The sequence below is a fragment of the Muntiacus reevesi genome, chromosome 12, assembly GCF_963930625.1.
Source record: "Muntiacus reevesi chromosome 12, mMunRee1.1, whole genome shotgun sequence".
Taxonomy (NCBI): Eukaryota; Metazoa; Chordata; class Mammalia; order Artiodactyla; family Cervidae; genus Muntiacus; species Muntiacus reevesi.
In genome coordinates this window covers 34,341,821-34,413,909 of record NC_089260.1, presented here as the reverse complement: position 1 = coordinate 34,413,909, position 72,089 = coordinate 34,341,821, and the positions used below count along the sequence as shown (strand labels likewise).

The following is a 72,089-nucleotide window of genomic DNA, read 5'->3' as shown; positions in this document are numbered from 1 at the left end:
TATAAAGCAAGAGAATTCCAGAAAAACACCTACTTCTGCTTTATTGACTACACCAAAGCCAATGTCTGTGTGGATCACAACAAACTGTGGAAAATTCTGAAAGAGATGTGAATACCAGATCACTTTACCTACCTCCTGAGAAATCTGTATGCAAGTCAAGAAACAACAGTTAGAACCAGATATGGAACAATGAACTGGTTCCTAATTGAGAAAGGAGTACATCAAGGCTGTATGTTGTCAAGCTGCTTATTTAACTTATATGCAGAGTACATCATGCAAAATGCCAGGCTGGATGAAGCACAAGCTGGAATCAAGATTGCTGGGAGAAATATCAATAACTTCAGATATGCAGATGACACCACCCTTATGGAGAAAGTGAAGAAGGATTAAAGAGCCTCTTGATGAAAGTGAAAGAGGAGAATAAAAAAGCTGGCTTAAAACTCAACATTCAGAAAACTAAGATCATGGCATCTGGTCCTATCACTTCATGGCAAATAGATGGGGAAACAATGGAATCAGTGACAGACTTTAGTTTTGGGGGGCTCCAAAATCACAGCAGATGGTGACTGCATTCATGAAATTAAAAGATGCTTGCTCCTTGGAAGAAAAACTATGACCAACCTAGACAGCATATTAAAAAGTAGAGACATTAATTTGCCAACAAAGGTCCATCTAGTCAAAGCAATGGTTTTTCCAGTAGTCATGTATGGATGTGAGAGTTGGACTATAAAGAAAGCTGAGTGCTGAAGAACTGATGCTTTTGAAATGTGGTGTTGGAGAAGACTCTTGAGAGTCTCTTGGACTTCAAGGAGATCAATCCTAAAGGAAATCAGTCCTGAATATTCATTGGAAGGACTGAAGATGAAACTGAAACTCCAGTACTTTGGCCACCTGATGCAAAGAACTGACTCATTGGAAAAGAACCTGATGCTGGTAAAGACTAAAGGCAGGAGGAGAAGGGGATGACAGAGGCAAGTCAAAGGTTTGAGCCTGGCTTTCAACTTCAATCACTTAACCAACCTGTTGAACCTTGCTATCATCAGAGCCTGGCAAGCTCTGTAAGGGGAGACACAGTGAATTCTCAGGGTGTCTAGAACCAGATTCATCAAGTGTCTGTACATGAAATCATTAGGCTACACCTGATAGACCTTAATCCCTGGAGGCAGTTACTTCTGCTTTCCAACTTATCCCTTCTCTTTATTGCATACATGCATACTTAATTGTGTCCACTCTTTGTGACCCCAAGGACTGTAAGCTGCTAGGCTCTTCTGCGCATGGGATTTCCCAGGCAAGAATACTGGAGTGGGTTGCCATTTCCTACTTCAGGGGACCTTCCCTACCCAGGGATCAAATCTGCATCTCCTGCATTGGCAGGCAGATTCTTTACCACTAATGCTACCTGGGAAGCTCTCTCTTTATTGAAGAACTTGCTATTTCTCAAGTTGGATGATAACTACTTATTCAAGCCATTATACAGCTGCATCATCCCCTCCATGGCTAGTTTTTTAGAGGTTATCCAGAAATGGTAATTTTCTTACTTGCTGGTGGTATATAATATTCATGGAATTATTATGAAATTCATATTTACAACCAAACTACTCTTTCCATAACACACTTGAGCAGCTCAGACATTAGAGAACTGCAAATTCAGTCTGTGGTTCATATTTTTCTTTCCACGTAGAAAAAAGTATTTCTCAAATGCTGAGATTAGGATGTGGACTTAGCTTCTTGGGGATGAAACACCAGCGGACTGATGGCCTGAACACTATTTCTGTGGAATCAAGTGAGCTTACTAAAGTAAATTGTTGGTCTTAAAACACTGTCAACAGACCTTTGATATAATCAGAGGACACGACTGTCAGCTGACTATTTATTTAGGTAACATATTAGAGTGGGCATAAAAGCCACAGAAACCCACTCTAGCCAACTTGTATAGATGAAGGAATTTGTACGTCCTAGGCAGTTTAAAAAATCAAAAGAAAAGCAAATTACCAAGCCCTTGGAAGGAGTGGAAACAGTACAGTTCTGGGGTTCAGGTCTACTAGCATCAGTATTCATCAACTCCAACTATCTTTTTTCTGGGGGTCTCTCCACTCCAGAGTCTAACCCCCAGGGTCCTGGGAGAAAAGTTCAGAAAGGCATAGCATGGATTGTATGCCTGGTTGCTCACAGTGCCTGGCACATGCTAGAAATTCAAGTTCAATACATTGTTACAGGAGTGAATGACCAAGATCTCTGGGCCTTATATCACTCAATCAAAAAAAAAGGGGGGGACTTTCCTGGTGGTACAGTGGATAAGAGTCTGCCTGCCAATGCAGGGGACTCAGGTTTGATCCCTAATCTGGGAAGATTGCACGTGTGATGGAGCAGCTAAGCCCCTGCACCACAACTACTGAACTTGGCTCTAGAGCCCAGGAGTCACAAATAATGAGCCCAGGTGTTGCAACTGCTGAAGCCTGTGCTCCAGAATAAGAGAAACCACCACAACGAGAAGTCCATTCACTGCAAGGAAAACTAACCACTGTTCACTGCAACTAGAGAAAGACCGAGTACAGCGATGAAGACCCAGTGCAACAACAAACAAATAATTTTTTTAAATGGAATGTGATGATTCTATGACATCAGCATTACTTGCCCATAATTGCTGTAATGTATTACCACAAACTGGTAGCTTAAAAATCCCACAAATTTGTATCATATGGTTCTGGGGGTCACAAGTTTGAAATCTTATAGAGCTAAAATCTTATAGGGCTAAGTTGAGTCTTATAGGGCTAAAATCCATGGATCATCAGGGCTGGTTTCTTTTAAAGATTCCAGGGGAGAATCAGTTTCTTGCTTCTATCAGGTTCTAGAAGATGCTGGCATTAGTTGGCTCCTGGCCCCATCACTCCAATCCCTGCTTATACTGTCACAATTCCTTCTACCCACTTTGATCCTCTTGCCTCTCACTTATGGATCTTTGTGATTAGATGGGCTCTCCTGGTGGCTCAGTGGTAAAGAATCCACCAGCAATGCAAGAGGCTGCCTGCAGTGTAGGCGATGTGGGTTCAGTCCCTGGGTCAGAAAGATCCCCTGGAGAAATAAATGGCAACCTATTCTTGCCTGGAAAATCCCATGCATAGAGGAGCTTGGGGGGCTACAGTCCATGGGGTTGCAAGAGTCGGATATGACTTAGTGACTAAACCACCACCATGATTATATTAGGCCCACCCAACAATCCAGCATCATTTCCTCATTTCACGATGCTTAATTTAATCAAAGTTGCAAAGTCCCTTCTACCTTGTCAGGTTAACATATTCATATGTGAACATCTTCAAGGGACTATTTTTTGTCCCACCATAAGATGCTTCACAATTCGAAAATTCTGGAATGCTTTCATTGCTGATATTGATACTAGGAACTGGACTTCCCTGGTGGTGCAGTGGATAAGACTCTGTCTGCCAATGCAGGGGACATGGGTTTGATCTCTGGTCCAGGAAGACTCCACGTGCCTCAGAACAACTAAGGCCGTGCAGCACAACCGCTGAGTCTGCGCTCTAGAGATTGCAAGCCACGACCACTGATACTAAGAACCGTGGGGTCCTCCTGGTCCTGTTGTGTGTGGACCTTACAGTCTATTACAAAGTTAGCAAAGCTGTCTAACGGTAAATCAGAGCTACTGAGAGAGAACTTATGTATCCGATGATTCCTGTCTCTTGGATGAACTAGATGGCTCAATGTCTATGCCATGCATGTGGGGATAAGAGCAAACATTTTTGTTACTGTATTTCTACTGACCTCACCTTGAAATGGCACCTTGAGAGGGCACTGTCTACAGAAATCACTCGCATGGAATTCTCACATCCCCAGAAGGGAGTTTGACTCAAAACCAGACTAAGAACAAGATACTCTCAAGCACTGAAAAGATTATTAGATTATTGTGTCCCGCTCCCATTTGTAATTTAAAAACAGAACACCTCTAAAGCACAAAATAAGGAACAAAGATAAATATCTAACTTTATGATGACTGCTGAATGCTGGTTTTGAAATATCTCCCAAAATTTTATTTTAAGAATTGCCATTTTATTCTCCTGCCTTCTTGTTGATGCAGTAAATGCATTCTTAATCTTCTTGTTGGATGGTGCAGCCCAAAATATTCATGACCTACCAGAAAAAAACATCATCTTTAATTAATCAAAACGGTAATTTATAGATGTCATTTTATAATACCTTGCTGCTGCTGCTAAGTCGCTTCAGTCGTGTCCAACTCTTCACGACTCCATGGACTGCACCTTACCAGGCTCCTCTGTCCATGGGGTTTTCCAGGCAAGAGTACTGGAGTGGGTTGCCATTGCCTTCTCCTTATAATACCTAGGGTTTTACTAATACAATCAAAAGGGGCTCTGGCATTCTAAATGCTAATATAATTATTTAAATTAAATATGGATTCAAAATTTATAATATTTAGGACCTAAAACAAAATCCCACTATGGATCTCAGGCTTTAAAACAGTCTATCATTAAACAAAAATGCTTTTATTTATAATGACTCATGTTTTCATTTTTTTAATCAAAGATATTAACTTCTAATCTGAGCCCCTGAGAAGCCTGAGATAATGAAGAGTTGACATTGTCTGAATAAATATTTTATGTCTATGTATCAGCAAATACTTTATAAGTTTTTAATTTTACATGTAATATATAATTAAGTCCCCAAAATACTACAGGCATTATTATTATATTGATTATAAGGGGAATAAACTTAGGTTCAGAGTGGTGATTTAATTTGATGTAGGTCACACAGCAGAGCAGAAATTTGAATCCAAAGAGTTGGTCTCTTAACTATGATATTCTGCCAGTTACCAGTTTTGCCATACTGGTTAGCTATCCCTATAGTCAGGTTCAAAGGTTGTCTATGCAGTCTTTTCTTTTTGTTTTTTCTCTCTCTCTCTTTTTTTTTTTGAGAGAGTAAATTTATGATTTCTAACAGTGTGATGATTTGAACCAGCTCTGTACATTAGAATAGCTCAAAAAAGAATTTTCAGGTATGTCTTTGACAGGCCCAACTGTAGAGCTTCTGATTCCATGCATAAGGCAAGTAGATGCCTGGGTGTAGGTAAAAGCTCCCTATGTAACTCTAACCTGGACTCCTGAGGAAGAACACTGCATCGGGTCTTATTAGACACCGAAAGAAGGGCAGAAATTGCATCATTATCTTCAAGGACTTGGACAAATAGAGGAACTCCAAGTGGTGTTAGAAAACTGGTCAACAAAAGTATATAAAAACTTCAGAAAGACTGTGAATCTAGTCTAGGTAGAAAGAAAACTTTACAGCAGAAATGTGGTACCTTGCTTGACACATCACAGCAAACCCCATGAAAGATTTAAAGATGAATCAACCACCTATGGTACTTTGCAGCCCCTTTTCCTAAGTTATTACATGCTTTTGCATTCATGAGAAGAAAATTAGGGTGGAGTGGAACAAAAGAATGAAACTGTAGATGAAAAAAAAAAAAAGAAAGAAAAACCTCCACTGGAAATACATTGTGGTTAGAGCTAAATAGTCCCAGTCATTTAAAAATGGAGCAAGAGCTTCCAGGAAAGAGCAATGGGAAATAACCCCATATATTTTATTCATCTTTAATGCTTTCTGTTCTCCAGACAAGCTCTCACAATTCTGCAAAAGGGTTTAGCAGGCTTAAAAAGACATGGTGAGAAGTCATTTCAAAGGATCAGTGTGTTTGACATGCTCAGACTAATTCTGCAGTCTCTCTGCATTATTTCATATGAATTATTTAAAACAACCTACAACCCACCAACACAATGACTTGTGCCTTCTTTCATTCTCTATTTAATGTTCTTGTTGTTGCTAAAGTCAGAAGACAACTTTTTGGTTTTCTGTTCTATTTATACTTGTGAGAAAGGTAAAGGAATTGTTTTAATTGGAGGATAATTTCTTTATAAAGGAAGCTTTAGAAAAATGTTGATGTCTGTTTGTACATAGAGCTGATTTTTTTAAATGTCCTAATTTGGTGTCCTAATTTTGCTTCCTTGTTGTGAGTTTCCATGTGTAATCAGCAGGCACTAAGTACATCATTAGGACATACCAATTTTTTTCCATAGCCCTGGGGCCATCTTACACTCTGTTTTTTTCATTAGAGCCACACACATGGTGTTTTCAGTAAATTTTCAGTTCTTAGGATCTGGTCTTTTTCCATTGAACACAGATTTTTCCCTGATTTGCTTTTAAATTATATAACTGTTGCTAAACTAGACATTTTTTTTTTTTTTTAAAAACCACCACCACTATCTCTCTTGATATTGAGTTAGTATTTAATTTAGTCACCTAGTAGAAATATCAACAGTCACCCATTCAAGTGACAAAATTAAAAATTTTTTTCATCAAGTCACGGCTTGGAAAGAATTAACTGATTTTACTACTCAGTTGCAGGACCTGACATTGATTTTCCACTTCCATGACAATGATCTCATAATCAACAAATATCAACTGAATGCCTACAATTCAGAAAGCAAAGGGCTGTGCCAGGGCCTAGGTTGGAGATCCACTGATAACTCTCTACTTCTTTTTTCCTGTTTTGAAGACAGTGTCGGAAGCTTACCTGGCATCCACACCATTCCCCACTTCCTCCTTCACACACACACTTCCTCCCAGCAGACAGAATCTGCCATCCAACATGGAGACTGAAGACAGCAGCCACATATCCTCCCAGCCTCCCTTGCACTTGGAGCACCAGTCATGGCCGCTGCAAACTGAAGGGAAGTCTGCTGAGACTGGGTAGGAAACACAGGGAACAGGGCAAGAAAAACATGGCTCTCCTCTCTGATTAAAAGGATTGTGAGAAAAGTTGCCCCCTTTCAGTTTTTTAAAGATACTGTTGTTTTTAAAAAAATGCTGAGGGAGTAAGCAGCATCTTGCAATCAGGAGGGGAAAAGCTAAAGACCAGAAACCAGTATCCTGAGAAAAAGCCCAAGCACAGAAGAAAGAAAGAGACTGTGTTCTCAATGCTATTTTGAGCTATTGCATTAAACCTGGAATTCCCCTGCTCCTGCAATTTGTATTATGTGGGATAATAATTGCATTTCTTATCAAATCCATCTGCAGTTGGGTAATCTGTATTTTGCAGCAGAAGCCATCCCAACTAGTATGAAAGATAAAGTGAAAGAGAAAGTTGCTCAGTCATGTCTGACTCTATGACCCATGAACTGTAGCCTGCCAGGCTCCTCTGTCCATGGAATTTCCAGGTCAGAATACTGGAGTACGAAGACGTTCCCTTTGGATCCCAGGTCTCCCGCATTGCAGGCAGATTTTTTAAGTCTAGGCCACCAGGGAAGCCCCAATTCCTTCCAACTAATATACCTGCTTCAAAATTTAACTGACACATTACTGCTCTATTAAATGTCCCTAAGTAGCATCTCCGACCCGCTCCACAGCACCCCCCACCTCCTATCCCCATCCATGTGGAACAAAATGACCCTTACTTTCAATTCCCATGTTACCCTGACATACAAATGCTCACTTTCTTACTTAGGTTTTCAAAGCTCCCTCATTCACTAGCTCTCAAATCCAGTGCAACAGGTCTGGCTGATATAACCACTTGCCCCATCTATTGGTGGCAGGCAGAATTAAATGTCTTTACTAAGAGAATCTCTGCTCACTCTTGGCAAGGACAATGATAGTAGCTGAAAGTTCAGAAGCAGAGGGAATTATTTGTTCCTTTATATTGAAGCCATCAATCATCTCCTCCTCAAGATGGTAAGCATCTTAAATGAATGGATTATTTCTCTTCTTTCATCTTAATTCCTTCAGTACTCTGCAGAAAGTTTAGCAGTTTAGCACATCATATCTCCTCAATAACTGTTTGTCAAAATGGGCTGATAATTATGGAATTTAAATGTTGAAAGCTCAATGACACCTTAGAGATTATCTAATATAATCTCTGAATTTCAGATAACGTATATAAAAAGACCCTAAACTTAATGGAGACTCAATAAATGATGGCATTTTTTAAATCATTTTACTCAGTAACTCTTCAACTGAATTCTAGTTAATATCCTATTTGTTTCTTTTAACTGTTGGACCCTTGCCTTGGTCTGTCAGGTCTGGGCTTCCCCAGCCCAGACCCCGGCTTCCCCGATGAACTCCCATCGCACTCTGAGATCATCTTTAGCACTTTCTGTTTCAACTTGTCACTTATCTGTCTTCCTTATAGATTGTAAATTCCTTGAACATGTGAACCCTGATTTATTTATATCTATCATATCCAGAATACAATGCTTAGAACCTAAAAGTTTCTTACAATATTTGTTGAGTGAATGTAAGAACAAATATATTTATGCTGGGAAAGGGGCCTTCCAAGAAAAGTTTTTATAAATGTCTTCGTGATATACACATTAGGCATTCATCTATTCACTCAACGTCTATGAGCAATAGATTCAGAGATTACCACTCCTTGGAATACATGGGTACATCCCATGGAACAAGTAGGTCTTTACTCATCTTGGCTTTTCCCAGCCAGCTAGTTAATCTCTACTATAGGTAGTTACTCATCCAGTTTGACTTGTACTTGCTGCTCCAGCAGTCCTTTCCCATGGAAAGTTGTTAACTTTATGAGGTTCTAAAGAGACTGCAAATGTTTCTCAACACTTTTTTTTATGGGAGCCAGAACTTACACACATCACTGCTCCACAGAAAGGTTGTCTTTTAGGTAATGCAAACAACAGGGGGATGACTGATTTGCCTGCCTCCTCCCTACAAGTGTGGCTTGGAGAGCATGAGTTCAGCTCTAGGCCCACAAACTGACATGCCAACTGGCAAAGTCATTTCTTTGGAAATGATTTAGTGCTTTTTGTTTTTTTATTACTTAAGAACTGAGGAGGGCATTTAAAAATGTCCAAAATGAAACTCCCCATTGAAACGTTGAGGTCTCTCTAAGCAAGAATAACCTACTCCCAACTTTGCGGGTCAAGAAACCATTAGAAAGAAATAATCTCAACTGCCCAAAGATGGCCTCGAGTCCAACCACCAAGGTGCCAAAGCCAACACCATGTTGACGCAGATGGGTAGCTAGGCAGAAAAGGTAGCGCTCCGATGTTAGGCTCCCTCTGCTCCTCCAGCCTGCTCCCTTCCAGGAGTGAAGGGACGGGAAGAAGGGAGGAGAGGAAGGCAGGCCAAAAAATCAACAAGGTGCAACATGTCTCATAGCCACGTCAGCCATGGCAGGGTCCTGTGATGCTGTTGACTAGTTTTAGCTTTATGGAGACAGAGTCAGCTTCTGTATCAGATGAGTCACTTGTAATCTTCCATCTTGGTTCCTGTCCACAGGCCTCAAATAATCAAACAAGGAACCGTTCTGATAACAGTTGAAAATACCCTTTAGAGCTTCCCTGGTGGCTCAGCGGGAAAGAATCTGCTTGCCAGTGCAGGAGACATGGGTTCGATCCCTGATCTGAGAAGGTTCCACATGTAGTGGAGCAACTAAGCGGGTACACGACAACTATTAAGCCTGTGCTCTAGAGCTGGGGACCCACAACTACTGAGACCCCATGCTGAAACTTCTGAGGGCAGTGCACCCTAGAGCCTGCACTCCGCAACAAGAGACGCCACCACAGTGAGAAGTCTGTGCATCACAACCAGAGAGTAGCTCCAGCTCTCTGCAATGAGAGAAAAGCCTGCACAGCAAGGAAGACCCAGCACAGACAAAAATAAATAAACACAATTATTTCTTTTTAAAAGAACAAAATACCCTTTAATCTACAGAAGCTTGCCATCAAATGATGGAAAACAGCTTGAATTAAGCAGAAACAGTAAAAAATAATGGAGCACAGAAGTTTTGAATCACAGTTCAAGCTCCTGCTTTAATTAATTTTGAGCCTATTTCTTGCTAACTCTGCCACCTTGGACTGGTCACTGGTCCTCTCTGAGTGCTGCTTTCTTATTTTTTTCTAATTTTCTAATAGAAATATTAATTATATTTTAACTTACCTACCTGTCAGTCATTGGTCAAATGTTAAATGATTAAATGATCTCATGATGCCCTCTTGATTTAAAAGAACTGTACAGGGTATTCCCTGGTGATCCAATGGTTAGGACTCTTCCATGACCTTACTTTACTGCCAAGGCCTGGGATCAATCCCTACTTGGGGAACTAAGATCCAGCAAGCCACTGTGCGGCCAAAAATAAACAAACACACAAATAAATAAATAAGAATTTTTATAAAGAACTATACAAATCTTGGATTGTGTCTTATGGGTTGTATGATAAAATAAGAGGTATGTTTAAAATGAGTATGACAATATAGGTGTGTGTGTGTGCATGCTCAGCTGTGTCCAACTCTTTGTGACATCATGGACTATAGCCCACCAGGCTCCTCTTTCCATAGCATTCGCCAGGCCAGAATACTGGAGTGGGTTGCCATTCCCTTCTCCAGGGGATCTTCCTGACCCAGGGATCGAACCTGCGTCTCCCACATTGCAGGCAGATTCTTTTACCATCTGAGCCACCAGGGGAGCCACCAACACCAACACACATCCACTCCTGCCCGCATCTGGGCCTCTCCTACCCACATCTGGGCCTCTCCTGCCCTCATCTGGGCCTCCAGCAGCCTTCTTTTTTCTGCCTGGAACCCACTTCCTTCTCATCTCTGTCTCTGAAACGCCTGCTTATTTCTCAAAGCCCTACACTTTTAGGAAGACTTGCCAGGTAGCCAGACCTTCATCAATCCTATTTCAATGTATACTTCCCATGTGCTTGTCAACTAAAAATAGAGCCACAACCTAAAAGTTGAGAGTTATGTTTTATTCGGAGGAAACTTTTAGGACTTAAGCCCCTTAGGCTTCATCTTAAGTGGACTTGAGAGAATTGCTCCAAGAAGGAAAGGGGAGGAGCCAGCTCAAACAGAATTTTTGTAACAAAGGACAGGTAGCCTGAACATCAATAGATTATTGTTAATGAAAGGAAGCCAGATATCCCAAGTGAAGGAATTTAGCACTTTTCTATTTATGGGAAGATGCAAGAGTCTGGGCTCACTGAAATCATTCCTTTCATATGCATCTCAGTTATCTGGGACCAGTTTCCTACATTTTCACACCCTGAGTTCCTCAGGCTCCCTGGAGGGAATGGCTGCCAGACCTGCAGATAGGCTTCTCCTTCTGTGTGCCCTGAGGGCTGGAATGGCTGAAGACCATGGCATCGTTGTTTATTAATATGGCAGGATGCTCCATTTCTCAGGCTAACCTCCTAAAGACTTCACATCATGCTGCTGGGCTTAGTCACTCAGTCTGCCAGGCTCCTTTGTCCGTGGGGATTCTCCAGACAAGAATCCTGGAGTGGGTTGCCAGGCCCTCCTTCAGGGGATCTTCCCAACCCAGGGAACAAACCCAGGTCTCTCGCATTGCAGGCAGATTCTTTTTTTTTTTTTTTTTTTGAATTGGAGGTTAATTACTTTACAATATTGTAGTGGTCTTTGCCAGACTGTCTTAATGCCTTCTGACGTCCTGTGCCACTTCTTTTCTGTAATTTTTTAAAGCATGTGTAACAGTGTAGGCTAAGCTCTGCTTAAGAGACGAGATAATAAACTCCTAGAAGGCAGGGAAGACACCTGGGCGTCCCCTTGCAGCAGGCTTCCCTCCCCCCCTCCCTGATTTGACTGCCATGGATGCTGGGAGGTTTTCGGCTGTAAATATCCAGTTTATTCCTTTAAATAGATGGTAACTGTAGCATGAACAGTCTTTGAAACCATAAAATCTCTCCATTCAGCGGCCTAGACATCCATGTCCACACAGCACCTGTTAAAATCATTCTAAAGTGATACATCAGTGAATTTGATGATAGGGGTGCTGATGTTTGTGGAGAGCTTACTGCTTGCCAGGCATTGTTCTTACATATATATCCCTATTTACTACTCGAAACACTCCTAAAAAACGAATACTGTTACAACTTCTCTACTATAGCGATGAAAGAAGTGAGACCCAGAGAAATGGAAGGACACAGAGCAAGACAGCAAAGATTCAGATACAAAGAGTTCAGCCTCAGAACCACAGCTGTCTGCTCTATTGCTTTTCATCTAAAATCATTACTTTGACCACTAAAACTGATCTTTATTCTATGCAACTCAGGAGATGCAGCAGACTCGAGTTTCATCCGAGTCAGGAAGATCCCCTGGAGGAGGAAATGGCAACCCACTCCATATTCTTGCCTGAAAAATCCCATGGACAGAGGAGCCTGGTGGGCTACAGTCCTTGGGGTCACAAAGAGTAGGACGTGACTGAGCAACTGAGCCCACGCGTGTGCAGACACACGCATGCATGCACACACTCACACACCCCTAGACCTTATCTTACTTGAGTTTAAAGGAAAAGCCACAAAAACCCCCTCTTCTATACTTCCCACTGTGCCTGCCCCTTGGGACTTCTGCTTTTGTGTTCCTTTCATCTCCCCAGCATCTAGCAACCACTGAAGAAGCAGCAGGGCTTCCTTCAAATGTAAACTGTGGTAAGTACCAGGTTGTTTGGAGCCCAGGGAGCTACTGAATCAGTCACTGTTCCCTGCTCCCGCTAACAAATATCTCTTTGAGATCCTCCAATGACTCAATCACACAGCCCACACCTGCCAAACAGAATCAGCCGCCCTGAGATCTGAGCTGAGCTGCCAGGACACAGTGTCAGAGGTCAAGCCCATTTATAGACTCGGTCAGGACAGTGATGCACTAGTGAAGAGAAAACAAGCTTCATTTATGTAATATTGAAAATTCAGGATGGGTAACCTAGACGAGAACCCAGGAAACATAAATACTGGAACATGACAAATGATGATACAACAATATTATTACTAACCAAGGTACAAACATCTCTTTAAAACGGAGCCACAAAATGTTTCATCATATTCCAAACTGGTTTCCCTCCTGGAGTCACAGGCTATGAACCTTCTAAAACTGAATGCAAAATTCATGTGTTTTTTTGTTTTTTTTTTTTTTTTGCCTGGAAGACCCACAGCTCTCATGAATTTGAAAGCCCCAGCCATGAGGCTTTTCCTGCCAAGAAGGCCTTCTCCTGCTGCACAGTGAGTAGGGTTGGATCCACTGAGTCATGATGTCTGTTGTTGTTGTTGTTGTTTAGTCACTAAGTCATGTCTGACTCTTTGCAACCTGACAGACTCCAGCACATCAGGCTTTCCTGTCCTTCACCACCTCCCTGAGTTTGCTCAAACTCACGTCCATTGAGTCAGTGATGCCATCCAACCACCGTATCCTCGGTCCCTTCCTTTTCCTTTTGCCCTCAATCTTTCCCAGCATCAGGGTCTTTTCCAATGAGTCATTTCTTCATATCAGGTGGCCAAAGTATTGGAGCTTCAGCTTCAGCATCAGTTCTTCCAATGAATATTCAGGGTTGATTTCTTTTAACATTGACTGATTTGATCTTGCTGTCCAAGGGACTTTCAAGAGTCTTCTCCAGCATCACAATTCGAAAGCATCAGTTCTTTGGTGCTCAGCCTTCTTTGTGGTCCAACTCTCACATCCATACATGACTACTGGAAAAACCATAGCTTTGACTATACAGACCTTTGTCGGCAACGTGATGTCTCTGTCTAGGGCCAACTTTCAGTTCCACTGTTAATGCAAGTACCCGTGCCTCATGCATAGTTAGGCCAAATAAATTAAAATGTCAGAGTCTGGTACAGAAAAAGGTTTATTGAAGGGCAATGCAAGGAGATAGGTGGCTCATACCCTAAAAACCCCAGAGGTCTCTGAAGGGTTTCAGCAAAACACTTTTAAAAGCCAGGTGACAGAGAAGAAGAGGGGTCTGTTGGGCCAGCTGGTGCACGATTCTCTGACTGGCTGATGGTGAGGTAAGAGTGGTGTCACAGGGGTTAAAGTTATTAGTCCTTAGGCTCCATGAGGACTGAGGCTATGTGCTCATGGTCATCAAGAGGTTAACATCTTCCATTTGGTTGGGGGTGGGTGGGATTTCACATTTGCAAAAAACCCAGGAAACGTGCATCATATATTATTATCTGTTATCTAGGTATTTCAGAGAGGACTTAAAACAGAGGATAATGGGGGAGCCCTCTTCTCTCCCGGTCTCACTCAGGTCTCAGGGGTCCTTTTGATGGGGAACACCACAGTTCAAAATCCTTTCTAATGTCCTAATTTACAAGAGCAAGTGTGCCTTTGCCTCTACTGGAACTCCTCCCAACATGTCTTTTAAGAGAAAAAAAAAATCATAACAGTTAATGTCCTTCTTGTGCGTGTGCTCAGCCACTTCAGTCGTGTCTGACTCTGTGCAACCCTATGGATTGTAGCCTGCCAGCCTCCTCTGTCCATGGAGTTCTCCAGGCAAGAATACTGGCCTGGGTTGAGATGCCCTTCTTACCGGGACCCAAGAGGTAACCTTGACTGTTCTCAGGTTCTACTGACTCCATAATTCTTATTGACTATCATGTGGTACCTACAGAAATATGAACCTTCGAAGGCCATTTCACTTCACATACATGAGGAGGAGGAGGAACTGTAGTGACACAATTTGTAAAGGAAACGATTTTTCACTTATATATGGTGACATTCCTCCAGAGTCATATCCTATCCTCTCTCTCCTATTATTGTCGAAGCTATGTGTGTCTGAAATTTATTGTAGAATACTTTGGCACTGCGTGTATATAATGTGTTATATAGACATTAGTCATGTTTATCTACCCTGTACATGTAGGTAGTTGGCTTAACCAGGACTCCCACTTAGCAGAAAGTGAATTAGCATTGCAACAGAAGGTCCACATTCCAGGAATTCAGCTCTGTCCATCTTTCAGCAACACCAAAGGCTTCTTACTCTGCATAATGGTGGTAAAATGGGTTCTCATTGGTGAAATTATGGGTATTTAATCAGGACATTGGCTAAAGCATGTATTCTCATTGGGAGACATATGTTCCGCAAGTGGCAAAATTTACTTGGTGGGGGAAGGGTTAAAAAAAAAAAGCCTGAAATATTGCAAGGGATTCATGTTCTTCCAAAGCACAACCTCACCTGAAAACATTTTATGCCTTAGCATTTAATTTATCTCCTTAAATTAAGTAATATCGACTTAAAAATTTCTCCTTTGGGAGTAATAATGAAAAATATGTGGAGAAACATCTGACTAAAATATTTTAACACTCTCTATAGACCTTCGTAGGAATACAGAATGTAGCCAATTCTTTGTCCGTTATTTTTAGGATCACTGAGTACCTTAAACGCTGAGTTTGTCATATGTGACTTTTATTATGCTGAGGTATAGTCGTTCTATGGGGATACCTAGGTGGCACTGTGGTAAAGAATCCACCTGCCAATGCAGGAAATGCAAGAGAGGAGAGTTTGATCCCTGGGTAGGGAAGATCCCCTAGAGAAGGAAATGGCATCCCACTCTAGTATTCTTGCCTGGAAAATCCCATGGACAGAGGAGCCTGGTGGGTTACAGTCCATGGAGTCGCCTAGAGTTGGACATGAATGAAGCAAGCAAGTACGCATGTTCCTTCTACACCTAAGATACCAAGAGTTCTTATTATGAAAGAATGTTGAATTTTGTCAATCTTTTTTTGTGCATCTATTGAAATGATCATATAATTTTTATCCCTCTCACTCTGTTTATGCCCTGTATCATATTTATAGACTTGCATATATTGAACAATCCTTCCAACCCAGGGATAAATCCCACCTAATCATGTTGAATCTTTTTAATGTGCTGTTGAATTTGGTCTACAAGTATTTTGTTGAAGATTTTTGCACCTGTATTCATCAGGGATATTGGCCAGTAATTTTATTTTCCTGTAATGTTGTCTGGCTTTGATTTCAGGGTAATGCTAGCCTCATAAAAAGAGTTTCAAAGTGCTCCTTTTGCTCCAAATTTTTGGATGAGCTTGAGAAGGACTAGTATTAATTTTTCTTTAAATATTTGGCAGAATTTACCTGTGAAACCATCTGGTCCTGGGCTGTTATCTGTTGGGAGATTTTTGATTACTGATTTAATATTCTTCCTGGTAACTGGTCTGTTCAGATTTTCCATTTTCCTAATTTTAGTCTTGATGGGTTGTGTTTCTAAGATTTTTCATTTCTTCAAGTTTGTCCAGCTTGTTGGCATAAATTGTTCACAGTAGCCTCTTATAATCATTTGTATTTCTTTTGTATCTGTTGTTATACTCAAGAGTAGAAGGTTAAAAGTCTTTCCTCTAAGATCAGAAACAAGACAAGGATATCCACGCTCATCACTTCTATCCGACTTAGTACCAAAGGTGCTAGTCACAGTTAGGCAACAAACATAAATAAAAGGCATTCAAATTGGAAAGGAAGAAGTATAAAATGATCTTTGCTTGCAGATGGCATGATATTATATACAGAAAACCCTAAAGACTCCACCAAATAGCTGTTAGGACTAATGGATAAATTCAGTAAAACTGAAGGATACAGAATCAGCACACAAAATCAGTGGCATTTTTATATACTAACAATGAACTCTCTGAAACCGAAGTTAAGAAGGAAATTGCTTTTACAATAGCATCAAAAACAACAAAATACTTAGAAGTAAAATATTTTCAGTATCAATGCCCTAAATTTGATCCCTGAATTATAATCTACCTCTGATGTTAAGAATACTTGTTTGCCTGATGGAGGCATTGCTGCTACATCTTGTCACTGGCCCCTGCATGGTCTAGGCCTGTCCATCAATCTGGGTACATATGGTTTAAATCTCTCTCTTACTCCATTGGCTTTAGCCCAGTCACATTTCTCCTCTGGGAAACCACACTTGCTCTTTGCTCTACCTGGAAGACTTTGACCCCTACCCCCGCTCCTAGAATACACAATGTGCTCATTATCCCATCATCTGATCAGGAGTGACACATCCTGAGAAAACCACAATTCAAAGAGACACATGTACTCCAATGATCTCTGCAGCACTGTTTACAATAGCCAGGACATGGAAGCAATCCAGATGTCCATCAACAGATGGATGGATAAAGAAGACGTAGTACATATATACAACGGACTATTACTCAGCTATAAAAGGAATGAGTTTGAGCCCGTTCCAATGAGGTGGGTGAACCTAGGGCTATTATAAATAGTGAAGTAAGTCAGAAAGAGAAAAACAATTATCATATATTAATGCATATATATGTATATATGAAATCTAGAAAAATGATGCTGATGAACCTATCTGCAGGGAAGAAATGGCGACACAGACAGAGAGAATGGACATGTGGACACAATGGGGGAAGGAGAGGGTAGGACAAATTGAGAAAGCGGCACTGAAATATATACTCTATCAAGTGTAAGTAAAATAGATAAGTAGTGGGAGGCTACTATATAACACAGGGAGCCCAGCCTGGCATCTTGCAATGACCTGGAGGGGTGGGATGGGAGTGGGCAGGCAGGCTCAAAAAGGAGGGAATAGATATACGTAAATATATGCTTCCCAGGTAGCACCAGTTGTAAAGAACATGCCTGCCAATGCAGGTAGACACAAAGAGATGTGGGTTCGATCTTTTGGTCTGGAAGATCCCCTGGAGGAGGGCAAGGCCATCCATTCCAGTATTATTGCCTGATGAATCCTATGGACAGAGGAGCCGGACTGGCTATAGTCCATGGGGTTGCAAAGAGTCTATCATGACTGAAGCAACTTAGCATACATATGCATGTATATATATATATACATATATATAATTATGATTCATTCACATTGTACAGCAGAAACCAGCATATGGTGAAGCAATGATTCCCCAATTAAAAAATAAATAAATAAAAGAAGTTGCTTCTTTAAAGAGCTTTTCCCTAAGAAACTCAGCTAATGTAGCCCATTTCTAGGCAAGCACCATTATGCTAACTTGTATTATGGACTTCAACCCTCTTATCACTTTCTGAAACTGGCTTATCACATTCAAAGAGTTTATTTCCCAGTTTCTTTCATTACTCTCTCTCCCCAACCTGACTGAAAGCTTTAGAAGTGTGGTTAACTATTTCTGTCTATATTGGGGGTATGGCGCCTGGTACCCACTAGGTATTAAATGCTTTAACACTTATTTGTTGAATAAGTAAATGATAAAGTACTTTATTTATACTGAAACCTGTTACATTAATAGTGTCCTTTCAGATGGATATTAAACAACTTAGTTTTCCTCTTAGCTTAACAGTCACTTAGAGATATCTCTTTAGACTAAGCCTTTTCTAGGTAAACTCTCATTTCAGGAAGCAATTCTCTCTTGCAGGATAGTTTCTCTGAAAATTATTACATCAAAATCTTTGTTTATAAAGGTTTGTTTTAGTTAAAGGAGGGGACTTTCCCAGGCAGAAGCACCTAATTGACTACTAAGAAAATAGTTCTAAGGATTCTTATCTACCTTATTTTCATTTGCCAGGTGCAAGCAAAATGCATGGGGGGTTGGGAGAGAGGAGAATCTTTGAATTGGCACTAGAGATGACCAAATTTCTTAAAGGATCTTAGAAGAGGAAACTGTGTAGGCATGCTGTATTTTCTAACATTCATCTGATAGGAAGATGAACAAACACATATTTGTTCAGAAGGTTTCAGGTGAGTGGTTGTTTGGATGTACATCCCTGTTTAATTAGGGAACCCATTTCATGGGCCTGAGTAGACACTAGATGGTATCTAAGTTTCAGGAAACCCTGGGTGAAGGAACTGGAAGTATTGGCAAACAGGTCTCTTCCTCTATGTCTCTTCCTCTAGCTGCAGAGGAACAACAGACACCATGTTTTGGTCTATTGAAATGCCTTTTTCTTTTCCCCCAACTTCCCCACTGAGAGTTACCATGAATTTGGCACCATCCTTGACAATAATTTCAAAGAGAAAATTGTGATGGGTGTCTCATGTGCAGAAAGGCTTGACTTATGCTTTTCTCTGTTTAAGAGGGTAGGGTATGCTATGCTATGTAACGTAATTCAGCTCATCTATCAAGAACTTTTTCAAAAACTTGTTTGTTTTGCTGCACCAGGGCGTAGTGGTAGCATATGAGACCTTTTAGTTGCAGTAGGTGAACTCTTAGTTGTGGCACGTGGGAACTAGTTCCCTGACCAGGGATCGAACCCAGGGCCCCTGCATTGGGAGCATGGATACTTAGCCAGTGGACCACCAGGGAATTCCCTCTTTTAAGAATCTTTATCAAAGAATGTACAAAATTTATCTCTGCTAGTATCTTTTCAACCTCATTCAGTCAGGGAAACTAGAATCTGCAATCAGGTGATGTGTTTCAGAAGGAAATATAGACATAAAGTGAAACTGCCTGAACTATGGAAATTATTTTCTTAAACTAAGTAGGATAAAGAGAATTCAGAAAAGGAGGCAAAAAGAAACTTGAGGGTAAGAAAAAATATGACTTTACACTTCTATATTCATGACATTTATTGAGCACTCTAGCAAGTACTGCAAAAGTCTAAATTCCCTTGAAAATTAAGCATGAGCTTATACACTCTAAAAGAGGGGAATAGAAATGTGCTGCTATGCATTGAATTGTGTTCCCCCTTAAATTCATATCTTGAACTCCTAACCCTCAATGCAACTCTATTTGGAGACAGGGCTTCTAAGAGGGAAACAAGTTTAAACTAGGTCATAAAGGTGGAATCTATAGAACTGCTAACCTCATAAAAATAGGAAAAGAGACCTCTCTCCCTCTGAACACACACAGAGAAAAGGTCATGCTTGCACACTGCGAGATGCTGATCACCTGAAAGCCAGAAAAAAAGGACTCATTGTAATCTCAAACTCAAACTCAAATTCAATATCAATCTCAAACTCACCTCAACCTCAATCTCAAACTCTCAGTCTCCAAAATTGTGAGAAATAAATGTCTGCTGGTAAAGCCACCCAGTCTATGGTATTTTGATAGGGCAGCCCGAGCTGACTAAGACAAATTTCCCACCTAGCACTTCTCTTGGAGGGCTAGCAGAAGTTGCTGAGCCCTGAATCATAAATGAGGTAGCTTTCTTTATAGAGCTTGAAAGACCAGACTTCCCACTTAAAGTGCTCTCTGCATTACAGAGAGCAGTAGTCACTTAGTGTAGGTACTCCTTCTTGCCCCAAACACACACAAAGTAGTGAGATTAATATTAAGAATTTGTTGTTGTTTAGTCGTTCAGTCACGTCTGACTCTTTTGTGACCCCACGGACTGTAGCCCGCCAGGCAGCGTCCCCTGTCCATGGAATTCTCCAGACAAGAATACAGGAGTGGGTTGCCGTTCCCTTCTCCAGGGGACCTTCCAGATCGAGGGATCAAACTCACATCTCTTGCGTCTCCTGCAATGGCACGCAGATTCTTTACCACTAGTGCAACAACAGGACATCTATCCATAAATATGTGTCTTTATACAATCTTATAAAACAATCATATAAAAGCCATTGATAGTAGAAGTTTCTATAAATGGGCAGTGGAGGTCTGTAGCAAAATGGAAATTTACTCTCCATGGTATATGTATGAATACTATTTACATTTTTACCATAGGCATTTAAAAGAGCTTAAACTTAATTAAGTTAATAAAAATACTTTTCAATTTATGCTGTGATTTTCTTAGTTTAAGAAGGCTTTCTCTTGTGCACTATGTTTGGACCTATGACCCTCAGGTTGGCAGGGTGAAGGTCAGAGAATTTCTACCCCACAGAAGCTATAATGATCATGTCACGTTCATGCTTAAACCCTCCAGTGCTTCCTATCCGTGTTTGGAGGAAGATTAGAATCAATTACACTTTGCAGCCTGACCACTGTCCACTCGCCTTTGCAGCCTCTTCCAGCCCAGGCAACATCTTGCTCTCTGCCATACCGGGCTTCCTCTAGTTCCTGGAAATCACACCTCACTTCCTCTTACCTCAAGGTCTGCTAACACATTGTTCTCCCTGTCCAAGGGCTATCTTCTCACTGCTAGTTAACATATATGAGATGTGGCTTACAATCACACTGGCCCTGTAGCTCCTATTGTTAAGTTATTTCTTTCCATGTACTTATAGATTTGAATATTTACATATTTGAGTGATTGATTCATGCCAGCTTTCAATGAAAGGGTTATTTTAACAAATGACTGACAATATTGGAATCATACTACTACTGAGTGGGAAACCGTAATAGCCCTTACTGACTCCTGGTCTAATACTTCCAGATCTTTAAGAAATGGGTGACCTCCTCAAGTAGAAAGTGCTTCAGCTATATATAACCTTGCCTTTCTGAATGCTATTTTTTTTAAACATTTTATTTTGTATTAAAGTATAGCCAATGAACAATTTAATGACAGTTTCAGGTGGACAGCAGAGGGACTCAGCCACACATATACAGGCATCCATTTTCCCCCAAATTCCTCTCCCATCCAGGCTGCTACATAACTTTGACCAGAGTTCCCTTGCACACTATTTTTAAAGCAAGTACATTTCCATTTTCACACAGAGCCGGTAACGCCTTAAAATATTAATGTGCTGTGCTTAGTCGCTTCAGTTGTGTCCGACTCTTTGCAACCCTATGAACTGTAGCCCTATGGACTGTAACCAGGCTTCTCTGTCCATGGGATTCTCCAAGCAAGAATACTGGAGTTGATTGCCATGGTTGGAAAGATCCCCTGGAGGAGGGCATGACAATCCAGTCCAGTAATAAAACATTAATAGTTAAAATTAATGTTTTGTCTAGAACATTAATAATTAAAATTGTGTTTGTTAATGAAGAAACGGGCAAACATTAATAAAATAAAATCAATAGGCTAACTACATATTTCTCTTCTTTCTGTTCCATCTCCTATGAAACCAGAGAAAAATTTAGTAACAGTGAAACAACAAGGAATGAGTTCTTGTTCTTCTACTAATAACCTTTCCCATACACAACCTCAGAACTTGTGTTTCCAGTTTCTGTGTGTGGGAGCTTATGTGTAAGATGTTCTAGGTATTCAATCAGTCTCTAGAGAACCCACCAGTTTGTTTTGTCTCCCAAAGGACCAAATCAATCCCTGCCCTGAGTTTCAGGCATTTCTGTTACAACGATGATTATAAATGGTCTCCTATATCAGGGGCTTTGCTGCTGTGTTAAAGAGAAGAAGTGTTTTTCTCAAGGGGGTTCCCAATATTCAGACACCATTTCTTTAAGCCAAATACCAATGGCTGAAATGGAAGCAGGGACAATCAGAAACGTGCACAATGAAAATGTGTTCAACGTGGGACCAAACTCAGAACAGTTCAGGCAAGAGAAGATGATGGCTATCTGATGAGGTGTCACCTACAATCAGTATGGCACATCTCTGATGACCAGAAACAGAAGGTTAAATTTACCAGACACTCTGCTTCAGGTCACCCTTGGCCCTGCCAGTGAAGAGTCTGTCACGGGAAGATGGATGTGGTCTGTCTGCCAAGTGAGTGTTCAGACATCACCCCCACGGGTTCAGTTCTGAATCCCCGGGTCCCGTCCTATCTAGACTGAAGATGGACTCCAGCCTCCAAGTGTTCAGGGTCTGCTGCTCACTGTAGTGGGTCCCATGGGAAGAGCCAGGGGCATCGGCCAGGCTGCTCCAGGAATATAACAAGTGACGTGACTGCAAACTCAGAGTGCCTGTTTCCTGTCAGTGGGTGATTAATAAACAGCCCACGGTCGGTCCCGAAAGGCACAGTCAATACACTGTCTACTCTGCGACTCTATAAAAATGGGGCCCTGGCTTTTCTCAAGATGACAGCTAATTACACTTCCTCTCCTCCCTCCCCCAACACACACACACATACCAACCACCACCACCACTTCTATTACCATTATTCATCAAATAGTTTTAGGGAGGCCAGATGCGGAGCTAAAAGTTTCAAGAAATATCATAAGAAAATATGATTCCTGCTCCCAGAAGCTTAGAGTCGAGACTCACCTAGTGTTTGTATAAATGTCCCTAAGAGCACCTCAGATAAGTATAACAATAATAGCTAGACTTCGCCAACAGTTACTACATGTAAAACAGTACGATGAGCACTTTACACGTTTTAGCCGATTTAATCCCTCTGAGGGTGGTATGATTTTTATCGTCACTATACCAATAGAGAAACAAACAGAAATACAAATAGGTTAGTTAAAATCTGCCTGAGGTAATAGAGCCAGAGTGCATGAGATCTGGGGTTCAAGTCTAGGAGTCAGTCTGGCTCTAAAGCCGGGTATCTTATATGTACTCCCTGCGAACAATCATAGCTATAATTTAGTAAACATTTCCTATCCAGGCAATGTGCTGGGTTATCTTATATGCATTTACTTATTGACTGCTCATGGTTAGCGATTAACCTCATTTATGCATTACCAATCTAATTTATGCATTACTTTAAAAAATGTTTTCATTTGTTCCACACCACATTTCTGTAATAACTACTATTTTTAACTGATAGATGAGAGAGTCATAAACACTTTCCCAGTGTTAACACTACAGGACTCAGTCCTTGATCAGTTTTCTCCAAAGTCTGACTCCTGCATGTGAGCATTATATGACAGTTCAAGAAAAATGCCTTCAGGTAGTATCCCAGGTAGGCATTATCTCATAAAGACAATAAAACTGCCATTTACTTAGTATTTTACAACTAACATTCAAATTAACCTGAGTCCCATGGTCAGTCTAAGTGCTAGGAGCTCAGACTGTGGATGTCAAAGCTGAAGTTCAGAAGCTGAGGGTCAGGGCTGGAGTTAAACCACTTGGTCCGTAGTCACTGACCTTTGTTCTTCACTAGTTCACTTAAGAAACCATCATGCTGTGGATAGAGAAAGCTGAGTAAGACACTCTGTCTTCTATAATTCACAGTCGGAGCGGAAGAGCTGCATTTGTTCCCTCTAAATATTTTCTACTCTGTCTATGGATCCACTTTGACCTTCTGGTGGAAAGATGTTGGTTTGAAAGTGCAGATACTCTGATCCTTGCTGGCAATGCTTGCTCCTGGGGGCCACTTTTTGTTGCGTGGCATAGTCTGAGCCAGAGAGAATCACCTTCATCTCCCTCTCCATGAAGTCTGGTGAAAAGCAGAAACTGACCTTCTCAGGAGACAAGAATTGAGCACCTGGCCCTGATGGGGAGGCTAGCTTTGCAGTGATATATTTTTCCCCCCAGCCTCTGTAAGTGAAGAGTTCTGGTGGCAACCTAAGAACAAATCAGCAAACTGCAGGACCTCAGAAGGGGTCTACACTTTAGAAGTCATAGGATCCAACTCTCACAAAAGCAGCTGGTGGGAGTGGATGGGGGAGCGAAGAACCCTTTAGGCAGAGCCAACTTCCACTAAAGTTCCACTTGGGGACAATGGAAAGACCTGGAAGAGGCAACTTCAGAAGTTTAGTAGGTACCAATAACCTTTGGATGATGATGGTGCTGTAAAGACTATCAGTTCCGTTCAGTTCAGTATAGCGGCGAATCCTACGGTGTTTTTTCTGCCCTGGGCAAGAAGTTTGTCCTCTGCTGATTCTCTCTGGTTGAACTACCCCAGGCAACAAAAAGTAAATGGGAAAAGGCATTGGCTATCGAACCAGACATAAGTTAGAGACATTTCTTCTCCATCTGTGCAACCTTGTAGATTAATGACTGCAAACTCCCAGAAGAGCCTCTGAGAGCAGCGCGTGAATGAGAACACTTGTTATTGGGGATCTCAGAACCCCCGAGAAGCGGGTCAGACGAGAGTGGGGTGTAGTGTCTGGGGCGCACTTGCAGGCTGCGCCGAGATCTTGGCTGAACCGGACGCTCAGGGTGGAGGAACCAGGCACAGCGACGGCCCAGCGTGCGCCCGGTCCTCCCACCACCGGTGGCGGCTGCCAGGAGGCCGGCCGCTGGCGGGAAGGGGCCAGGAAACCTCAGAGCCGCACGGAGACAGCAGCTGCCTTGTTCTGCAGCTTTTTTTTTTTTTTTTTTTTCGCCTCCCAGGGGCCAGACATCCCCGCCCCACCCCCTACTCCCACCTCTCGTGCCACTTCTTTCCGCCCTGGCTCTGAAAGTGTTAACCCTGGAGCGTTTCGCACCTCCCCCTCCCGTCCGTCCCCCGCTCCCCAACCCCCCGCCCGACTCCCGCCCAAGGTTCCTAAAAAAGAAAGGTGCAAAGTTTGGTCCAGATAGGGAATGAATGATCAAAGCCAAGCCGATACTTCCTGTTGCCGGGACACTATATATAAAGTGATGAGTGCCCGGGCAGCCGAGACGCACCGTAGCGCTCGCCCCGCAGCCGCCGCCTCCCAGCGCCTGAGGTTTCCCCGGGACCACAATGAACAAGTTGCTGTGCTGCGCGCTCGTGGTAAGCTCCTGGCCCTGGACGCCGACAGCGGTGCTCTGGACGCCGACAGCGGTGCTCTGGACGCCAGCGGAGGCTGCTCGCCTCCTGGTCTCCCGACCCGCCCGCGGGTTGGTGGGGACAGGGCTCAACTTGCTCCCTTTCCCAGGAGAGATCTGGGGTCAGGTTGGAACAGGAGACCTCTTTCAAGCTGATTGTGCGTCTCCTAGGGTGTCCCTTTGCACTGGAAAGTTCCTGCTGGGTTTATGAAGAGTTCTGGACCATTTTTACTGGAATGATTTTTTATCCGTTTTACTTATTGGCTTTCTTCATCTCAGATGGCTCCATACCATCTTTGCTTAACTTGGGCATCCTTATTATTATTATTAGCGGTAATAATAGTATCAAAGTTATTTGGGAGATTATTCTTAATACTAAGAATAATAATTTTTAAAACTGCTTTAATTAGAATAAAATTTGGATGCAGTATGACATCATTAGGCTTATTTGCCACTTAAGCAAATATTATAGGAAATTTTGAATAATTGGCACCAGAGAAAAGATCATACATACACACATATTTCTTATTGTGCAATTTGACATTTTAATAACATTTTCAATGTAATGTGGAAAATACTGGTGAGATAATGTTAATTAGGTTATGAAATAGATTTAAATAATTGAGGTTCTGCACTCAGTGGGGCTAAAAGTTGTTTTAATTTTGGAAAAAGAAAGGAAATTTGGAAAAGAAAGGAATGCCTGTAGTTTTTAGCTTATTTTACTTAAATTTACATTTTGACCAATCAAGTTAATAAAATTTCTATGTAGATTATTCTATGACCAATGACTTATTTCCTTCATGTCACTAAAATGTAGACTGCATTGAGATATGAATCAGATATTCATGAAAAGACAGGAAAATCCATATTTAAGTCACATATGTGTTTTGAAAGTTGTTGCAGTAACTTCTTGAATGTGAATGTCCAACCCACTAAGAGTGAATGGAAGGCTAGGAAGTCCTCCAATTAGATCCTGGGATACACACACATAAATAAGTAAATAAACAGCAAAGTCACTAAAGGAAATGTAGATTAATGAGAGGTCACACTTAAGTAAGCTAATCTTATGTATATGTACTATGTATACATATATGTGTATATATATATATATATTTGTGCATATATGGGTATATGTTATAAATATAACTTCACTAATATGGAGAACTTTTTAAAAAGTGAACCCTTATTTTAAAAGGACACATACAAAGAGCTGCACAAATCATAAGAACCTAATTAAGTTTCCCAAAGTGAATACTTGTAAGCCAGCACCCAGCTCAGACACCACCACATTGCCAGCACCCCAGAAGCTTCCTGGGCTTCCTCCCTATCACCACAACAGTCATGGCCAGAGGAATCAACATTCTGACTTATAATGCCATCCATGAGTAAATGAACTTTATGTACTTTTCTGTGTCTGGCTGCTATCACTTAAGGTTCTACTGTGAGATCATCTCCAGTAAGGGATGTACAAAAGCCCATCCATTTTCAGTGCTGTATAATATTCCATTGCATGGCTACACCACAAGTGACTTAAACATTCTAGGTTTTGGCTAGTATAAATAATTCTGCTATTAATATGGGGACACTTTTATTCTTCCTAGCCTTTTGTATGCTTCAAAGATTTTATTAATAATAAACATATTATCAGTAACTTTTAAATTTCAGAATTTCCATTAAATAATATGTATACCTAATAATGGGCTTCCATGATGGCTCAGATGGTAAAGAATCTGTTTGCAATGCAGGAGACCTGGTTTTGATCCCTGGGTCAGGAAGATTCCCTGGAGAAGGGAATGGCTACCTACTTACTCCAGTATTCCAAGTGTTCCAAAATAATAAATAGACAAATGTTTTGATATCTGGTCTGTATAAGGATGTAGATATGTATGTAGATAGTACTAACTGCAGATGTTACAGCATTACCAAAAGAGAAACCTTTTATAGTGTCTCGAACCTAGTAAATACTTTAAGTAGGAATGCGTTCCCTTTCCCGTCTGTAGCTTCTGAGATTAATTTTATTTTATAAATAATTGAAAAAAGATACTTTGTAGTTACACATGAAGAGTCCAGATGCCCTTTCATAAACACCAAGAGGTAGTGCTAAGAATTGGAAGCATTACAGCTATTTAGTCCTTTGTACCCTGCAGGCCACTGGATACTAGACATAGAATGGAAAACATGGCCACCATTTCTGTCCTCATGGACCACACAGCAAAATGGAGAAAGCAGATGTTGAAATGTCTAATGAGAATAACAAAAGGGGAAGTATGAGGTGACTTGGGAATATAAAAGATCCTGCCTTCCAAGACCTTATAAAGGCAGCTGTTGTGCAGTGGTTACGAGTTTGGTTATTTGGGATCGAAATTCAAAATTCAAATACCAGTATTTTACTTGATAAAAGATGGTGGGCAATTTATATCTCTCTTGTGTTTTAGTTTTCTATAAAATAGAAATAATAATATGCACACATGCAAGATGGCCACACATAATATGGAGTTCCTATTCCACATTAACATGAGCCTCTAGTCGACATTCTAGACCCAAGTGAATATGTAAACGAAGTGCTGATGATGCTCAGAGATGGGGGAGAGATGGCCACCAACTGTTACCTTGCAGGAACAATAGGATGTTTATTATTCTCATTATACATTCCAAATGTTTCATATTTGGAGATAAAATCAAGGCATCCTGAATTTAAGAAGTGGAAGAAGATAAAACTGTGAGGCAAGCTAGAATTCTAGATGCTTTTTGTGACAGCAGAGGAGATGCTGGCAGGCAAGCACTGAGATGGTGTGGTCATTAGGACTAATGCCATAGTCATGGGCTTTCTGAAATGCTCACTCATGTAGTTAGAGGCCTGCTCTGCAAGGTGAGGTGGTTACATCACCAAGTCATTTCTTTCATGGTTGCTCAAGGAGCCTCCTGATGCTTTGGGAACATCCTAGTCTAGTCTTAGATTTTCACTGGTGGCTGAAACGTCCCATCAAGGAGCTCTAGAACTAGCCACTGGCCTTCTCAAAGCTAAGGTCTAAATTAACGTTAAGACACTAGGACTGGGGGTGGGGGATGGGGTGAAGCATTTGGAGGTAGTAAATTTTTCTTTTTTCAGGACAACTGCCTGATACATTGGTCTTCCTTATGTTTATTTTGGTTTCCTTCCCCTCCCCCAGTGGTTGAGTGTATCTGTCTAGCTTTTTGGTTTGTTTAAGAGAATGCTAACTCTAAAGTTTCTAGGAGAATCTGATATACACTCCGCAGCAGTCCTGTACTTCTGTCTCCAACAACCTCTCTGGCCTCTATCACCCTTGAACCCTCAGCACAATTCCTAATTTCAATCTGGCCTTTCATTTTACTTCTTAGGTTAAAACCACAGTTGTCAGATTCCGCTGGTCAGGAAAAAGGCATTCTGGGAGAGATGTTTTATTTACACAATGTAGAAGGAGAGGTACTGCAGAGCCTCTCAAAGGGGCACTAAACACGCTCAAATATTCTTGTCCTCCTATCCACTCACTTGCCATCTGGGTCTTGCTCTAAGCAACCCTCAGCCCCCCTGTCTGCATGCTCCCTTTCCATGAAGGCTTTCTGTGAGAAGCATTACCTTCAGTATCTCGTTGACCAGAAGTACTTCATTCAACCTGAGTCATTTCTTTGCAGCCCAGGAAAAAAAGGATGGTGAAGTATATTGCAGAGAAAGAGTACTTTTATTAAAAAAAAAAAGTTACGTTTACATTATTCAAAGTCTTGCCTAATGATGCCTGGCTGCCCCTGATGTTGTTACTATGGAGCAGAAATGCCAACATTATCGGTGTATCTGTGTATCTTACCTTGTGGAATAGTAGTTCTCCATCAGATCAGACTTCTTCCATGTGCTTATTAAATAAATCTTTTGTAACAACTCTCTGGCTCTCCTGAAATGAAATTGAGAGTGCTTATATTTTTACCTACCTACAGAATTTTTTCAAATTAATATACTGGCATAACTATACTATGAAGGAGAAATAAAAAGAAAGTAATTTATAATGAAATAAGCTTCACTAGAAGATTTAATGAAGTAATGCTACATTAGCATCTTTAGGCAGAACTGTCACAAACAGATTATGAGAAACAGACGAGAGCACATGGGGTTCAAAACCATGATTGGTGCTGGCTTTGGGCTGTGATTTTTTGAAATGGTGAACAAATCTCGTTAAAGTTTTAAACAAAATACAACCCTCTTTCAGGCTTCCCAGATAGCAATAGTGGTAAAGAACCCACCTGCCAATGCAGGATACTAAGAGACGCAGGTTCGATCCCTGGGTTGGGAAGATCCCCTGGAGGAGGGCATGGCAACCCACTCTAGTATTCTTACCTGGAGAATCCCCATGGATAGAGGAGCCTGGCAAAGTACAGTCCATAGGGTGGCAAAGAGTCGTACAGGACTGAAGCGACTTAGCATGCATGCATGCACAACCCTCTATCAGATTTTATGTTGTTAAATTCCTTGAAAATGCAATATGCATAAAAATCTTACAACACATACACATAGGTCTACATATGTGTGTATGTGTATATATATATACACACACACACACACGCGTGTGTGTGTGTGTGTGTGTGTGTGTGTGTGTGTGTGCTCAGTCACTCAGTTGTTTGTGACCCCATGGACTTTAGCCCACCAGGCTCCTCTGTCCCTGGAATTTTCCAGGCAAGAGTACTGGAGTGGGTTGCCATTCCATACTTTAGAGGATCTTCTCAATCCAAGGATCAAATCCACCCCTCTTGCTTCTCCTGCATTGACAGGTGGACTCTTTACCACTGTGCCACCTGGGAATCCCATATGTGTGCATATATATACACACACGTGTATATATATCTATGTATTTATAGACATATATATGTATATCTATGTATATACACATATGTGTATATATACATGTGTTTGTGTATATATATACATGGAGTTTGAATCCAGGCTCATATAATGATAAATATTTTTTTTTTAGCTTAGATCACTTATACCATCATCAGTAGGACATTTGAAAGTGTGTGTGGGATTTCCCTGGTGGTTGGTGGTGAAGACTCTGTGCTTCCAACACAAGGGTTGAAAATTCAGTCCCTGATCGGGGAACTAAGATTCCATATGCCACACGGCACGGCCGAGAAGAAGAAAGTGTGTGGAACGTGGGATTATTCTTGGTCACTGGGGCATCTAGCAACACACGGAAACTCTGACAAGGGAAAATCCCCCACAAATTTCCAGAACTTCTAGGGGACGACACGACCCCTGTGGTAAACCAAATATGAACTCTTTGCAAACAGAGATTTTTTTTCCAATTCAGATTTATAGCCTCCAGGTCTCCACAGTGCTTGACACTGAATGTGTGTTTGCTGAGTCAAAGGAGCTATGATGAGATTTGCTGGGGCGTTTGTATAATGTAGCAGCAGTTTCCATGGATATTCCAACAGAATGTAGCTTACTGTCAGAGATTTCACATTCTCATGCCAGCTTTGATCTCCTTCAAAATATAAATATAACGCCCTACCCACCTGACCAGTATTTTTCCTACTTATTTTTGTCCATTTCTACTGTGAAGGTACAATACCTTCATGGAGGTCCATTCTTAAGAGAGCAACAACAATGAACCAGACTTATATACCGACCCTTGCAGGTCCTACCTAACCTTAGCTGAATCCCCTTTCTGATCTTCCCATCAGTGTTCATTTTTTGGTTTGATAAATGTGATACACTTGTAAAATATCCCAATGGAGATGTCAAATAGGCATTTGGATTCAAAAAGTTCAGAGAAGCTTGGACTGGAGGTCAGAAAATCTAGGTCATCAGCAGAGAATGGGTTTTGAAAGCCATAGGAAAGGGAGATTTCACAGGGCAAGGGAGGAGGGCAGGTCACAGCCCCAGAGTGCATTTCTGATACTGATAGGTTAAAAAAAAAATGCACATATGAACAGTACTAGCAGCCATGTTTAGAAAAGAAAACAAAAATCAAAATAAAACTTCGCAACCCACAAGAGCAGGAACTAGTCAATCGGAAATCCTAGCAACATCTGTAAACTATCCATGCAAGAAGAAGGAGTGAGGTATAGCCAACTTGAAATACACATGGTATTTTTATGTGACATGTAATTAGTTTTAGGAACTCACTACCACAGAATATTTATTTTGGGGTAACTAGCATAGAAAGTCTAAAAAAAGAATTCTTTTAGACAGTTGTAAGGGATAAGAATAGTGTTACAACACATTAGGTAAGAAGCTGTGTGCTACTCACTCCCTCTCACATTTACCTGGCCTTGCTAAATGAATGTTCCAAAGGCCAGAACAGTCTACAGACACACTAAAATGGTTTCTTTTGACTACAAGGTGACATAACTTCCCAGGTGCTTGGGTAGTTTTTTTCAACCCCAGTTTCTCAGAAGCACCTGAATCAGCCAGACCATAAATGGATAGAGGATACAGGAGGAAATGCAATGTCATTTCTGGAGCCCTTCTAAAAATGTAATGTGCTTCAAAAAGTTCTGATTTATTGCTTTCCTATTGAGATTTTTTTTTTAATTCACCTCTTTTTATCATAGTTTTAATACAGTGAAAAACATTAATTTCCTCGAAGCATCCTCTATAAAATTAAAAAGAGTAGCATTAAGATTCTTCACCTCCATTTAGTCTGTACCTTGGAAGCATTTTCTGTAACAGTCTCTTAAATAATCAACTATAAAATATGAAAATCAGTGTCAAGATGAATGTAGATTTAAAAGACAGTAATTCATCTAAGCTTTGTGACTGTCTTTGGTAAATTCAGTTTTCTTCTCTGGTCTTTGATCCCTAAACCTCTATTGCCATGTAATATTACTTTCTTGTTCAAAAATGTATTTTATTCTTAGAAAATATGGATATCAAGGCTCTATTCTTAAATTCCCTTTGGCATCCATACCACCACCATCACCACCAACAAAAGTAATTTAGGAAGTCATCTGTGAGGTGTAATGATAGTAAGACCTTCACAACAGCAGTCAAGAAGCAAGAGATCTTATTCCTCAGTGTTGCCTTAGACTCTGAGGTCCAGTTTGTGACTTCATTTCTCTGGGTCTTACTTTGCTCACCTTTAAAATAGGTGTGTTTTACCAGATGATATCTGGAAGGGCTGCTATAGTTTTACACTTTTGGCTCATCCCCCTGGGCCTCTTACAGTGTCCCATGCCAGACCAAACCTGGCCCCAAACCATTGCCCGGCCTCTGTCAGCAGGCTGCAGGCACTGAACCAGGTTGCACAGTGGAAAAAAAAGTAGAAAAAAAAAATTTACGCTTTTGTCATTAAAAATAAATGAAAATATTTTATTATATATTGATACTATTTAATATGCCAGACATACAAAAATCAAATGGACTTAATTATCGATGGAAAAAAAGCATACTAAAGAAAATTTTTTAAAATCTACTTTGTTGCAATTGTCAAAGTTCCTTGTGCCCAACTGGTTTCATTGATAAGAAATTCTGTTTAAGTGAAGGAGATCAAAAGAGGAAGCAGCTTTTTGAAATGTCACCTGCTTTTAAGCAGTAAGACTTCTGTGTTTTAGGATCAGATTATTCTTTTAAGCTAAAAACTATTTTTTTTCTTAAATTCGGAAACAAGACCTTTTTGTCTTTAGCTAGCATAGAAGCCATTAATGTGCATATTTTCATATCCTACTTAGAAGCCATATTCCCTCAGGACTTACTAAAGTGATGTAATTATGGTCACTAGCAATCTCTTTAGCCTCTTTGAGCAGAGTTTTCTTTGAATTTGTATTCACAAGGAAGCATTTCACCTTCAAGTGAAATAAGCGTGTTAATGGGTGGGTTGGCATGACCATTAATACTGTGCTGGAATACTACATTGGCCTTCCCTGGTGGCTAAATGGTAAAGAATCTGCCTGGAATTGGGGAGACCTGGGTTCGATTGCTGGGTCAGGAAGATCCCCTGGGAGAATGAATACTACCTGGGCTGAGAGACAGAATCCTCTGTTCTCTGTCTTTTAATATCCAGTAAAAGGGGGAAAAATCAACTAGATTGTGCTAAAATAATGGGTCAACTAGAAAGTATGAGTGATGTTTACTGAACGATGATGTAGCTATTCCTGCTGTTTGTAAGCCTTCTCCATTGTTCTGCCTTCCAGAAACATGGTAAGATTGTACCTTCCAGCTTTCTCTGGTGAGGAAGGAGGTGGATGTGATCGTTCTGGCAGATTTGTGAGTTTAAATGATACAAGTCACTCCTACATTAGAGCACCTCATTGCCTGTATATGACTCCCAACATTTTTTTCTCTTTCTTTCTCAGCAAACCAACCTTGTTCCAGATATTAATTTTTGTAAGATCCTAGGTCCTGGACAGAGGATAATGCTAACAACCTTCATTTTCATAAAAACCCTCTGATGCAGAGAATGGAATCTGTTGTACAGGCAAGGAAACCAAGGTTCAGAGAAGTGAAGTAATTTTCCCTAAGGTGACCTAGCTGAGGATTTTTTTTTTTTTTGTCTGTCTAATAGGAGCTGAAATCTAGCAGAGGAGTCCAGTGAAAAATACCCATAAAGCAGAGGAAAGCCTCTGAGTTCCTTCAACCAGAGTTCTTTTCTTTGCTGGAGATACAAACGTCCTGGGATGGGACTCAGAGTCATATCCTTGGGCAAAGTGATCCCAGTGGATTTTTTTAATGCTTTTTTTCACCTCCTCCTTCAGTTAGAGGAGGCCACTGTGTTTGTTTGTTTTTTTTTTCCCTGATGAAATTAAGTATCCCAGCTTCCTTACTGGACTTGAGTTCTAAGTCCAGACCCTGTAGGATAGAGAACATGAGGCAAACACTTTATAGTTTAGCTCCTTATTAGAAAGAGCAATCCTAGGGAAGCAGGGGTTAGCAAAAGAAAAGTAAGCAAAAAAGGAAGACAAACAAATCCAAGGGGGTGCATGACTGAGAAGCTGCTGTTTTGTATAAAGTGCAACTGACTGCTCAGTCTCATAGGACCATCTTCTGGAGAAGTTGTGTGAACTACTGCATTTCAGGACAGAAGAGAGAGGAATTTATTCACCAAGATAAATGATAGATAGATAGATATAGGATGAGGTGGCATGGATGGCTGTATGGACAGATGGACAAAATATAAATTCTTACAGAGTTTTACATTGTTTCATAGGTGATCACTTATATGCCTATCTCCTTCCTAAAACTGCAGGTCCCTAGCGAGAAGAGTTCAGACAGGATTAGATTTGAATCCTATCTTGAATGTATACTAGCTCTGTGACTTTTGAGCAATCACTCAACTTCTCTGAGGCTCGGTTTCTTCATCTACAAAATAGGGATAATACTATCACCTCAGAGGTGATTGAAGGGGTGGATGAGAAGTTAAGTATAGAGCTTACTATGTAATGATGTTATAATATACTATGCTAAGAGTATTCACCATATCATCCAGTACTTACAATAGGATGTTTCACATTGTTGTAGGCACATGATAAACATCTACGTGTTTAAGTCACATCCTGTTTTATTCTATTTCCATTTCTAGTTTCTATTTCATTTCCTAACCACCATGGCTGTTCTTTACTAAATTTCTCTCTCCAGATGCCCTTAACCATATATTGATTGGGCTTCAATCTAAATCATCACCAACCAGATTAATTCATAAGATGATGTGAACAAGGTATTATCTTCAAGGAAAGGTAGAAATAAAATGGGACTTAATAACTGATGTTCAAAAATATCAACATACTAAAATGTATTGCCAATTCTGAGTCCAAAGTGCCAGGGGCTTTGTAGCTGGAAAACTCTGAACTAGGGATGACACCCTTGTGCTTGTCAGGTGGGCTTGAATGGATATAATTATAAGGAAAATTGTGGCCAGCTCTGTTGTTAAGTTGAAATTTTCAAAATGGATGATATATCCCAAATCTGGTGATTATGGCCCAGCAGGTAAAGAATCCGCCCGCAATGCAGGAGACACAGGAGACATGAATTCAATCTCTGGGTCAGGAAGATCCTGTGGAGAATTAAATGGCAACCCACTCCAGTATTCTTGCCTGAAAAATCCCATGGACAGAAGAGCCTGATGGGCTATAGTCCCATCAGGAGATTGCAAAGAGTTGGACACAATTGAGTGAACGACTAAACAAATAAGCAAAGAGAAGAAATATTAAGATCTGAGATTCAAAATGCGGGAGATGTCCACACATCTGCCTTGGGAAGTTTGACGTGTTTACTTGTATCACAAGTTCTTAGAGATTTTTCTCATTTATTTGTTAATCTAGCAAATGTTAATTATCTGTAAAACTCTGAAGCAGCAAAAGCATCAGAAGCAAATCTGTTCTGACAATTCTGGTAGATTTCAGACATAAACAAGGTACTGCTAATTAATTCTAAAAGCCTCCAAACAAACAACTAAAGGAAAGTTCTTGAAGAGAACAACAACAACGAAACACATTTAAAGTTAAGTTTTACCTAGAGACAGTGCTTCAGCCCCAAGGGAAGCAAACAGTGTAAAATCTGGCCCTGCGATTCATCTAATAAATCATAATTGTTCCTGTTTCCTTTCTCCTGTTTATGTAGCAAAAGCTGTTGGCAGCACATCAGTTCCTAATAGATGAATAGATTTAATGCATTTGCTCTGCATCCTTACCTAGAGACCTCATCTTGGCTGTTGTGGAGATGATTAAGCAGTGGCAGACCCTCAGGTAGAGAACTGGCAGCAGCAGATAAACCTCTCAAATGAGCCACCTGCTTTTCCCACATTTACCTTCAAAATAGAAGCTAAATACAAATGGAATGATCCACGCAAAATGCCAAGCAAAATGAAAGACGCTTAAAAAAAAACCTTCCTTTAGGCAAATTTTGTCATCACTATCATTTTACGGATGAGAAAGTTACAGATTTTGTGCTTGTCCTTGAAAATGTATCCTTTACCTGGAAGTTCTGTATCTGTGTCTATAGAATCACCAGTAATCCTAATTATACATAGTAAGTATTCAATATCTGTTGAATTGAATAAAATTAAAATATATATTGAATACTTGCTGCATATAAGACGCCATGAAAAAAGCAGTGAAAGTGTCAGTCTATCATGTCCAACTTTTTGTGACCCCATGGACTGTAGCCTGCCAGTCTCCTCTGTCCATGGGATTCTCCAGACAAGAATACTGGAGTTGGTAGCCATTCCCTTCTCTAGGGTACTTTCTGATCCAGGGATTGAATCCAGGTCTACTGCATTACAGACTGATTCTTTAGCCTCTGAGTCACCAGGGAAGCCCATAAGACACTATGCATGCTGCTTGCTGAGTCGCTTCAGTCGTGTCTGACTCTGCAACTGTAACCCGCCAGGCTCCTCTGCCCATGGGGTTCTCTAGGCAAGAATAATGGAGTGGTTGCCTTGCCCTCCTCCAGGGAATCTTCCCAACCCAGGGGCTGAACCCACATCTCTTACAACTCCTGCATTGGCAGGCAGGTTCTTTACCACTAGCGCCACCTGGGAAGCCTTAAGACACCATGCTAAACATTTAAGGTGTATGGAAGCAAATCCTTTTCTATCTGGGCCCTTTAAGCAAATCTGTGTAACTGCCTTTCGATCAAGTCAATGATACAATTTGGGAAGATACTGGAATTGATTTTAAAAACGAGTCAGAGATGCTTTTTCTGGAGATGATTTAAGAATAGGATAAATAACTGTGGCACATTTTAAGTTTGTGACTTGCTACTGAACAAGAGACTTCAAAATGTCTCCAAAAATGAATCTGATTCAAAATGTTCTCTATTTCCCACCTCCTGTGTAATTAGCATATGTAGTCATGACTCATTCTTGTCTGGAATCTTATTCTTTACCAAGTTTATTTGTGTCCCTTTACTCAATTGAAAACAATTGTATAGGAATAGATGAAATAAGAATTATCTCTTTTTAGAGCTAAGATAATGGCCAAGGGTTATTAAGCTGGTGGTTGAACTGAGTTTGGAACCCTAATATGCAGGTTCCCAGCAAAGAGATCTGGTTAGTTGATATCAATCTAATGGATCTAAAAGCTGTACATTTTTCATATCTTATTATTAATCATCCATTTAGCATTCTTTTTGAAACTTTCTGTAATATCCCTACTGTTTTTTTCCTTCTCTTTATCATCTTATCTTACAAATGTTTGTAAAGTCCCAAAGGTTATATTTTAATATTTTTTTTGGTTTATGTATAAAATCCTTGGGTAATGCCATCCTACTTCTGTGTTTCTGGAACCATTTATGTGCTCATCACCTTGTGCTAAGTCACTTCAGTCGTGTCCAACTCTTTGCAACCCTGTAGACTGTAGCCCACCAGGCTCCTCTGTCCATGGGATTCTCTAGGCAAGAATACTGGAGAGGGTTGCCATGCCCTCCTCCAGGGGATCTTCCTGACCCAGGGATCGAACTTGCATCTCTTTAAATCTGTGTCTTTAGCTGCATTTCAATCCTGAATACTGGATACATATATTTAAGTGTCTACTCAACATCATCACTTGAGTTTCATTGTTGGAAGACCCAGAACCAAATTCACTGTCTTCCTCCATAACTGCTTCTTTCTCCTGCTGTCAGTAATTAACAGCAACACCACATACCTAATAGTCATAATTCATGGGCATGTCCTCCTTTACTCTTTCTAGAACCTCCCTCCACGGGCAATCAGCTAACATATAATATCTATCTTTTCTCTCCTCCTTACTGCTACCTAATTTCAGCTTCTCATTTCTGACCTGTTTCTCTATTGAGTCTTTTCTTGATCCTTTTTGTCCTCTGTTTTCCCTCTCATTGTTTTGCAGTAATTTGTGACTTTTTATACCAACAGAGGCTTTTGGATGAATTCTCCTGGAAAATAGGAACATTAACTTACTCAGCTCTGTTGCTTAGCAATATTTCCTGAGCATAGTAATTGTTTCAATAAGTGTTTGCTGAATGAATGAATAAATGAATAAGGTTTGGAGGAAATAGGGAAGATTCCATTATACCATGTGTATGCTTAATTGCTCAGTCGTGTCCGACTCTGTGATCCCATGGACTGCAGCCCTCCAGGCTTTTCTGTTCATGGGATTCTCCAGGCAAGAATACTGGAGTGGGTTGCCATGCCTTCCTCCAGGGGATCTTCCCAACCCAAGGATCAAACCCAGATCTCCTGCATCGCAGGTGAATTCTTTACTGTCTGAGCCTCCAGGGGAGCCCCACTATACCATAAGACTATAGAAAGTTAAATAAGCTAACCTTCATAGCAAAAGAGTTTTTTTTTTAATAAGCTTTGTAGTTTGTACTACAAGAGATCTTTAGGAAACTCACTGTGGCATACATCCTGAATGTTTCTTTTCTTGGCTAAGATGAACTGTAACATATCATGGTTTCCAAACTGACCAGAAGTTTAGCCAACCCTGGTAGTCCTCAAATAGTTCTCTGTGGCAAAGATCATGACGAGGGATCACAAAAGGAACTCCCAAACCAAGCAGTTATTTCAAGCTTTGTGTGGGCTCCTTTTAATGAATTTTCCATAAACGGAAACCCACTGGGTCACTCGTGGTTCTACATACCAGAGAGCAAGCACAGTAGCAGGGGACTGACTGCATTGCACCATGCAAAAGTAAACTTGATGGAGGAATTATATTCCTGTATCCTTTAAGGAGAAGCAAATATCGGTAGTCAGCTATACTGAAATCACATGTCATCTAAGAAATTTCCATCTCAGTTACCTTGGACAGGTGGTACTCTTAGCACAAAAAAAGAAACATCATCCGTTCATCTGGACTTCAGGGATGTATTGGGTGATCTCACTTCTGTGATCTCCTAACACTATGCTCTTGAGTCTGAATGAAAAACTAGCATTTTAGGGCTATGCAATGTTAAAGGATTTGGTCAAAATATACTGTTCTATGGCACATGCTCTGGGTTTTAATTCTGCTGCCACTAATTACTGTGACCTGGGATAGTTCCTCATTTACTTTTGTTCTTTTGTAGCTGGTAGACAGATACAGAATGGGAAGAGGAAGAAAGAAAAAATGGAGAGAAAATTCCATTTTAATGTTTATCATTATCACATGTAAAATAGATAGCCAGTGGAAATGTGCTGTATGACACAGGGAGCTCAACCCAGTGCTCTGTGACAACCTAGAGGGATGGGATGGGGAGGGAAGAGGGTGGGGGTTCAGGAGGGAGGGGTCCTATGTACACCTGTGGCTGACTCATGTTGATGTACAGCAGAAAACAACACAATATTGTAAATCAATTATCCTCCAATAAAAAAAAGTTAAGCATGAAAAAGCAGCTTCTGTTATAGGAAACTATAATATAGGACACTCTTATATAGGACACTTCAGGCTTCTGCAGAGACAACTATGCATGAGTCCTGGCTTTTGCAGATATTCATCAATGTTTATGTACTTCACACAAAAATTACTTTTGTACTCTTCTTAGACTTGAAATGTTATCAGCTGGCAAAGGACACAGAGCCAGTGTTGATGGTCTGTCCTCCTTTGGCATATTTTTCATTTCTTTTCTAGAAAATGCAGAAGAAAGTGAGAGAGGGGATTGAGATGAAGAGGTTTATTAATTTTGCCCATTCACTGTCCAGTAACTGGTTCCAGAAATTCCATGCGGGGATTGAGGCTAACCAGAGATGGAGAGCTAAGCATCCAATTTTGGCCACACAGAGTTCTGTCTTTTTACCAGAGTGGAAAATTTTCAAATAAATCACAGAGGCCTCATAGAATTTGCTGAAAACAAGTCAGCAGTTCCTTAAGGCTTTCCAATTTTTAAAAATGTATATGATAATTCCAGGCGGTAGCCTAGGGGAAATGATCTTCACTATTATAATTGCTCTCTAATCCTTAAGTCAACCTAATTTATTATTTGTTTCTCTATGGATTCCTTTCACCCCAGCTTTCCTGTATTTTGAAGAAATGGCAACTAATTTCTTAAGCATGGTTTTAGAAAACCAACAGTGTCATGTCCAATTGCCTAGAAAAATACAAATTGCATCAGTATTCTCGGTCAGATCTTGTATTTGTGTGGCTGCTTCTAGTGAGGAACACATGCACCATCTGTGGGGTTTTCTCATTTCATCCTCATCACTTCTTGGTAAGAGAAAAGAGTCAGCTAATGAGTAAATGAGCTGCGTTGTCATGGGAAAGGCAGGATGATGGGAAATCAGGCAGGGTTAAGTCTCAGGACTGCCAGCCTTACCAGGATGGGGCTCACTCAGCCACAGTAAGCAAGACGAATGCGTCCCTCTGGATCTCTGAGCTGGCCCTCTTGAAAAAACAGAACCCTCAAAAGTGGCTTTTCAGGAAATAGAAAGCAAACATCAAGACAGAGAAAAAAATAAAAACATTTCTCATTGCTTTCATGTGTCTTTGCAAGTTGCATCAGGAATACTTCATTCCCTAGCATTGAAGATGTTAGAAATATTTGAGCCAAACCCACACAAAGGGCCTTGAAAAATATAGTACAATCTTATTAGAATGACCAAGTAGCAACAAAGTTAGTTCATTTTGCTTCATTACGATCAAAAGATTGATCGTTATCTGTAATTATTTATTTCTTCACTTCTCTGTCTCCTCGCTAGACTGTGAGTAGTCTGAAAAGCATCCTTGTATTGTAGGTCACCATATGCTAAGACCTTCTACAATGCCTGGTACACAGTGGGTGGTCAAGAGACATATGTTGAATGAATAGATTTCTGAAAGATACAGACCAAACCAGAGCTTTCATTCATTACTGGTCAATTTCTTTCTCCTATTGTTGACCCACTTTACCTGAGCCAATAAAAAGCCCTAGGGGAATTCAAGAACATCCTTTTCCCCAAAACCCTTGGGTCATGAGAGTGTCTTGAAAATATCGAGGCAGCCCCAATTTTCTACTGTAGTCTACCTTTGTTGGTTAGGGGTCCTTTACATTATAGCACTCTGAAAACTGCTCTCAGTTAAAAGGTCTGTGACCCTATGTAAGATATTTTACTCTTCAATTCTGGTTTATCAACTCATATTATGTCCAAATAGCCTTGACGCTAGTCATGTCCCAATAAGAAATGAGGGCATATGTGTATGCATGCTCAGTCATGTCCCACTCTTTACAACCCCATGGACTGTAGCCCAGCAGGCTCCTCTGTCCATAGAATTTCCCAGGCAAGAATACTGGAGTGGGTTGCCATTTCCTTCTCCAGGGGATCTTCCCAACCCAAGGATCAAACCCACATCTCTTGCATCTCCTGTAATGGCAGGTGGATTCTATTGCTTATTAAAATGCCCAGATGCTTATGAAGAAGGCCTTTCTTTCCCTCTGTCATTTCTCATTCAAAAAGGACTGCTGTGTGTCTAGCTTGGCACACTTTCCCCCAGGTCAAAGGGTTTCTGTGAGATTTCCTGAGTTCTGCAAAGAAGAGAGTTTAGAAAAACTTATTGTGTTTGGCCTGTCACTTCCCAAAAGCCTGAAAATAGTCGCTGTTGATACCTGTGCCAAAAACAAACAATAAAAGCCAAACAAACCACCGCTACACAGAAACAACACTTTTTCTTTTAATTAGAGTGAAGAGCTACTTCAGTGTTCCCCTGAAGACCTTTTGAGATCTAGAATACAAGATAGAATACTCATTTGGAGCCACCTTCAAAAGCAGGATTCTGGCCCACAAAACTGTCTCTCTACTATGCCCACACCTCTTCAGCCATTATGGATAGAACCTTCTGAGACCCTGACTGCTCCCTCAAGTTTTCCCCAATTAACCTCAAGAGAGGTGATCATTTCATTTTCTAGACATCAGTCACCTATGAGATTCAAGACTGCACTGATGTTCTGAAGGAAATATCAGTCTTAAAGTTTTAATACTTTTCCAGCAGATTACCAGCTGCACAGAGACAAAGACTGCATCTTCTCACCAGCATATTTCTGGTAAGCATGCAGTACATATCTGCTGCATGAGTGAATGAATGACCAGAATGAGTATAATCACCAACTTTTTACATATATGTGAAATCATTACATCTTAGAACAGGAATACTAAAAGAAAAATATCTGGTCTTAAATATACTACTGTGACCACCACCCCATATAAAGATTGTAATCTCTCCACCTTCCCCTCCATATTTCCAATCTTTTACTTGCTCACTTTTTTACAACATTCATCTTCTAACACATAATTTATGTATAATTTGTTATTAAAATAAAGTCCATAAGACAGAGTTTGTTGACTATTTTATTCACTGCTGTATCCCAAATACCCAGAACAGAGCCTGGTACATAACTATCAACAAGTGAACAAATGAAATAGTACTTATTGTGTATGGGTTCCACAGATGGGAATCATTGCAGGACATTTTAAAACCCTCAGTCCCAACTTCATATCTGTAGAATCAGAATTTTTAGGAATATAAATCCCAGGAATCTACATTTTTATCAAGGAGTCAAGGGATCCTGGTATAGCTATCTGAGAATCTAGTTCACCCAACTCACTAGTTCACCCAACTCACTAATCTAATGATTATCCTAAAACCCAGGGAGATAAAATATTACTCAAGACACACAGGCTATTTAGTGGTGCATCTAAGTGTAATACTTTCTACTCTGATGAGTTTTCCACCCCAGCTATCTATGAACTATGTTTTCCTAATATACTTTGCTGGCTGCATCATGGCCTTGGAGATTAAGCTACTTAGCAGCAAGAGTTATGGCTTCTGAACTTGTTTTCTGTGGTCCTAGCTCCCTACGCAGGAAGAGCACGAGGTTCCAGGTAGTAAAGGACTCTGCGGTCAATGATACTTTTGCACAGAAGAATCACCCCATTTCCATGCTAACATACCACGATTTCCCTTTCTGCTTCTAGTTCCTAGACATCTCCATTAAATGGACCACCCAGGAAACCTTTCCTCCAAAGTACCTTCATTATGACGCCGAGAGCTCTCGCCAGCTGATGTGTGACAAATGTCCGCCCGGCACCTTCCTGAAGCAGCCTTGCACGGGAAGACGGAAGACCGTGTGCGCCCCCTGTCCCGACCACTACTACACGGACACGTGGCACACCAGTGACGAGTGTCTGTACTGCAACCCCGTGTGCAAGGAGCTGCAGTACGTCAAGCAGGAGTGCAACCGCACCCACAACCGCGTGTGTGAGTGTGAGGAGGGGCGCTACCTGGAGCTGGAGTTCTGCTTGAAGCACAGGAGCTGTCCCCCTGGGTTTGGAGTGCTACACCCGGGTATGTACCAGCCAAGTGCATTAACATCACACAGAGGCAGGCAGTGGGGGAAGTTTAAGGGAACAAGCTGGTCCTGATGACACTACAGGATAGCAAATTACAAAGGTAATGGAATCTGCTAGGTATGTACTATGTGTCTGGATGGCTGCCAAAGAACCATTCCTCAGAGGAGCACTTTGCCACGACGGGCCAATTTAGTGACAAATCTCAAATGCAGCAAATCCCTCTCTAATGAGATGCATGATAGATTGCTCTTTCTTAAAGGGACACACTCTTAGTTGCGCCATTCATAGCTGATCTATGTCTGTGTTTCACTTTGGCATGGACAGCCTCAGAGTGCAGTGCTTTTTGGACAAACATCAGAAATGTTAATTGATACCAAGAGAGTAATTATGCTGATATTAACGAGGCTCTGGCGTGCAAACAGTGAGTAGTTATAATTAATTATATAAAAAATGAGAATGGCTAGGGGAACTGCAGCTCATTATTAAAAATGAAGCTAGTTCTTCCTTTGGCAGGGGAGTTGAGTGTCTGGGAGGATAACAGCCATAGCAGCATCTCTTCTGTGAAGCTTATTCTTTATCTTAGACAAAACAGACTGGCAAGCCAAGAGTAAGTACTTGTCTACAAACAAAGTACTTTCTCTTTTTGCATTTTGAAGAGCAGAGATTAGGCCAGTTTGCATTGAATTTTTTAAAGCTGCAACCCACCTCTTTTTTTTTTTTCCTACATTCATGAAGTTTCAGTATAGTCGGCATGTTCTCCTGGCCTGGAAAAATTAAGAGTATTCACTCACTCTTCTGGAGGAAGTAGTAATGGGTATAGATTCCAGTTACTCAGTTTGAAGCAGTGTTTCTCAGGCTCAGCACTACTAACTTTGGGGGCTGAATAATTCTTTTCGTGGGCAGCAGTCCTGGGCATTGTAGCATGTTTAGCAGCATCCCTGGTCTTTAGCCACTAGATGCTAAAATAGTACTCTTTCCACTAAAGTGTCCCCTGGATGGCAAAATCACCTCTACTTGACAACTGTGGGTTTAGAGGATGTGAATTACTTATAACTGTTTTGACTTTGAGAAGTTGCAATACAGAGTATAAATTATTATCAACATTTTAGGTTTAATGGCATACAAATTAAATATATTCAAAAACTGAACTATTAAGTGTCCTAAGTTGTGAATTTTATAAAATCAGTCACAGAAGGTGCAGATTGCATGACAGCTCCTTAAAATGCCTCTAGTATAAGTCTTCGAGGGAGAAATTGGTGACACTTCCTAATTTTTACTGGATGACAATTTGGGACTCAAAAACTAACCCAAATTGTAGAGAGAGAAGCCCATCCAACAGAAACAGATGCATTTAATTCAATTCAGTAATTTATATATGTAGGAAAATTCATTAAGCAGGGCACTGCAGTTTGGAAACTAGAAAGTTTTGAAAAATAATGGAAATAGTAAGAATTTTACTCATATAAGCATGACAATCTGTTTGTAGAATGAAGTAAGCAGGCACAAAAGAAGTCTTAGCACAAAGGTACACAGAGGTTTATTTTTTTACTCACCTCTCTCTGCTTAAAAGCATACAAAGGAGTTCCTTATGGAAAATAAAAGGTTTCCAGACCAAAGAGAAGGCAAGATTCTGCAGTTTTATTCTAAAGAGTATTTAATATTCATTCTCTGTTGTTGTGAAGTCAGATTGCCTGCTCTTCAGATTTTACAGCTGACCCTTGAACAACATAACATGGATTTGAACCTCGCAGGTCCACTTCTATGCAAATTTTTTTCAATACTACAGTGCTACCTGATCCCATTTGTGTGAATCTGTGAATGCAGAACTCTGGCTATAGAAGGCTGACTATAAAGTTATAATGGGGTTTTCCAGTGCAAGGAGTTTGGGTCCTCTAACCTACCATTGTTCAAGGATCAACTGTAGTTAGTTCTGTTAGTTGTGTAATTGCTTATGCCTAGCATGGTGAATTCTCAACTGAATGGCAAAATTCCTCTTGCCATGCTGTTTCACATTTTGCCTGCCAGATTATACTTTGGGTGTTTCTCTTGACATTACTAAGGCAAAATCATTTACTTAGATGGATACATCCTTTTATAAGAAGTTCTATCAATCACGAGAGAGGGAAGTCCTTTGCAGAAAGGTCATTACATAAAGCCTCCACATATATTAAGAAACTTTCCTTCTATAATCCTTGGATTCCTCTTGGTAAGGAACTTTAAAGGCTAAATTACCTGGAAGAGTGTCCTGTGCCTATGACCTTCTCAGTGGGCAGAAGAACACCCAAGCCATCAACACGTATGTGAAGAATGACAGGATTCTTCTTTGTGAAGTTGACAAAGGGAGATTTGGATCCAGATGTCTATTTATTCCCAGAATATTCACAATAAAATAATACCATGCAGTCCATGCCCAAATACCTCTGCTTATGATACTGTAGAATTTGGTGTGGAGTTGGCTCCCCTTTAAGAAGAGGAGTATAATAAGAAAGTACTTAAAAAAGAGACCTCTTTGTAAGGTGGTTCCTAAGATGATGTCACTGCAACCCTGGAAACGGCATTTAACATGTTAAAATTTCATGCTTGGTCTCCCCTTTTCTTTTTTCTGCCACCCTTCTGTCATTTTTACTGGTCAATGCATCATCAAACCCTTTAGAAAAGAAAGAAGCCAGAGGTGAAAATAAAATCCATTGTGTTCTTTTTTCCTTTTTTGGTAAAGGATACAATGAGATGGGAAGTTAAAAGTTTTAATAAATGAAGTTTATTAACTTTCTCTAACTTTCATTTGCCTCTTTAGTATTTGGTATCTTGTGTCAGCTAGAACTGGCCTGTAAAAGCTACATTTGAACACTGGAGTCTAAATCTGTTCAACTAGCTTACACTAGATGGAGGTATTTTCATATGCAAATACACTATAATGTATGAGCTACTCAGGCATAGAGTCAAGGGTTTTAAAGATGTTTATTTTTAATAGCATCTTGGGTTGTTGACTGGTTCAAGTTTTCCTGCCAATGATTTCCCCAAATTTATCAAGTAACTTTCTACCATGAAAGAAAACGCCCTTTCAGTCACCCTTGCCTGAAATTTTAACGACTGTGCCCTTTTTAAACTCAACAGTTTAAGCAAATGGTATATCATCTTCCATTTATTATGTAACTGCAGGCTTACGCTTGAGTCCACGGTTAACTTTATTGCCACCTTCAAAAGTTTATTATAATGTTGTAAATTTTTACTTCTTGAGGTTAGCACACTTACGAATTGCTTCACAATTAGGGTTCAGGAAAGAAGGAACTTCCGTAGGAATCGATTGGGATTTAACGATGTGGCATACCACGGGTACTGATTTCAAAGAATGATATTACAGAGGTTACACAGCAGTTATCTTCATGATTTTCCAGGGATAATTGTGTGGAGAATATGGCTGACAACAAGATCTTCCTGACAACTTCAGCACAGGCAGGACTAACTGAACATCCTATCCTTCTTTTCTTTTCTCTCCCATTTTGTGCTTTGTAGGTAACAACAGAAAACATTTGTGTTTGTATTACAAGGAGGAAAGAATGCCTAAGGGGTTCACTGTAGAAGTTTTGTTCTGTCTAATGAAGTGAAAAATGAAAATGCCTGAAATTTCCTGCAACATAACAGTAGCAGTAAAAACCAAGTGAAACGTCTTACCCCAACTCTGTTAAGATGGTTTCTGCTGCGAGAGTACTAGAGAAGAATGTGCTAAACGGCTTGATATTTTTGTAGGAACCCCGGAGCGAAATACAGTTTGCAAAAGATGTCCAGATGGGTTCTTCTCGAATGAGACATCATCCAAAGCGCCCTGTAGAAAACACACGAATTGCAGTGCATTTGGGCTCCTTCTAACTCAGAAAGGAAATGCAACGCATGACAATATATGTTCTGGTAGCAGCGAATCATTGACTCACAAATGTGGAATAGGTAATTATGTTTCAAAATATCAATCTTCCTACCACCTCTGGGTTGAATACCAGACCCTTTGGTCCTTCTTAGTTAAACTTTTATTTCTCCTTTCTTGAATTTTAACCAAATTCTCTGTGCATCATTGCTAAAGCCACAACTCAAAAATCTTTCAGAAGGTCTCCATCTTATAATAGTGCTCCAAATCCTGACTTTCACACTTGAATCACATTACCCACAGAAAAGGGGTGGAGTAAGATTATGTTGAAGGTCACCTTATCAGAGTCCGAGGTACAGAATGTTTTTAAGCTATGCATTTTTATCACTTTTAAGACATCTGTATTATTAGGCAAAGTATAAATTGGCAACTAAGAAGCCAAGTTCTTGAGAGTACTTGGATTGGATTGTGTTAGTCGCTCAGTTGTATCCAATGCTTTGTGATGCCATGGACTGTCCCAGCCCTCCAGGCTCCTCTGTCCATGGGATTTTCCAGGCAAGAATCCTGGAGTGGGTTGCCATTTCCTCTCCAGGGGATCTTCCCGACCCAGGGATCAAACCCAGGTGTCCCGCATTGCAGGCGGAGTCTTTACCATCTGTGCCACAGTGATAAAAATAGATGACAAATCAGAATACAATACTGGCTTTGTTACCTGTGGTATTACTGCATCCATTGCACAGAAGTACTGAGTTCCTGTACATGTCTTAAACTCTATTCAGGAAGGGTCACTAGCTCCAAGTTCAAGGTATCTGAGTGCAGCCCATGTTGGTGATGATGCTAATCAGGTTGGTGTCCTCATCTTGTCACTCCTACCACCACACTAATCTCAGACCTCCTACCAAGGACTCATCACACCAAGGATGACTGATATTTTAGTATTTAATTAGCTTGACTCTCTTCAAACATCTTTTTGTGCAACACAGATGTATATAAAACATACATTTTTTCTCTCTTTTATAAAAATCTTACCTAAGTCATTCATCCTGTCTGCTTTCTTATTAAATGATGGAATGTGGAAAGGGATGGTAAAAGGACTTTAACATTCTTTAACATTCTCTTTAATCTCTAAAATTTATAATTTTATTTCTGTCACTCCTTGAACACTTACTATTTACCAGACACTTTTGCTATATGGGTTTTAATCTTTACAAAAACACTGTGAAGTTTGTTCAAGTTAATGTATGAACTTGAATGGCAGAGTCAGGATTCAAACCCAGACCTAATGAATCCAAAGACAGACTCTTAATCCCTAGGATAGACTGATGCTACCCAGACACTCAGCTTATTGGACCTTTTTTCTAAATGACAAGTTTTTGTGTTTGATTATTTTCCCACTTAATGTATGCTTATACTTCTGTACCCATCCTTGTTCCCAAAGGTACTATGTGTATGTGTGTGTGCAGAAAATAAAATGCTATTTCAGGTTACTTTTCAGGCTTTCTTAAAGACAATGATTTGACACTGGTCTTGAAGTAACTTTTAGGTACCAACTAAACCTTTAACAGAATGTTTAATAGTTACATTAAAATATGTTAATATTATATTAAGTAATAGAATTTTTGCTGTAATTTTTTATAGCAATACTATATTCTTATTAGACATTTAATAAACTCTTCCCCTCCAAAATATTCTAAAAGAATATTTCATGGGACGGAGCTGGATTGGCAATCTGCCTTTAAGACCAGAAAATAAAAGTTTGATTTTATTCAAATTTTTCATTTCAACATGCAATATTCTGGAAAACACAACTGTGTTGGTTTTTGTCCTTTTTTTCTCTGTCTCCCTCTCCCTTTCCTTCTTCTTCTTCCTCTTATTATTATTATTCATTAGACATCCAAGAATCCAATTATTGAGTGAAAGTGAAAGTGTGAGTCGCTTAGTCATGTCCGACTCTTTGTGATCCCACGGACTATAGACCACCAGGCTCTTCTGTCCCTGGGATTTTCCCAGGCAAGAATAATGGAGTGGATTGCCATTCCCTTCTCCAGGAGATCTTCCCTACTGAGGGACTGAACGCAGGTCTCCTGCATTGCAGGCAGATTCTTTACCATTCGGGTCACCAGGGAAGCCCAAATTATTGAGTAATAATTCCTAATCTTCCCACCTTCCTTTTAGACATGACCCTGTGTGAGGAGGCATTCTTCAGGTTTGCTGTTCCTACAAAGCTTACCCCGAACTGGCTCAGTGTCCTGGTAGACAATCTGCCTGGCACCAAAGTAAATGCAGAGAGCGTAGAGAGGATAAAACGGCGACACAACTCACGAGAACAGACTTTCCAGCTGCTGAAGTTATGGAAGCATCAAAACAAAGACCAAGATATGGTCAAGAAGATCATCCAAGGTATGGTAGCCTGAACTAAACAACTCAAACAGAAATCAGAACACCTGCTCATCATACAACAGAAATGAAACTATGTACCTGTTTAGTTGTATGGATGCTGTTTCCCTTTGGAAATTATTGTTGGACTGAAATAGTTTTCAAATGATAGAGGAGAAGCTGTTCTTAGATCAGTCATGCGAGGTTTTATTTTCACCTTCTCTGCTCTCCAATTTTTCAATGGTCTCTCTAGAAGGAGAGAAAGTACATTTCAAATATAGGAATAAACCTCAGGAAATCTGACTCTGGATCCCTTAGCAGGTGTGTGAGTATCCTGTCTGATTTATCTAGAAGTTCTTTAACCATTTTAGATCTTACCTTGCAATTCTACCAAGAAACTATGTGGTATTTATCTGGTAATTCTCTCCAGAAAGCCTTTAAGTGTCTTACAGGTATCCTCTCATTAATCCTCACAATACAGTCTATTTTAGAATTACCATTTTAATAGCACATGTCGTGAGAATTAATGAGATAAGGTCTTTAAAGTGTTTGAGTTTCTTGGAGAAAAGGGCTAGTTAAATCCAAGTATCCTCATGTTTTAGTTTTATAAAGAATCTCCTTTAGAAACTCTGTGTGTGTGTGTGCGTGTGTGTGTGTGTGTGTGTGTGTGTATGTATTATGATGGGAGTGAATACAGAGGGGGAAAGGAAGTAAGTTTCATCCAGAGTGTACTATAAGCTTTGGGATACACAGAAGAGAAAGTTCTAACTTGAATTAGCATTGGGAGGACATGCTGGAAAAAAATGGTGGGGGGGCTTTCATGATGCAGTGTTAATGAGAATCCATTCTGCTCTTCACATGTAGTTAAATGAGGAATCCTACACAACTCTAAAGCCTCAAACATTTGAAACTGTAGCAACAGATTTTAGGAGACTAACATCTTTGACAGTTGAATGCTTTCACTTGGGCAGAGTAAACTTGTCTTCTGTTTTTGGCAAACAAAATGTATTCTTTGAAAGTATAATTAGCCCTGAAGCAAAAAGAAAGGGAAGGAGAGAAACAGAGACAGAATTGGATGGGACTGAATTCCCTGTTTTATAAATGAAGACTTTTTAGCCCAGAAACATGAAGGGACTTGCCTTAGGTCTTACAGATACTAAATGACTCATGCCATCAACAGAAACATTACTTACTCCGTCTGTGTTTATATCCTAGCTCATTACCAAAATATTCTCTAGGCCATGTGTATCCTACTGTTGTTTTAGTCAGGTCAGTTCAGTCGCTCAGTCATGTCCGACTGTTTGCAACCCCATGAACCGCAGCATGCCAGGCCTCCCTGTCCATCACCAACTCCCGGAGTCTACCCAAACGCCATGTCCATTGTGTCGGTGATTCCATCCAACCGTCTCATCCTCTGTCACCCCCTTCTCCTCCTGCCCTCAATCTTTGCCAGCATCAGGGTCTTTTCAAATGAGCCAGCCCTTCACATCAGGTGGCCAAAGTATTGGAGTTTCAGCTTCAACATCAGTCCCTCCAGTGAACACCCAGGACTGATCTCCTTTAGGATGGACTGGTTGGATCTCCTTGGCCTCATATTATTGGATTTTCAGATCTCCTATGTGTTGATAATCCTCTGGTGCTATTTATTAAAGACTATTTGAAGCAACTAATTTTTCAAATAGCACATATATTGGTATCAATTAATGAAAGTTTATATTGCAAAATACTAACTATATTTTTTCTAAAATGTTATGCTTTTCATTTCTCCAGATTTTCTTAGAAAACTGAAGTATAGTTTCCCACTGTTATTTTCCAAATGTGGGCTTTTCACAAAGCTGTGTTGAATGCTGAGAATACAGAAAGCATACTATCCTATTATAACACAAAATAATATTGAACTCAGTTCTCAGAAATAGCTAGCATGACTTGAGCCTCAAAGGAAAGGAGGAGATTAGCCTTAAAATTATTAAATGCTGGGTAACTCCCTTTTGCCTCAGGGTAGTTTTACACTGACTTTAGATAGACTATGTGAATGAATGTCTCGTGTTTTTGCTTCATTCAGATATCAACCTCTGTGAAAACACCGTGCGGAGGCACATTGGACACATGAACCTCACCTTTGAGCAGCTTTTAAAGTTGATGGAAAGCTTGCCGGGGAAGAAAGTGACGACAGAAGACATTGAGAAAACAGTGAAGACGTGCAAGTCAAGTGAGCAACTCCTGAAGCTGCTCAGCCTGTGGAGGATAAAAAATGGCGACCAGGACACGCGCAAGGGCCTGCTGCACGCCCTGAAGCACTTGAAGACGTACCACTTCCCCAAGACTGTCACGCAGAGTCTGAAGAAGACCATCCGGTTCCTTCACAGCTTCACCATGTACAGGTTATATCGGAAGCTATTTTTAGGAATGATAGGAAACCAGGTCCATTCATTAAAGATAAGCTGCTTATAACCAGAGATGGTCATGGAGCTGTTTCCTCACCATGGACCAGATCTAATGAATGAGTAGACTGTTTCTCAGGCGCTTGAGGAGGGAACAATGATTTCTTTCTCATCACCAAGGACTAGATTTGACCCCAGGGCCCAAAAAGAAACTATGGTGTGGAGAAAGAACTCGTATCTCCCCCCAAAGTATAATAAGCCCCAAATAGTTTATCCAGCTGACACATCTGGTCCAGTATCTACTGACTCTATTTTCTCTTGTTACTGCTTGCAGTAATTCAACTGGAAATAAGAAATGAGACTCCATTGTGTCTTACTAAATATCAGAATGTCTAATTTAAATAGCTTTGAGATTTCAGGCTTTTATTTAAAAGCCATTTTTTTTTCTGTAAAAGTTACTAATATATCTGTAACACTATTATAGTATTTGCTATTTATATTCATTCAGATATAAGGTTTGTACATATTACCATCCTGAAGGGAAGCTGTGTAAGACTTAATTTTAGAAAGAAAAATATATATATTCTGTTTATTATTATGATACATGAAAGAGATAAAAATATATATTTTTAACAGAAAGTTTGTAGCATTTCCTAATAGATACTGCCATTCTTCCTGTGTAGAGTATTTTTGTAATATACTTTTACCTGTATAAGCTGTAATACCATTTTATAGAAAATGCATTATGTAGTCAATTGTTTAATGTTGGAAAGTGTATGAAATATAAATTATCTGAATATTAGATGCTCTGAGAAATTGAATGTACCTTATTTAAAAGATTTTATGTTTTTGCTACATAAACAGCATCATTAATTAAAGTTTTCAAATTATTTTTCATCGCTTCTCCTCTTGCTTTTATTTGAATGTGACATGATTGGATCTGAGGTTTCACAATTTTCCCATTCTTTTATCATCAGGACCATTTGGGAACACTGTTAAAAATGCAGATTCCTGGGCCAATTTTTTGAGAAACTCTAGGGAGTAGGGCAGAAATCTGCATTTTTAACATGCTCCAATGTAGTTTTTATTACACTTAAGTTGGAGAATTTCTCAAGTCAAATTTAGTAAACAGATGACACAAGCCACTTATAACTGCTGCCACTAGCATCAATAGACCAAACTACGTAAGTTCTTTTGGTTGCCAGTAATAGAAACTGGTGGGCTTCCCAGGTGGCTCAGTGGGTAAAGAAGTTGCCTGCCAATGCAGGAGACCCAGAAGATGTGGGTTCAATCCCTGGGCCAGGAAGATCCCCCGGAGGAGGGCATGGCAACCCATTCCAGTATTTTTACCTAGAGAATCCCATGAACAGAGGAGCCTTGCGGGCTACAGTCCATAAGATCACAAAAAGTTCGACATGACTGAAGTACCTGAGCATGCAGGCCTGCACTAGAAATTAGCACTATTTAGTTTAAGAAAACAATAACTGGAAGGGTGATATATTTGGGTGAATGGTACCCCCTGCCCAAACTACGTTTATACCATAATCTCCAGAATCTGTCAATGTGCTTTAGAAAAAGCATCTTTCTTTGTACGTGTAATTAAGTTGTCTTGAGAAAATCATCCTTGATTATCCAAGTGGGCCCTACATCCAGTGGCAAGTGTCTTCATAAGAGACACAGAGCAGAAAGAAGAAAAGATAATGTGCAGACAGAGGCAGAGATGGGAGTGATGTGGTTTCAAGCTGAAAAGTCACAAGCTAGGGAAGAGAGGAACACATTCTCCCTGAGAGCCTCTGTAGGGAGTACGCCCTGCTGACACCCTGATTTTGGACTTGTGGCCTCCAGGACTATCAGAGAATTCATATCTGTTGTTTTAAGTCACCCAGTTTGTGGTAATTTGCCCCAACAGCCATAGGTACTAATACAGGTTGTATCTAAGCCTCAGAAACTAGAATGAAGATAACACTGGGCCCCTGGGTGGCAGAAGTTCCTACACTTTCTCCTAGTCTTATATTTCTGTATCTTTTAGTCCAAATTTCTAGTTCCTAGCAGACAGACTCTGGTTGTTCAAGTAGGGACTGGTGTAAATACATGCAGTGAGGGTCTGTCTTCATCAGCTTCAGTTCCCAAGAAGGGGATATCACTGTGAATGGGGTCCACACCTCCTCCTTTCACAGTCCGCATTTCTCTTTTCTGTCACTTTACTAAGATTTAGAATGTAACACCTACACTACAGGTAAAACCTTAATGTAGGTCAGCCTTACCTTTGTGAAATCAGATCATTGTGGCTGCTTTGACAGAAAGGTTATTGTTTAGTCTCTAAATCGTGTCGAACTCTTTCGTGACCCCGTGGACTATAACCCACCAGGCTCCTCTGTTCATGGGACTTCCATAGCAAGAATATTGGAGTGGGTTGCCGTTTCCTTCTCCAGGGGATCTTCCCAACCCAAGGACTGAACCCACATCTCCTGCACTGGCAGGTGTATTCTTTACCACTGAGCCTCCAGGGAAGCCCTTGACAGAAGGGTAGATCTTGGTAAATGTCACACAAGCTCATAAATCTGGGGAAATAAATGGCAGAGGTAAAGTTAAGAGGCTCAAGCCTGGAGAATTGGAGTTCCAAGCTGCAATCCTGGGAGTGGAAAATGTGGAAATTAAGTGCTGAAGGCATAAGTAGGAGGCAGGGGTTAACTAACAGTCAGCATGCTGCCTTCGGAAGCTCCACTTCTTCCACCAAAGTTCTTGTGCACAGAAAATGAAATGGCCCCATACACATCAGTTAAGTTGAAGAAACGTTTGGAAGTTTAATGGCATCAAGTATAAATCCTTTAAGTGCTAATTTGATTGGCTTCCCTGCCTGCTCCTTGGGTTGAGTCTGCCTAAAGCTTCTCCTCCAAGGGAAAAATAATACGTAAGTTCATGTCAGTTTCTCTCTTTTTTTAACTTTTAAATTTGAAATAATTTTAGACTTACAGAAACATTGAAAATATTATATAAAATATCCGCAGTAAGCTATTTTGTCAAATACACCTCAATTTCAGTCTGTCTGTTTTCTCATGAACAGATGATATTATGGATTTGGGAGAAGAATATCACATAGGTAACTGTCCTTCTTACATCATACCTGGGGCAAATGATATCAGCATGACTACTGTTGATATGAACCTTGACAAAAGTGAATTTTTATATAAAATGTGAGATATGTATTGAAGTCCCCCCCTTTTTTTTTTAAGATATATGATCATCCACTTGTTCCTTTAGGATCTGTTGAAAAGACTAGCATTTCTTTATTTAATTGCTTTTGTCTCTTTGTTTGGAGAAGGAAATGGCAACCCACTCCAGTGTTCTTGCCTGGAGAATCCCAGGGACGGGGGAGCCTGGTGGGCTGCCGTCTATGGGGTCATACAGAGTCAGACACGACTGAAGCGACATAGCAGTAGCAGCAGCAGTGTCTTTGTTACAAATCAGCTGATTATATTTCTGTGGGTATATTGCTGGACTCCATTCTATTCCATTTATCTATCAGTCTGTCTTTTCACCAATATCACACAGTCTTTATTTTCATCCAGTTTTGTTGAGATATAATCAACATACAACACTATACATAAGTTTAGGGTGTACAGCATAATGGTTTGACTTATACATCATGAAATGATTATCACAAGTTTAGTGAAGACACATAATCTCATATAGATACAAAATAAAAGGGAAAAATATTTTTCCTTGTGATGAGAACTCTTAGGGTTTACTCTCTCAACAACTCTCATATACAATATACAGTAGTGTTAATTATTTAATCATACTGTACATTGCATCCCCAGCGCTGTGTGTGCTTAGTCGCTCAGTAATGTCTGACTCTGTGACGCCATGGACTATAGCCCGCCAGGCTCCTCTTTCCATGGGGATTTCTGCAGACAAGAATACTGGAGTGGGTTGCCATGCCCTCCTCCAGGGGATCCTCCCAATCCAGGGATCCAACCCAGGTCTCCCGCATTGCAGGCTGATTCTTTAGCCTCTGAGCCACCAGGAAAGCCCAAGAATACCAGAGTGAGTAGCCTATCCCTTCTCCAGGGGGTCTTCCTGATCCAGGAATCAAACAGGGGTCTCCTGCATTGCAGGTGGATTCTTTACCAACTGAGATACCAGTACATCCCTAATACTTATTTATAGTTGGAAGTTTCTACCTTTTGACCATTTTCAACCAATTCCCCATGCCCCCACCTCTTATCCCTGCCTTCTGGTAGCCACAAATCTGATCTCTTTTCCTATGAATTTCTGTGTTTCTTTCTGAATTACAGTTGACTTACAACATGATATTAATTCTGGTATACAACATAGAAATTGGATATTTCTGCACATTACAAAATGATCACCATGATAAGTCTAGTTATCATCTATCACCATACAAAGATATCATATTATTAATGTTATACACTTCGTCCCTGTGACTCATTTGTTTGGCAACTGGAAATCTGACCTCTTAATCTCCCTCACCTATGTTATTCATCCCCATACTTCTCCCTCTGGCAACCACTTGTTAGTTCTCTGTGTCTATGACTCTGCTTCTGTCTTTTTATTTGTTCATTTATTTTGTATTTTAGATGACATATATAAGTGAAATCATATGACATTTGTCTTTCTCTGTTTTAATTCACTTAGAATATTATCCTCTAGGCTCATCCATGTTGTCACAAATGGTATGATTCCATTCTTCTTTATGGCTGAATAATATTTAATTGCATACATACACCACATCGTCTTTATCCATTCATCTATGGACAGCACTTAGGTTGCTTCCATAGCTTGACTATTTTAAACAATTCTGCAATAAGCATACGGTGCATGTATCTTTTTATATTGGTGTTTTTTGTTTTTTATTTTTTGTTTTATTTTTCAGAAAAATATCCAGAAGTGAGATTGCTGAATTGTATGATAGCTCTATTTTTAATTTTTTGCATACTTCTTTGCATAGTGGCTGTACCAATTTACTTTCTCACCAATAGTGCACAAGGGTTCCCTTTCCTCCACATCCTCAAAACTTGTTATTTGTTCTTTTGACAATAGCTATTCTGACTGGCTATCAAAACGCATTGAAGTTTTGATTTTCATTTCCCTGATAATTATTAACATTGAGCATCTTTTCATGTGTCTATTGGCCATCTGTATGTCTTTTTTGGAAAAACATCTATCCAGGATCCTGTCCATTTTTTAACTGATTGGTTTTTTTAGATGTTGAATTGTATAAATTCTTTGTACATTTTTAAAATTAACCTCTCCAGTTTCACTGTCATAGGTACTTTTTTCCTTCTGCTAAAATTGTAAAGGAAGCCGTTCCATTAATAGAGTTAGTAACTGGATTAGTTTTATGATTTGTTATTGTTGCTGCTAGGTTACACACCATGAATCACAGATTTCAAATCTCTATAGATCCCTGTTTCTAAGGTGGCTGGTGTACATTAAAGCAATGGCTATACGATCCTGAATTTCTGGTGTTCCCTTTAGGTTGTGCCTCAGACTGGTTCTCTGTGCACATTCTTATTCCTCTAACAACCCTTGCCCAGAAGTATTTTCGCTGTTGTCATTTGAAGTTTCATAGTTTCACGGTGCGGGGTGGGAGGTACAATCACCGTGTTCTTTTTTTTTCCTTCTTTTTATTTATTTCTTTATGTTTGGCTGACTGGGTCTCCGCTGCTGTGCTTCCTCCAGTTGCGGTGAGCAGGGGCATTGCAGTGTGCAGGCTGCTCATTGCAGCGGCCTGTCTTGTTGCAGCACGTGGGCTCTAGGGTTTCAGTAGTGGTGGCGCACGGGCTTAGCTGTCACATGGTTATGTGCGATCTTCCTGGACTAGGGGTAGAACCCATGTCCCCTGCATTGCCAGACAGATTCTTAACCATGGACCACCAGGGAAGCCCACGCCTGGTGTTGTTCTCATTAAGACCCGTAAACATATCTGTGCCCCTGGGGTGTTAGGCCTTCCCAGTTTTCCTGCCCCTCCCCTGGCTGCAGTTCTGGGCTCAGTACTTAATTCTGTGCTTTGTCCCAAGAATAGATTTTTCCTTTCTCCCGTTCCCTTTCCTTAGCTAGCAGGACACATCGTTATCCCCCAAAGTCCATAGTTTGCCTTAGAGTTCACTTTTGGCGTTGTACATCCAATTTGTTTTTTTTTTTAATTCTGGGATTTGAATTTAGTTTGGTTCTTTTTTGTCATAAGTTTGAGAATGTCACTTACAGCAGCTCTCTACATCCTTCAGCTCTACACATTCTTCCCAGGAGGAAGTCAAAACTTAATCAATTTTGTTGTTTAAAGACTTGATGTGAAAGACTGGATGGGAGTTAAAACTATCCTCACAAGAGCAGTCCCACTATCTCCTCTTGTCCATCTAGAAACTTACACAAGCTGTGACACAGCTTTAATGAATTAGTATAATGGGGAAAAAAGATTCAGGCCAAGGAACAATTTTGAAATCCTTATTCTACACCTGTCATGAAAAATTTCCTTGAAGTTTTACTCTACAAAGCCATGTTTTTCATCCTATTTTATTAAGCATCTAATTCAATAGACTACCTTCAGTATTTTATTCATATGATGAAAATCTAATGTGTTAACTTATTGAAAAAATATTTGAGTTCCAAATTAGAATACTCAACACAATATACTTTATTCCCAGATTTACACAAGCTGCAAACCATCATTACTCTCAAAAGAGTGTAGACTTAGGTTGTTTTAATTTGCTAATTGTGAAACTGTCCCTGCCAAACAGAAAGGTATTTATATTCAGGTATAGAGAGGAGTGTGAGAAAAAGGGCCTTAAAGACAGAGAATACTACGCTCTTCTTCACCAAAGCAGAGATAGCCCTGGAAGTGCGTGTGTGCTCAGTTATGTCCAACTCTCTGCAACCCCATGGACTGTACCTCGTCAGGCTCCTCTGTCCATGGAATTTCCCAGGCAAGAATACTGGAGCAGGTTGCCATTTCCTACGCCAGGAGATCTTCCCGACCCAGGGATGGAAACAAATCCCCTGTGTCTGCTGCATTGGCAGGCAGATTCTTTACCATAGAGATGTTTCAAAATACTGAGAACGTTTGAAGATGTTTCCTAAGTGAGTGAAAGATGCTCAGTCGTGTCCGACTCTTTGTGTTCCCCTTGGACTATACAGTCCATGGAATTCTCCAGGCCAGAATACTGGGGTGGGTAGCCTTTCCTAAACTGATACCCAAACTCACTGAGGGATAAACTTCTACCATGCTCTTTCCTTGATCAAAGTTCATAACAGTTATCAGTTCAATTAATACAAATCATTGATACTGAAAGCAACCGTATTCTCATTCTGTGACTTCCTTGCTGTTGTTTGCCAAATTCCTCTCTCTTCACATCTAGGAAACCATAAAGTAGGGATTTAACAGTAATAACAGCCAGCAGCAATCATCTCTGTAACTGAGTTTAACTATATCTGTTCTGAGGATGGTTATACTCTATTAGGGAAGACAGGATATACACGTGAAAGAGTAACTGTTAATACCAGAGAGGATACCCTAAGTGCCAAGTGAATTGTATAAACATGGCATAGTCATCACATGTCACCTTTGAAGCCCAGAGAAAGCCAAGAAGAGACAGTAACTTCAGTTAGGTCATGTAGCCACATCTAAGCAGAGAGAAAAGGTAGGATATTTGAGATATAAGAAATTGTACTGCAAAACTCATAGAGGTACATAACATGTTGAAGAAACACTGTCTATACTTACGTCATTTTATATAAAAATTCAAAGAGTAGCATTAAATATGTTCATAGAAGTTTATTTTAACCCTCAGTATGCTAGCAATTGATAAAATTGCTTGATTTACCCCCCAGATCTTCATTTTAGTCTGATAAGCACCTCCTTCTTTTAAGGAACTGCTCTCTCCCACCCAACCCCAAACTCATCACTTAGTTCCAATGGGAACTGATATTAATTCCTTCTCTGTCAACCTCAACCCTTTCCCATTGCTATCCCAAGGTATTCAAAGAGATATAGCTTCTTCAGGATTTGTAATTTGGAATGATTTGAATATTTTTTTCTGTCCGATGAAATAACTATAAAAATGTAAACCTAAAGCCACTAGAGGTCACAGAGAAAGGGAGTGTCAACTACAAATTAGCATTTGCCACGAGCACTTGCCATCTACCTCTACAAGGATTAAATCAAGTGCTGCTGCAGATGCTGACTTTCAACACCCCCTTGAAAGGAGTTCAGGGTGGAGAAAAGAAATGAGGCACCCTGTGCTCTGCGGAAAAACTGGCAGAACAGGTTTTCAGATAGTTAGATATTTTCAAGAGCTGATTTTATGAGTCCAGTTCTCGTATCCTCATATCCAGAAAAGCACTGAAATCCTTCATGGTGTTGTCTGCTCCTGGTGACTAGCAGCAATCTTTATGAAACTAGAAGAAGTCTTCAGCAAAAAATATGTGCTTGATTGCATATACTCCCCCTTCACCAAAACCACATATATGCTGACCTTCTCCCCCCTGCCTCTTTGGAACAGTTTCTCAGAGCTATCTAAGATGCTGTCTCCCAGACTATAATCCTCATTTTGCCCCAAATAAAACTTAACTCGAAACTCTCATGCTGTACCCTTTTTAAGCTGGCAGAAACTAACAGAGAGAACTAAGGAGAAAAGATAGGCAGAGAATCCTAATGATGTTCAAGCCCCTGCTTCTAGCCACACTTTTTTTTTTCTTCCTGATATTTAGTTTTGTGAACCATTGACTTTTCCTCCTCCCTCCAGTTTCTGTCATTCATAAGCAGGAGTCCTTATTTAGGTCCCTAAACACCAGACAAAGTTGCTTGGATTTGAGTAGCTAACAGCAATGACTGTGAGTACTTATCCATCTGAGAATCTTCAGTTTTATAATATTTACACTTAAAGACAATAGGAGCCATTGAGGTTTTAAGAAAGGTATTGATGTTTGCAAGGTAGCATTTCAAGATTATTCTGACAGGAGTGTAGAGAATGGATTGGAGCAGAAATAGGTTAGAGACAATGAAAGCAGAAGAGTTGACTATTAGAACAGTTTCAGTCATGAAGTAAATAAACAACACAGACTAGGGTTGGAAGCCCAGAATGGAAGAGGAAGTCACATTAAAGCAACTTCCATCTTTCCAAGAGTCATCAGAGGAACAGCCCCATCACTGAACACTTGGTTATGACTAATGGATTGAGATTCCTGGCTTTTTCCAAATATTTAATACAAAATAAATCTCCCATTTCCTTGGGTTCTCTTGAGTCTTTTTCCAGGGAAACTCTACCTCATCTTTTGAGACACAAAAGCTTAAGTCATATTTCCACAAAAATCCTTCTAACTAACACAAAGATGTCTTCCAAATTGACATTTCTGTAGCAATTTTGGTTTTTTGTGACTCACTGATTTCAGACAAGAGAGGGTAAACAGGACAGATCATGCATGAAACCTGTGTCATCCTCGTGGAATCATAGGTTTCTAAGAGAAAACACGAGGTCATCTGTTCACCTCTCATGTCGTGGTTCAGTCATTTCTAAACCATCCTAGGGAATGATGACCTCGAATTTAATCATTTTAAAAGTAATCTTATTGCTTAGTGATTTCCCTACAACATATACACATGGACCCACACTGTCAACAGAACACAATTCCAGGACTTAAGAGCTTTCACTCTGAAATTGAAACTGGGAAAAAAAAGGTTTCCTTAATAGAAATTCTTACTTAGAATTTTAGAGCAGGTGGGCCCTTCTAGATTGTTCTAACCCAGTGTTTATCAGAAATAATCTAATCATAAGCATCACTTGGGATGTTTATTCAAAATACACATTCCCAGCACACTTTCAGGATGACTTTGATTCCATGGGTTAGGAGCTGATGTGAGAATTCTTATTGGGCAATTTTGGAAATGAGTGTATTCTAACTGTTAAGGATCCCAATAAAATTGCACAGCTGGAAGAACTCAGAGCTCCTAAGACTCAGAACTCTACTACAATGCTCCTTTAATTTTGTGCTTCTCTCGATGAAATGGGAAACAACTAGCTTTCACTCTCGGAGTGCATTTAATCACTGTGCAGGTATCTATCATTTCACTTATCAAAGGACAGTTCAATGCTTCTTGATACTGATGTTAATGGTAATAATAACAACAGCAATGATAATAATCAGTATCATTTACTACATGCTTTCCTGTTATCCCAAGATTTGGGTCCATTTAGGTTCTTAGAAAACAATGTTATGTAAGTGAAGTAAGTCAGAAAGAGAAAAACAAACATCATATAATATCCCTTATATGTGGAATCTAGAAAAATGGAACAGATGAACTTATTTGCAAAGCAGAAACAGAGTCACAAATGTAGAGAAAAAACTTACGGTTACTAAGTGGGGGAGGGAGGGTGGGATGAACAGGGAGATTGGGATTGACGTATAGACACTACTACGTATAAAATAGATAACTAATGAGAACCTACTGTATAGCACTGGGAACTCTACCCAATGCTCTGTGGCGTCCTAAATGGAAAGAAAATATAAAGAAGAGTGGATATATGTAAACATATAATGTATTCACTTTACTGTACAGCAGACAGTAACACAACATTGTAAAATAGCTATACTTCAAAAAAAAGATAATCAAAAAATAAAATGAGAAAATGATGTTCTATAAAGCCAAAAGCCAGGAAATCCTTGATCCATCCTCAATTTGCTATTCCTCTACACTGACCTTGGAACTCACAGGAAATGCCCTGTAAGAACTTGCTAGGAACACAGCCTTATGCTTAAGCTCATAACAGACATCATCTCATTAAATCTCAACAACCTAATTCATTAACTCTCCACTTGTTATATCATTTTACTAAATCCTCACAGCCTTAGCAGCTGACTTCCCCTGACACCCACCATTTTAAAAATTGAGACCTCGATTATAACATGGACTGGGTGTGTCACAGTTACCCCAAGTCTTCTACTTCCTACCAATGATCTATCTTGATTACACCTTTGGATTTTAGCTCAAGAGTCCAAACATCACTCCTGAAATAGGATGACAGTAAGAGTCCAAAGTCATACTTTTGAAAAACAAAATTCACTATCCAGCAATCCAAGACTAATAGTTTTGTATGGAAAATTCCATCTGTTTTTTGTGGCACCTGGATCAGATTTTTCCCTCCTGCCAGGAGAATATGCCACTCAAAAAACTCTGCCTTGGATGGTGACATGATGTATTCTGCCATTAAGCACTCGTGGCGAGGAAAGCATCCAGGATTTGCTTACTAAGAGGAGATGGCAAGAGAAGCAGCTTTGCTAAAACCTCCAGGATAAATTTCTGTTTAAACCCAAACTATGAAGTTGAAACTGGGTATTAAAAAAAACTTAAAGCCTGCAAACTCACACTTGGGTATAACTGGCACTACATCTTTTCTTGATTATTTGAAAATAGCCTCTGTTGACTAAGCCACATTTAGAGAATAAAGAATTTCATAATAAAGTTTCTAGAAAAAATAAAACCTGATGGGGTCTGAGAATAAATAAAAGAGACGATTCCACTTTGAAATAAGTAGCCATCTTTCTCAGAAGCAGGCCCTTGTGAGTTAATAAACCTTCAGTAAAGGAAAGGGGTTTTTAAGTAAGACCCACTGATTTTAAATATTTTTGGATTTTAACATTCAACACATGTGTATATAATATTTTAGAAATTATATCCAACAGTTTAATAATAATTATGATGACCGTATTTACTTCAATGGAATTATTCATTTTGTCTTAGTGATTGTTGTTCAGTTTAGCAACTGACCTCAGTTGCTAACTCGCAACTCCAACTCTTTGCAACCCCATGAACTGCAGCACACCAGGCTTCCCTGTCCTTCGCTGTCTCTGGGAGTTTGCTCAAACTCAGGTCCATGAAGTCAGTGATGTCATCCAACTATCTCATTCTGTCACCCCTTTCTCTTCTTGCCCTCAATCTTGTTTTAGTTATTGCATACTAATTTTGTACCATCTGTCATCTTGTGTTCTTACTTTTAGTTCATTTCTTGATTAACTGAAGGATATTTGAATAGGTGTAGCAGAATGCATGAAGAGTTGTATATTAAAAGGTTGTTTTTTGTTTTCTCTTGTGTGATTGTGTTAAAAAAAAATAAGATCTTGTAGGTTCGGCAGCTTGTTTTCAGTTTGAGGCCATTACAATAAAGCTTCTATGAATATTTGTGTAAGAAATAAATAAATCCTGTCTCTTCTCTTAAGCAGTGTGATTGTTTTAGGGCTCAGCCTCTCTGTCTGCATAATCCATAGACTAAACCCTTAGAAACTTATTTGGATATCCCATGTAAATTTCTAACACAGTACATGGCAGAGCAAACAAGTATTTTTTAAAACTTTACACAAAGGATGGGTCACAACCATTCTGTGTAATCATTTTGATCAGGGAAATGACATCATTTGACCAGGGAAATGAGATAGGGTCATTCCTCCAGAAGACTATGCTGATGATTTGGTTCAGAGTTGCAACCACTTCACCCCTAAAATGGAAGAGAGGCAGGTCAACAGAAGGCAGCTAAGGAGACACATAGGTATCCACAGGCCTGGCTTTTATTCCGAGCCCTAGGCTTTCTGGGCTTTTGGACTGAAGTTTTGGACTGCTTATGACAGCGCTGCCGTGCAGCGTATGGACACAGAACACCTGCAGCTCAGATGATTTGTGACAAATGCTGTACATGCAACTTCAGGCACCATGGAGAGAGCAGATGCAAATACCGTGGAGATGTTCTCTGTTCACGTGTTCAGCAGAGATGGTGGACAATTATGGGAAGACCCTCTTTAAGACAAAACTACCAGCCACTGACATCTGAGAGGCTGAGTTAGCCTATTGACACAGTCAGACAGGTCTTTGAGTGTTCAGGGAAGCCACATCAATCACTCTGACTTCCTTTTGATGAACCTGGATAAAAGAAAATCTCTCTCAAAGAACGATTCCAATTGGAAATAATCTTATAGGACAGAAGAAAATAGCAATCATTGTGCATCTGTCATTTGCCAAGATCTTATCTTTTTATGTTCATTCCCTTAACAGCTTTACAAATTAGCCCTTAATATTCCCATTTGAAAGATAAAGGGCCATGGCCAAAAGAGGATAAGTTATATGCCCACTATTTCATAGCAAGGGAGTAACAGAGATAGATTTTAAGCTCCATTTTGTCTTTAAAACTTGATATTTCATTTTATCATACGGATCCAAAGAAATCTGGGGAAGTCAGAGAGCAGTCAGTTAAGAATCAAAAAGTGGGCATTTAAAAGTTGTATTTAGTATTTCCTGCATTTTCTTGCCCTAGTGTGGAGAGCAAACTGGTTTCATACAATTTTCAGTTTGGCTACAGATATTTATGTCATGTTTTTGTCTACTTATTCTGTTTCTACCCCAAGTGGGTGAACAGAAATTCTTTTTCAGTTAATTGATTTATTTTTGGCTGCACTGGGCCTTTGTTCTTTGGGCTTTCTCTTTAGTTGCAACAAGCAAGGGCTACTCTCTAGTTGTGGTGTGTGGGCTTCTCATTGCAGTGGCTTCTCTTGTTACAGAGCATGAGCTTCAGGCGGGCAGGCTTCAGTAGTTGTGGCACATGGGCTTAGTTGCTCCGCAGTGTGTGAAACCTTCTTGGATCAGGGATCGAACACGTGTCACTTGCATTGGCAGGCAGATTCTTAACCACTGGACCACCAAGGAAGTCCCAGAAATACAGTTCTGATATTAACTAGCCAAAGGTAGCACAGACTCCATAGATTATGGGGGAAAGTCCTCCACAAGACTGCCCTGGCTTCAGAGGCATCCACTAGCCACACGTTTTAGGGAGTCCCCAGACCACTCACACTTCTCACTGGCTATGAAGAAGGAGTTCCTACAACCTCCTCAGGCTTGATAATTTGCCAGAATAACTTACAGAACTCAGGAAAGCACTATACTTATGATCATAGTTTATTATAAAGGATACTCCTAGGGGCAAGATCTACGAGGGTCCTGGGAGGACCATGCCTTCTCCATATAAAATCAGATGCATCGCCCTCCCAGCACATGAATAATGTGTTTACCAACTAGGCAGCTCCACTGTCCAGAGTTTTTATCGGGATTTCATTACATGAGCAGGATTGATTAACTCATTTTCCAGCCCTTTTCCATGTCCCGGAGGTCAAGATAGCTCAACGTCGCAACACTAGTCAACATGGTTGGTTGATCTTACATCTAGCCTCTATGCTAAATTATCTAGGAGCCTAACATTTGTAATTATATTGGGTTGGCCAAAAAGTTCATTGTGTTTTTGGTAAGATGCTATGGAAAAACTTGAACAAACTTCTTGGGCAACCCAATATAAGCATAAAAATGATACTTTTCATCAGTGAAGAGTGTACAAAGATTTAGTCTCCTGGAACAAAGGCCAGTAAAATTCTTTATTATATACCCAACCCTACCCGACCCTACTCTTCAAATTTGTTCTGTTTCCTAGCATCTCACTTCTGTCATGGGCACCACCAAAGCACCCTTTAAGCCTGCCACACCTAAAAACCTGAAGTTGTCTTTGTCTCTGCCTTTCCTTTGTCCTTCTCAGGTAGGTTAATTTCCCTCGGGCTGGTTTTCTTTTCCAGGTTTCCTGGATTCATTCTCTCCTCTCCATGTCTACTACCAGCTTTGCCACTGTCATTCAGAATTCAGACTCAAAGAAGCCTAAGTTGTTCAACTTCCTGAATGATCTGCCTAGTTCCAGCTTCACTGACTTCAATCTTCTTTCACAAAACTATCAGATCAATCTCTGCTAAACACCCCAGTAATTAGCAGTAATTTGAGTCACTTGTGGGCTTCCCTTTTGGGAAGAATCCACCTGCAATGCAGGAGACCTGGGTTCAATCCCTGGGCTGGGAAGATCCCCTAGAGAAGGGAAAGGCTACCCACTCCAGTATTCTGACCTGGAGAATTCCATGGACAATATAGTCCACGGAGTATCAAAAAGTCTGACATGACTGAGCGACTTTCACTTCACATCACTTGAGTCACTTGTGATACTTTAAAAACTATTGATGTCTGGATCCCATTCTTAAGAGATATGGATTAAATTGGTCCAAGGTGTTAACCTGAGCAAAGGATTCTTTTTTGCTTTTTTTCACAAAGCTCCTCCAATGATTCTAATAAGGCAGCCAAGATTGGGAACTACTCCTGCAGTGAATTTAAAAAGAAGATGGCAGTCAAATTCAAGTTTTTTGGCTCCTCTTCTAGCTAGTGGTCAGCTCTTGAGCTATTTAAGCAACCACCTGGTATCTATGTTTCTTTATTTGGAAACTGGGAAGAATAATAATGCCTTACAGGACTGTTAAGAACATTGAATGATATAATGCACGAAAAGTGTCTAGTGTAGCACATGACTCAGAGTGTGTTCCCAACCAATACTAGCTCTAAGAGTGTTTTGTGGCCATTCACCTTATCTCGGAAACTACAAGCTACAGGGTTTGCCTGGGCATAACCAGCCCCTCTTTTTGTGGTCCTCAAAAAAAAAAACACTTGTTATTTGATGGATAGGAAACAAGCAAGTGTGGCCAAACCACATGATTGCAGCTCTTTGAGCCATAAATCTTATTTTATTTTTAGTATAGCTTTGTCATATCTTCGCTTTCCAAGTATCTTTAACCAGTGTAATCTGGATGCATGTTAGAATCATTTTGGAAGCTTTTTAAAAATACCAGGCCCAGGCCTACTCCCTTAGAGATGTAAACTCAATTGGGACCCAGGCAGCAGTGTTTTCTAGTTTTCCAGGTAATAGCAATCAATACACAGCAAGGGATGAGAATCTAGAACCTGGACTAAGAGTCTACAATTGTGCTCTGGGTATAGTCACCTATAAGGAGCCACAGGCGATTGCTTCCAGGAACCCCACAGATGTCAAAATCCAAGGCTCTTCATATCCCTTATAAACATAATATGGCATAGCACATTTACCCCTTGGTATCTGTGGGTCTGCATCCATGTATTCAACCAACAGTGCAGTGGATTCAGCCAAACACGGATTAAAATCACACCTGGGGGACTTCCCTGGTGATCCAGTGGTTAGGACTTTGCCTTCTAATGCAAGGGGTGTGAATTTTATCCCTGGTTGGGGAGCTAAGATCCCCACAATCCTCGTGGCCACAAAAACCAAAACATAAAACAGAAGCAACATTGTAACAAATTCAATAAAGACTTTAAAAATGGCCCACATCAAAAAAAAAATCATTTAAAAATCACAGTTGGTTGAATTAGCTGATGCAGAACCCTCCATAGGGCCCTGACTGTACTTCTAACGCAAGTAGTAACATATCCCTGTGAATGCCATAGTGAGTCTATTGATTGATTGGGAGACAGTGTAGTACAGGGAAAATAAAAGACAGAAGGGATTTAAAAAAAAAAGAAACAAAAAATAGATAAAGTAAGGAAAAGAAGATAGTCAAGTACACCTATAAGGTATCTCTGGACTATTTATTGGCACTTACTGGCTTCCCTGGTGGCTCAGTGGTAAAGAATTTGCTTCCCAATGCAGGAGATGTGGGTTCGTTCCCTGAGTCAGGAAGATCCCCTGGAGAAGGAAATAGCAACCCACTCCAGTATTCTTGCCTAGGAAATCCCATGCACAGAGGAAGGCTACAGTTCATGGGGTCACAAAACAGCCAGATAAAACTTAGCAACTAAGCAACAACAACAACAAGTGTCAGGTAGTAACCATGATCTTCCACCCTAATTAGGTCCTTCAGGAGAGATGAGTACCTCATTAAGGAGAATCTCATTAGAGGAGCAGAGACTGTGCGCTTCCCAGAGCATATGCTCAGAATACATATCAGCAAGCCCGAATCTGGCTTCTGCACAGATTTGTTCTGTGGCTACTCAGGTAGGTAGTATTGGAAGACGTGTTAAACAAAGACCAAGTTGAAAGTTTGGGGCTAGTCCTTAAGCAACCATCGAGAGGAAATTCCCTGCTCACCCTGGGTGGTACACTGTCACTATACGGACTGCAAGGAATGTGAGTCAGAGGAGACAATTACTCAAGAAAGTTACTCAATCTCCTAACATCCGGTGGCAAAGAGAGGTGCTAAGTAACCTCAAGGTGACTCCCAGGCGTGAAGCAGTCAACATCATCAGTCAGGTGGCCTTGGCACAGAGAATTTTCCTATATGCTGCAAAGGGATCTATAGCAAAAATCATATCCTAAATTAAATTTTCATATCTTTAATAATTTAAAAATTCTTTCCCATTTATGAGTTCATTTGATTTTTTTTTCCAGGGGGAAAAATACAAAAAAAACAAAAAACTGTAACATACATAGGTCAAATAATTACCCCCATACTTGAGATAGACAAGTATCAGGTAGTAAGTGACTGAGTTTTGCAGATAAAGTCTTCTGATCTTACCTCCTTCCTGGATGTGACCCTTTTTAAAGAAAAGGATAATCAGTCATGGCATAGATGATTCCAAAATAAACTATAAATATTTAAAAATGAATTATCACTCTGTCATACAGAGTGAGGTAAGTCAGAAAGAGAAGAACAAATATCATATAGTAATGCATATGTGTGTAATCTAGAAAAACGGTAAAGATGATCTTACTTGCAAGGCAGAAATAGAGACACAGGTGTAAAGAACAAACATATGGACACATTTGGGGGGGAAGGGGTGGGAGGAATTAGGACTGACATACATGCACTATTGATACTGTATATAAAATAGAAACTAATGAGAACCTACGATATAGTACAGGGAACTCCACTGGGTGTTCTGTGGTGGCCTATATGGGAAGAAATCCAGAAAAGACAGGATAAATGTACACATAGGGCTGATTCACTTTGCTATGCAGTAGAAACTAACACAACATTGTAAAGCAACTATACTCCAATAAAAGTTAATTCAAAAATGAAATATCCAGCTTCTGGAAAAAAAAAAAAAGGCATCAGTAGGGCACCAATAGGCTCCATCTAAGAGAACTTCCTAGGAAATGTGAGTTTGGAGAGGCATTTTGATACTGAATAATAGCAGTACTGCCTTTCTGGGAAATGTAATGTCATATAAACAGCATTTTGCAAGCAGAAGGAAGTCATATATATAAAGAAAACACACCACCATATGCACGCTTCTGGAGTGAAAATGAAATCTCATTTGCCACATGTCACTGTGTTAAAAGACACTTTCTTCATTGTAGCTACTGATCGTTAAATATCTGAACGGCAGCACAACATGACTCCCGACACACATTAGCCATCTAAACCTAACAACTCTCCTGTGAGATGGGTAATTATTACGAGAAGGTTCTCAGTTCACAGCGAGGAGGCTGAGGTGCCCCCAGCCAGTGTTCCGCAGCCGGTGGACCGCAGAGCCATGATTCAGACCCAGGTCCTTCTGACTCCCAGCTCATGCTTTTTCCACTGTTCTATGCCATCTCCTCAAAGCCCATAATTAAGCAAAATAATATGCTCTTCACAAATGAAAAGATCTCAAGCACAAAAGTGATGAGACAACATTCGGTTGATGGGCTTCCAAATGTGCGGCGGATCCTTTTTCTGGAAACCGCATTTGGCTTCAGGGGCCTCAAGTCCAGACAGTCTTGCTGACGTAACTCAAGGTCTCCGTGGCTGTTGGCCTTGAGTCTGAAATAGCTCTGAGCCCTCCTGCCCCGGGCGTCTCCCCTGAAGCACCCCCTCGCCGGCACCCTCCCCGCCAACTCCCACCAAGCCCAGCCGGCCCGCAGGACTTGCGAGGGGCTGAGGAGGCAGACCCGTGGGGTTGGAGACAAGGCTCATTGTGATCTCCTTCCTCAGGCCGTAACTATTTCCAGTGCTCTCACTCTCTCCAGAGCTTATTCTCAGCTCCGTAGGGCCTCATGTTTGTTTGTTTTGCTTTCAGCTCTAAAAAGGACTCTCACCAGCAGTTGAAGACTTTAACAAAATTATTTGTCACTTAGACTGAAAAGGAATGACGGCCGCTCTGCAAGGTGGAGCTAGAGACAGACCGGATTTTAAGCGTAAACTGCTGTGGTGTCTCCCCACTCCCATTCCCATCCACTTTGTTTGAGTCAACGAGTGGCTTCCCTCAGGTCTGAAAGTCAGTCAGCAAACAGTGCGCCCAGGGTTCTCATCACACGCAACTCAATCTTACCTTCGAGCCCTCATAATTCTGCAGGTGTTGTTTCTCTGCGTGTTGCCATCTCCCCTCATTCTTCCTTGGTCTAAGTCTTGGCTTCCTGGGGACCTTATCCTTTTCCTACCAAGGTTTAGTTTCTGTTAAAAGGAAGCAATAAAAAGTAGTGAAAGGGGGCAATGGAATTAAAGTCCAAAGAACTCAGGCTCTGTTTACTTCCCTTTTCCCTCTCATAGATGGGGTGTCTATGGATGCTTTTTCTCCTATATAAAGCAGAGATCATGCAATACTGGGCCTATGTATCTCACAGACCTTTAGTAAGGATCAGAGAAAAAAGTAGATGAAAAAGAACTCAATAAATTAAAGGTAAATTCGCTGGCCACTCATGTGACTAGAGACTGTGCTTTAACAGAGCTCCCTTTAAAAGAGGGAGGCAGAACTGGAAGTGAAGTATTATATGGTGTAAGGTGGTGAAGAAATATACAGACTGTCATTGGGGCCCAGAGGAGGGAACCTGGTTGATGTCTGGGGACATGGGTGCCAGGTTCTAGAAAGAATCCAGAGAGGAAGTCAGATTTAAGCTGGGCCATGAAGATTGAATGCTCTTTTCTGAGAAAGCAAAGGAGCAGAGGGCATTTCAGAAGACCAACACATATAAACAGCCTCATGTGTTAATATAAATTTTGTATCCTAAGTGCCAGGGATAGGGGTGGACAACAACTACTTTGAAGCAGAAAGTACTTTTTTACTTTTTTTTAAGGCTGAAACATATGTTATTTTACTTAATTTTTTGACTATATATTTTGACTTTACATTTTGTTAGAGTAACATATTGTGAAACATTTAAATTCAAATAACTAGTGTCCTTTTTCCCATTTTGCCTTTTT

The 72,089-nt window shown here is 40.3% G+C and overlaps 1 protein-coding gene and 1 non-coding gene across 2 annotated transcripts; both read left to right on the top strand.

The window, feature by feature from the left end:
* Window positions 1–25,054: 25,054 nt before the first annotated feature.
* On the top strand, window positions 25,055–52,973 carry TNFRSF11B (TNF receptor superfamily member 11b). Its single transcript, XM_065903423.1, has 5 exons — window positions 25,055–25,225; window positions 43,086–43,455; window positions 47,208–47,402; window positions 49,495–49,719; window positions 51,758–52,973. The coding sequence occupies exons 1-5, from the start codon at window positions 25,196–25,198 to the stop codon at window positions 52,144–52,146; spliced, it is 1,209 nt and encodes a 402-aa protein (XP_065759495.1). The 5' UTR covers window positions 25,055–25,195; the 3' UTR covers window positions 52,147–52,973.
* On the top strand, window positions 32,396–32,525 carry LOC136145308 (small nucleolar RNA SNORA42/SNORA80 family). Its single transcript, XR_010658751.1, has one exon. It is a non-coding gene; the product is annotated as a small nucleolar RNA SNORA42/SNORA80 family (small nucleolar RNA).
* Window positions 52,974–72,089: the final 19,116 nt, after the last annotated feature.

Bases quoted from the DNA above. Each gene is read 5' to 3' on its own strand.
- TNFRSF11B (XM_065903423.1), top strand. From the start codon at position 25,196: ATGAACAAGTTGCTGTGCTGCGCGCTCGTG. The intron at 25,226-43,085 runs GTAAGCTCCTGG...TTCTGCTTCTAG, and splicing joins TGCTGTGCTGCGCGCTCGTG to TTCCTAGACATCTCCATTAA. The intron at 43,456-47,207 runs GTATGTACCAGC...ATATTTTTGTAG, and splicing joins GTTTGGAGTGCTACACCCGG to GAACCCCGGAGCGAAATACA.